General features: G+C 58.5%; 1 protein-coding gene across 1 annotated transcript; it reads right to left on the bottom strand.

Moving 5' to 3' along the window:
- Positions 1 to 11342: 11342 nt before the first annotated feature.
- On the bottom strand, positions 11343 to 66786 carry SLC9A1 (solute carrier family 9 member A1; the record flags this gene model as incomplete). The annotated part of the gene is given in 12 exon segments (NM_001101721.1): positions 11343 to 12874; positions 13212 to 13284; positions 14277 to 14378; positions 14469 to 14583; positions 14669 to 14842; positions 14961 to 15031; positions 15476 to 15565; positions 17647 to 17849; positions 19480 to 19697; positions 20208 to 20458; positions 23429 to 23889; positions 66128 to 66786. Coding segments are annotated over 12 exon segments (2451 nt in total). The 3' UTR covers positions 11343 to 12533.
- Positions 66787 to 70119: the final 3333 nt, after the last annotated feature.

Genomic DNA, 70119 nt, shown 5'->3' with positions numbered 1-70119 from the left:
TGGCCTGGGAAAGTAGTAGAAGATGGGCCAGCGCCATGGCTCAATAGGCTAATCCTCCACCTTGTGGCGCCTGCACCTGGTCGGGGCGCCGGATTCTCTCCTGGTTGCCCCTCTTCCAGGCCAGCTCTCTGCTATGGTCCGGGAGGGCAGTGGAGGATGGCCCAAGTGCTTGGGCCCTGCACCCCATGGGAGACCAGGAGAAGCACCTGGCTCCTGGCTTCGGATCAGCGTGGTGTGCCGGCCGCAGCACGGTGGCCATTGGAATGTGAACCAATGGCAAAGGAAGACCTTTCTCTCTGTCTCTCTCTCTCACTGTCCACTCTGCCTGTCAAAAAAAAAAAATAGTAGAAGATGGCCCAAGTCCTTGGGCCCCTCTCTATGTGAGAGACCCGGAAGAAGCTCTTGGCTCCTGGCTTCAGATGAGCCTAGCTCTGGCTGTTTTGAGCATTTGGAGAATAAACCAGTAGATGGGAGATCTCTCTCTCTCTCTCTCTCCCCCCCTCTGTAACTGTCTTCCAAATAAATAAATAAATATTTTTAAAATTATTTATTCCTCATTATGGTTAATATACTTAACATAAAATGTGTTGCTCTAACCACTTTTTTAAAAAAATAAGATTTGCTTTATTTATTTGAAAGACAGAGTTACAGAGAGAGGTAGAGACGGAGAGAGAGGTCTTCCATCTGCTGGATCACTCCCCAGATGGCCACAATGGCAGGAGTTGCGCTGATCTGAAGCCAGGAGCCAGGAGCTTCTTAGGGTTTCCCATGCGGGTGCAGGAACCCAAGCACTTGGGCCATCTTCCACTGCTTTCCCAGGCCATAGCAGAGAGCTGGATCAGAAGTGGAGCAGCCGGGTTTTGAACCGGTGCTCATATGGGATGCTGGTGCTTCAGTCCAGGGCTTTAACCTGCTGTACCACAGCGCCGGCCCCTCAAAATCATTTTTTTTTTTTTTTGACAGGCAGAGTGGACAGTGAGAGAGACAGAGAGAAAGGTCTTCCTTTGCTGTTGGTTCACCCTGCAATGGCCACCACGGCCAGCACGCTGCGGCCGGCGCACCGCGCTGATCCAAAGCCAGGAGCCAGGAGCCAGGTGCCTCTCCTGGTCTCCCATGCGGGTGCAGGGTCCAAGCACCTGGGCCATCCTCCACTGCACTCCTGGGCCAAAGCAGAGAGCTGGCCTGGAAGAGGGGCAACCGGGACAGAATCCGGCGCCCCGACCGGGACTAGAACCTGGTGTGCCGGCACCGCAAGGCGGAGGATTAGCCTAGTGAGCCGTGGCACTGGCCACAATAATTTTTTAAATGAAGATAAAATGTGTGCCCTAGGCATGCAGGAGCGGCAGAGTGTTTCTGGGATGGAGCAGCCAATCCACATCTCATCGAAGAGACCCCCTTCTGCCGCTCAGGGGCCACAGGTGGAGGAAGCCTGCATGGGAGCCGTTTGGCTAACTGAGGGCCTTCCATGCCCCTTGCCCCCTAGATACAAGCTCTCCTACAGGAGCCAGGGCAGAGGAGACCCCAACCCATGCCCAGCACTGCCTGCTCCGGCGGACGGTCCCACGGCAGCCAAGTGTGGCCTTGTGGCACCACTGAAGCTCCGTGGGACCTGCTGTGGTGTCCTGTGTGGTGCACACCAGGCCAGCCTTTACCCACGTCAGCCCTGTGAGCACGTTCATCTCTGGCCGCCTGTCTTTGGAGCTTCCTGACCTCCCCGGTGGGCGTGTGCAGTGTGGGAGACTCTGAGACGGGGGACAGGGAACAGCTCCTGCAGTCAGGCCGCCCCGCCTGGCTGCAGCCCTCACGTGGTTGCCCTGGCCTGGGACTGCGGCCCCGGCTCAGGTTCCCCGGCCCTGCCTCCTGCAGCCACTCCCTGGTCCCACTGTCCACAGTGCCCAGGCGGGGTGTGCTCCTGCCTCTCACCTGGGCCTCTCCTGGCCTGCATGCCACAGACATCAGGAAGGCCGGCCACAGACCCAGAGCGGGGGCGTCTCCCTCTGCTGCAGGCAGGCCTGTTCTTCCCCCTACCAAATTCGTGTGCACAGGCCTCACAGAGCTACACACACCCCAACAAACACCCATACATACACACACACCCATACAAACTCCCACTACACACACAACCACACACACCCCACCTCATACCACAACCAGCTACACCCCGCACACAGCGTACTCACACACACACAGCACGTATATGTGTACCCCCACACACACATGCAGGGCACCCCACACACACATGCAGGGCACCCCACACACACATGCAGAGCAGTTGCTCTGGGCCATTTGCTGGATTGCGTGCAGGCAGCCTGGCCTCAGTTTCCTTATCTGTAACACAGGCGTGGAGCCCCAGGTTCTCACTGCCAGGCCCCTTCACTGCTCCCCACTCCGCCCTGGACCCCTGAGGCTGCCCTTTCCAAGGCTGTGGCTCTTGGGGTCCCCCAGCCCCTCCCTCGCTGCTGCTGCTGGCCCTGAGCACCTCTGGGCTTTGCTGCTTCTCCTGCCTCTGCCACCACGGGGTCGGAGCCCTTCGCAAACCCTCCCGGGAGGGGCCCATCTCGCTCCTCCCCAGCTGCAGCCGTGGTCACAGGGACCAGGGCAGCACTAGGAAATAGCCCCCCGCCTGGGCACCAGCCCCCTCCGTGACGGCGCCACAGCCGCTGCAGGGGCCTCGCAGCTCCGCTCTGTGTCACCAGCGCTGGCCTAGCGCAGGGGTGAGAAGCTGAGCCTTTGAGTGGTCTCTATGGTGACAACAGTGACGCAGGGCGAGTGACAGACTGTGGCATGGGCTTCTGACGGTGCGGCTGGTCACCCTGGAAACGCACACAAAGAGCAGGACAGGTGGCGTTCCCGGCTCAGTTCAAGGGTGGAGGTTGAGAAAGTCTCCACGTGGCTCTGAAGGGGTCCTTGATCTCTGCCGGCCACCGGGCCAGGTGCCACTGCTCAAAGAGGTGCCAGCTGAGCATGCACCCCTGCAATCTCTCATGCCAGCGGAGGCCCCTGGGGAAGCAGGAAGGGAGGCCCCAGGCATGGGAGGGGAGCATCCCGATGGAACTTGGAACATCGGAGCCCCCGAGCCTTCCCTGGTGAAGGCAGCCCCTCCCCCACCTTCAGTTCAAGAACATAGACTTTCCCAGCATCAACCCCTTTCAGTGCCTCCTCCCAGGGGGACCCCCACCCATCCCTCCCATTGCCACGGGGCCAGGGCCTGCCCCAGGAGGAGCATGGGGGAAGTCTCAGAATCTTGCCCTCTTGTACAGGCACGGTGCCATCAGAGCGTATTTATGGATGTGGCTGTGCACGCTCAGGACTGGGGCTTGGGCACCTGGGATGGCTCTACAGGCCTGAGCTGGCCACTTGGAAATGGACTCAACCATGGCCAACAGCGACACAAGGAGCCGAGGCGTGGGCCCCACCAGGAGGAAGGCTGAGGGACGGGGCTGCGGGAGCGGCCTCTCTGCCCCACCCCCTTCACCATGCCCGGGGCTCCGTGCTGGTTTTCCTCTCCAGACTGGACATGGTGTAGGACACGCCCACCGGGGTCTGGCTCAGTGGGAATGAGTCCCTTCAGGGGTGGGGCCAGGTGGTGGCTTTGGGCTTCAGAGCAGGACTTTTTAGAACAAAGGCCAGGGGAGCAGTGGCCGTGGGGGCGCTGGCCCGGCTGGGTTGGGGTGAAGGCTCCTGGATCGTGGCGGCAGGTGGGAGGCCCCCACCCCAGCTCTTATGTGAATAAGTAGGAAAACTGTACGAGGTCCGTAGGGCAGAAACCTGGTTCAAGTTTTCCTTATGGGGGTTCACAGCCTTCTCCGGAGTCCCCAGTCCATTTGACCTGTGGGAATCCAGGTCCCCTGGAGGAAGGGCTCAGTGACCGGGTCCTAGGCACAGCCTGTGAATGTCCCTCCAGCAGGAACCAAGCTCTACTTGAGAAGGAGGAAAACGCTGGCTGTGAGCTGATGACCATCCCTAAGGATTCAGCGTTAGGTGGGCTTCAGTGACAGTGACAGAGTCCCGGCCTGCGTGGGTGCCGTGGGGCCCCGGGATCAACCCTGTGTGCTAACTGCAGGATCCCCAGAGCTGCAGGGGCGGAGCCAGCCCCTGCTGACCCAGCCCACCTCACCTAGCAGCCGTGGCCTTGAACAAGGCCTCCCGGGCTGCTGCGGAACCTTTTATCTCCACTGTTCTCTCTCCGGTTCCACTAAGTAAAGATGGTCAGGGATCGTTGGCTCTGGGTTAGCAGGGACAGTGACCTGAGGGCCCTATGGGCCGTCAAAGTGCAGTCTGCTGGGCCACGAAACAGCACGACTCATTTCCAACACTAACTTGGGCCCACTATCTCAATGCCATGGCAGTCATCGGGCCCGTGAGCGGGACGCTGTGACCAAGGCAGTCTGCCATAGGAGGGTGTCCCACAGACAGCCAGGGCTGTGCCATGCCAGTGGAGTTTCCAGGGGACCCAGGAATGTCAGGATATCTCCTCTAGAACAAGAGACGAGGGGTGGGCACTCGGCACAACGGCTGAGACATCGCCTGGGACGCCTGCGTCCCATGCGGGAGGGCCCGCATCTGAGCCCCAGCCCCACTCCTGAGGCCAGTTCCCCGCTAATGCTGATGGCCCAACTAGTTGGGTTCCTGCCTGCTACTCCCCTGGGAGACCTGGATGGCGCTCCCAGTTCTGGCTCCTGGTGCAGCCCCAGCTGGTGCAGGCATTTGGAGAGTGAACTAGTGGATGGCGATCTCTGTGTCTCTCTTCCAAATAAATGAAAAAGATAAATAAACACAATGAGAGACATTCCAGAGCTACTATGAAGAGGCAGAATCTTTGACGGGCTCTGGATTCCCCAGGCTGCGTCCTGGAGACCACACTGCCCGCATTGCCACCGACTGGGAAACCCTGAAGACTAGAAATTGTTTTCAAATTTATGAAGTATTTCCTTATTGATTGATCTGAGCAGAGAGAGCTTCCAACTGCTGGTTCATTCCCCGAATGCCCGCAACAGCTAGGGCTGGGCCAGGCCAGAGCTGGGAGCAGAATCCAGGTCTCTCCCCGCAGGTACCCTGTCATGGGCTGCAGGCCAAACACCTGGCTTGGGCTAAGACTCCATCTCTCACCTTTAATTTCTTTATCTGAGAGGTGGAGAGATAGACACAGAGGGAGCTGTATCTGCTGGTTCACTCCCTCAAAGCCTGCAACCTCCAGGGCTGGTTGAAAGCTGGGAACTCAATCCGGTCTCCCACGTGGTGGCAGGAACCCAGCTACCGGGGCCATCACCATGGTCTCGCGGGGCCTTGTTAGCAGGACCCTGGAGTCAGAGCGGCTTAACCACTAGGCCTGTGCCCACCCACAAGACTGTGCATTTGAGGTGAGGCCTGAGGCAGGTGCAGGCTGCAGGGCTAACTTCCCTGTGACATGAACATTAGGGCGCGGAAATGACTGGCAGAGAAAGATCCGGTATGAACAAGCTCCCACAGGAGAGTCACGGCCAAGCGACACACCCTTCAGGTTTTGCTGTAAGTCAGGCCCATAACTGCCCTTCACTTAAAAGCACCCCCGGCTCACAGCTGAACGTGGTACACTCAGAGTGTAGGGCACCACACGGCTCTTGCAGCCAGAACTGGGTACTGTCCAGTCCACCTCATTTACAACTGGACCCGTGCGGTAGCTTTCTACTATTAAATAGCACATGTGAGATCAGGCCTGAGCAAGTCCAGGGGCACAAGGAAATTGCAGGAGCAGGTCGTCCAAATCCCCACAGCGGTGGCAGGCACGTGGCCTACTGGCTCGGTCTGGTTAAGATGCCCACATCTCTCATCGGAGAGCCTGGGTTTGATCCCAAGCTAAGGCTCCTGACTCCAGCTTCCTGCCAATGCAGACCTCAGAGGCAGCGGTGATGGCTCACTTGTGGGTTCCTGCCACCCACAGAGGAGACCTGGATTGAGTCCCCAGCTCCTGGCTTCCACCTGGCCTTGTCCCAGCCATCGCAGGCATTTGGGGACTGAATGGGCTTTCGCTCTGTATCTCTATGTGTCTTTCAAACAAACAAAATCCCATGGTACCTTTTTTTTTTTCTTAAAATTTATTTGAAAGGCAGCGTGACAAGAGAGAGACAGAGAGAGAGAGAGAGAGAGAGTCTTCCATTTACTGGTTCATTCCCCAAATGGCTACAACAGCCAAGTCTGGGCCAGGCTGAAGCCAGGAGCCTGGAACTCCATCCAGGTCTCCCATGTGGGTGGCAGGGGCCAGGCACAGGAACAGGGAGCTGGATTGAAAACAGAGCAGGTGGGACTCAGACAGGTGCTCCTATGGGCTGCCGGCATCACCAGCAGTGGCTTAAAGCCCTCCCACCCCCATGGTACCTACTCTCATCCCTTAACTGCTTCTCCCTCGGCCACACTTGGTGTAGTTGCCACAGGCAGTCACACAGAGGAAAAAGCACGGAGCCAGCTTGCTGTGACAGCACAGCCACGCACAAGTGTGTCCGGGGGAGAACCCCCTCAGCAGGCAGAGCCTCTGGCCACGTGGACCACCCACTTTTCAGTGAAGGGGAGCTGGCCTGAGGAACAGCCCCACACACCAGCCGACAAGGGAGCTGGCTGGTCGGAGACTCAAAAACCGCGCAAGGGAGAGAGGTGGACGGCCCGCTCCGGCGGGCACAGGTGGTGTCGCTATTTTTAACCTACACAAATGCTCCGAGGGCATCCGCTGTTGCAGCTGGGGAGAATCAGGTGGACAAGATGACTCCTCCTGTGGATGGCGGCTGTCCCTGGCTCAGCAGACTCGCAGACAGAGGGGCCATGCATGCAGACCCAAAGCTCCCCAAAATGTCCATGTCCTAATCCTTGGGACCGGGGAATCCATCACCCGTTCTACAACAGAGGGTGAAATAAGCTCGCAGGCGGGATCAAGGTTGCGCATCAGCAACCTTCATGGACACATCCTCATTATCCTCAATCATCGGGGTGGCCGCAGCGGCATCACACGGGTCATTAATTGTGCAAGAGGGAGGCGGCGTCCTGGACCGGCCACGGCCGGCCTTGGAGCTGGCAAGGGCGGGAGAGTGACTCTCTCCCGAGCCCCAGGCAGGAAGGCACACGGGCTCCTGGGTTTCAGCCCGGGGAGCCCCAGTGCAGACTTCTTCCAGGACTGTCCTCACTGTAGGCCACTAAGACCACAGCAATCCATTACAACAGCCACAGAAAACACACCCGGGCTCACACACGAGCGTGACCTGGCCACGGGCACTGGGTGCTCAGGCTGCTGACCGAAGACCAGGCTGAGCTCCCTAAACAGCACCGTTCCCTGGGGTCCCCAGGACTCTCAGTGCAGTGAGGTCAAACCTATTTTCACCTTGACACTAAGACATTTGCCTTTTTCACTTTATTTTTTTTAACAGTGGGATTTTCCAGAGGTTACCCAAATGTACAACAGATGGACTGTTGAAGATTTCTAGCTGTCTTTCATTTTTTCTTTCTTTCTTTATTTAAAAGGTAAAACAATAGGGTGAGGTGGCAGAGAGATCTTCCATCCGCTGGTTCACTCCCTCAATAGCTGCAACAGCCAGGGCTGAGCCAGGCTGAAGACAGGAGCCAAGAGCTCCCTTTGGGTCTCCCATATGGGTGCAGGGGCCCAAGTAGTTGGGCCACCTTCTGCTGCTTTCCCAGGCGCACCAGCAGGGGGCTGGATCAGAAGCAGAGTATTTCGATAACCCGCTGTACCATACAGCCCTTAGGTATCTCCTAGGTGTCTGGAAAGATTTGCAAGAAATCAAATAATGCTGTTCTTCTCAACCCTTGTTTTGAACTTACTATTCACTGTTAAAAAAGTTATCTATTGGGGCTGGCGCTGTGGCATAGCGGGTAAAGCTGAGACCTGCAGTGCCGGCATCCCATATGGGTGCCAGTTTGAGCCCCGGCTGCTCCACTTTCGATCCAGCTCTCTGCTATGGCCTGGGAAAGCAGTAGAAGATGGCCCAGGTCCTTGGGCCCCTGCACCCACGTGGGAGACCCGGAGGAAGCCCCTGGCTTCGGATTGGCACAGCTCCGGCCGTTGCAGCCACTTGGGGAGTGAACCAGCAGATGGAAGACCCCCCCCACCTCTCTCGCTGTGTAACTCTGAGTTTCAAGTAAATAAATAAATATTTTAAAAAAAGAGCTATCTTAACATGTAAGGGGTTTATTAGTCTAACATACATTATATTTTAATGCTTTAATTTTTAACCCAATAAAATGGACAGATACGGGGCCAGCATTGTGGCATAGTGGTTAAGCCGACGCCTGTGGCTCCAGCATCACACATTGGAGCAGCCATTTGAGTCCCAGCTTCCTGGGAAGCAACAGATGATGGTCCAAGTGCCTGGGCCCCTGCCACACACATGGGAGACCTGGATGGAGTTCCTGGGTCCTGGCTTCAGCCTGGGTGTTGCCACCACCTGGGGAATGAACCAGTGGATGGAAGCTCTGACACGCTTTCAAATAAATAAAAATAAATATTTAAAAAGATGGAGACATAACCCACAGAAACAGAGTCTGGGCCCCTCGGTCACTTCTGGGAGTGGAGACGACTCCTGAGGCCGAAGCCTTTGAGCCGCCCGCCCCAGGCGGCCAGCTGAACACACCAGGGCTTCCACCATAGAATGAGGACTGCAGAGCTGCCCTGTGACCTTGCGGCACCAAACACACAATCCTGCCCTGGACCTGCCTTTCCTGCCTGCGGCACTTCTGCCAGCGCCCTGCCGTGCCACCCACGGCCCAGCACCCTTCCCTTTACGGTGAAGGACCCGGCACTGGGCACCCAGGGAATGCCCTGGTCTTACACCACTAAGAGCAGCAGACTGGAGAGAGCAGTGTCGCAGGGTGAGCTGGAGACAAGACCCCACAGCCGGGCTGCTGATGGGCAGAAGGCAGCACATGGCTTCCAAGCAGAGGACAGCACTTGGTGCCATTGCTCTGGGGGCCAGAATGCCCAGGGACCCAGGCGTGGACACGGAGTGGCCCCTCTTACTTATTCCAAACCCCCCCTGCGCGACTTTCTGCCTTCAGCCTCCTCGCCGCTCTTTCAGCTGTGTGTGGTCACCCCAGAGACGCACAGGTACAGTTCCTTGCTGCCACTTGGGGGGCCTGCCTTCCACACGAGTGCCTGTGCCCCCATTCTGGCTCCTGCTGACACACGGCCTGGGAGGCAGCAGATGGCGGCTGGAGTGTCCGGGTCTCTGCCACCGGTGTGGGAGGCTTAACTGAGTCCTGGCTTTTGAGTGCACTTTGGGAGTGAACCAGGGATGGGAGATCTCTGCCTCTCTCATAAATAAATAAATTTAAGTCAGAAGTAGTGTGCTCCATTGCTTAACCAAAAGGCGGGGCGGGGTGGGGGAGGGACCAACTGTACCAGAGAGGGCGACTGGTTTGGAAAAGGCAGAAAAGTCAGCGCCTGCTACACTCTGCAGGGCGGGCACGGAGCCTACAGCTGGCATCCAGGCGATTCACTGAGTGACTTCCTGTTCCCCCACATCCAGGAGTGACTTGAGCAGAATCCGAGCAAGCCAACTTCCGCACAGCAATAACGGTTGAGGTCACCCAGCAGAAAAGCCCCCAGTCAGCTGAGGGGCCAGCAGACGGTGAGAGGAACATGGACGGGCAGAGGGAGCACACCAAGCCCGCTGACCCAACCTGCCACAGAGGAGGGGCTACGGCAGCCTTCTTTTTTAAAACATTGAATTTTTGTTCACCTGAGTCACAGAGAGACAGAGAAAGATCTTCCAGCCGCTGGTTCACTCCCCAAATGCTCACAATAGCCAGGGCTCAGCCAAGCCTAAGCAAGAGCCCGGAGCTCCACTTGAGTCTTCAACACGGGTGGCAGGGACCCAATGACTTGCGCCGTCACCTGCTGCCTCCCAGCGTCTGCATTAGCAGGAAGCCGGACTCAGGTGCAGAGCTGAGACTTGAACCAGGCACTCGGATAGTGAATGTGGTGTCCCAGGGCGCATTCTAAGGCTGTGCCGAAGCCCAACCCTGTAGCGGTTTTCTGTCATTGTCACTTGCGCCCTCTGCTGTCTTATTTAAAGAGCCCTGCTGATGACTGCAGTTTAAGTTAGGGCACTGGTGTTGACACTGGAGATGAGGAGTTACCTTTTCTCTCATTAAAAACGAAACAACTGAAGGTGAAATGCACATAGCACAAAATCAAACACACGAGAACGGACAATTCCCTGGCATCTGCTACATTTACACTGCTGGCACGATCAATGGCACAATCTATTTCCGAAACCTTTCATCACCCCAAACGATGACGCAGGAGGGACGCGAGCTATGCATGGGAAAGACCAGGGCAGAACGGCTCTGCCTGGACAGCCCCTCTCTGCCCATCCACGGGGCAGCTGCTGGGTGTGGCCCTCCCTTGGGATGTTGCTCAGGCAGCTGGCCCCTCGGGCTTTGTTAGGGCTGGGCCAGAGCTCTTAGAACATTGCTCTCAGGCTCTCGCTGGGGCAGGGCTGGTTCCGCCATCTACAGCTGCAGCCACGCCGAGCCCCCCCCCCCCCCCCCCCCGCCTGTTCAGGTGCAGGGGTGGTGGCGACTTCCCGGGGGGTGGGGAGCCTCACAGGGATCTGTCCCTCATAGGTGCCCGCACCTCTGCAGGTAACCTTTCTCTTCCGCACTCTGAGTGCCCATCGCCTGCTGGGCCACCCTTTCATTCCAGAATACACGGTGTGCTACCCTCCTGCAGGGCTTCTGAGTCAAACCACTTCCACCCTCAGGTCTCAGGCGGGGCAAAGGAGTTGCTTTTCTGGACGGCTGGGGTGTGCGCCGGACCCCCACTGCCCTCTGGTGGTCAGCTCCTGGAAATGCATCTTGGGGTTACAATTTCTGCTGAACTGGGCCTGATACACACTTGAGCATCTTGCAGCCAGGGGTCACTGTGCCCACTGCACAGGTGAGAACCCAGAGCTTCAACGACCACCCACTGCCTTTACGATAGACTCAAACCTTAGCCACAAGCCCCCTTGTCTCCCCTGCTGTCACTGTGACCCGGCCATAGCCTTTTCTCAGATCCCAACTAGCGTACTGGGAACCTTCTGAGATCTTCTCTACCTGGTTGCCCTGGCTCAGGCCTGAGTCCTCCCGCAGGGTCCCCCACATCCATCAAAGCCTTCCTCGACACGCCCCCTGACCTTTCACCTATCAGGTGTTCGACACCAGCCGGTGGCAGGTGCATGGTGCTTTGCTCACTGCTGCACCTCCCCTGCCAGGCGCACAGTGGTAGCCACAGCAGCAGCCAATGGTCACCAAGCGCTTCTCTGTGCCGGCCTCTGAGTGAGGCAGCTCAGGCCCCCAGGAGACAGCCCTCGACTCTATCAAAAACTCACATAGATTTATTAGAATATGAAAAAGATTCGGTTTCTTCTGTACAGGCGGCAGAGCGGCAGCAGCTGCGGTGGCTTTGTACATGGTTGTCGACGTCACCCTGGCACAGGCACTGCTGCCCACGGGACAGGAGATGGGCAGGTGGGCTTGGCGCCTGCGGCCCAGTGCACTGGGAGGTGGGACACTGACTATTGCACGATCCTGGGAGGGGGAGTGTCCTGGGGGGGACCGACACCGACAGGCTCGGGTCTGGCCATGGTGACAGTGATGGGGGGAGTGTGTGTCTCTGGGGGCCCAGGTCCCTGCCCAGCCCGGCAGCCCTGGCTGCAGCGGGAGATCCGCGGGGCCTTCTCCCTGAGGACCGGGCTCCACAGCAAGCAGGCTGCGGTGAACGCGAGGTCGGGGCTCCAGGGCCAACCCAGCGGTGGGGCAGGTTGGAAAGACAGGCCCACAGGAAGCGAGTCAGGCCCTGGAGGCCCATGATCGGGGTGGGGCCCCTTCCTGAAATCAGAGCCTCGGACAACAGCAGAGGACGACCTGGGAGAGGCCACTGGTTCTCTGCACAGGCTGAGGGAGGGAGCCAGAGGGGCAGATGTCCGTGGAGCCAAGGGCTTCAAAAACGGTTTAAACCCAGGAGCGCCCTCTGTGTGGACAGAATCGTCCTCGGAAGTGCAGAGAAGCAAAACCCTGAACAGCTCAGCGCCGGGCCCTGTAGGGGCGCAGCGGAGTCTCCTCACCGCCAGAAACGTCTCGGCTCCGGCACAGCAGCTCGGGGCAGAGACCCTCGCGGGCCGCCTGGCCCTGCTCCGGGCGCACACCCGGTACCCCTGCTGCCTCCCCTGGGCCGAGGCTCCCTTGGCCCCCTACCCGTCTGGAGCCAGAGGTCTTTGGTTAGAAAGGAAGCTTGGTCTGAGTGAGGGGGCGATGGAGTGGGGGCAGGGGCTCCGAGGCCTGGGCGGCTGCAGGCCCCGGCCCCTGGAGGGAGCCAGACCGCCCCAGCCAGATGATGGGGAAGGCAGCTCCGCTGGGCGGAGGCCGCTTCCCAGGAGGCAGGGGGAAGCCGTGCTGCGGTGGGCGCTTGGGCCCAGCTGCCATGCGGTGGGGGCGGGGCGGGGCCGGCACCCCAGCTCCCCCAGGAGCCCCTGCTGTGGCGGGAGAGTCTGGCGGGCAGGTGCGCTGCGCTACTGCCCTTTGGGGATGAAAGGCTCCCCCTCCCCGGGCTCGGGGTGCGGGCCGGGGTCGCTGAGACAGCGCTGCATCCTCTGGGAGCTGGGGCTGTCGCTGGGCGCGGGGCTGAAGACGTCGTCCGTGCCGGGGGACGAGGGCTCCTTGGGCCGCATCACGATGCCCCCGTCCTCGTCCTCCTCCACCGCCTCCTCGGCCACCCTCGGCTCCCGGCTCAGCCCCAGGACCTTGCCCTTGAGCTCCTCGTTGACCAGGTCCACAGACTCGGGTGATTGCGGGGACGCCGGGTCGATGGTGATGACCGGCAGGTCTGCCTTCGGCTCATAGGCCAGCGGGTCTGGGGACCGAGAGGGGGAGGAGCTGGGTCCCGCCCCGGGCCCTGACCAGCACCCACCCCACCTCCAGAAGCCCCCTCAGCCCAGGCCAGCCACTCTGAGCCCCTCCTGAGTGCAGCCACCCCCCCCGGGGGGGGGGCTTCTTGGCCCTCCCCTTGCAGCTCCTCTCCCAGGCCCAGGGGCTCCTCCCTGAGCCTGCCTGTGCTGGGGGCGCCGGCGCAGGCCCCTGCCTCCATTGCACCTTTCCCCAAGGGACGCCAGCAGGGCTGCCCTGCCCTCTTTTGCGAGCGCCGTCCCTGGTGCAGAAACAGCTCCCGGCTCGGCGCGGGACACTCTTACCTGAGCCGATGCGGGCCCGGGACATGGTAGGCGAGTCCAGCTTGTGCGCCGGAACGGTCAGGTAGTTGTTAATCTGACAGAGAGAGCAGGCAGGGTGAGCCGCACAGCCTATCCTGCAGGGGGCGTCAGGGTGCTCGTCCTCTGGGGCCTGTGTGGCACCTTCGGGCACTTCAGGGTGGGGGCCCTCAGCAAGCCAGGCAGCCTGGGCCACTCCCACATGGCCCCGCCTCCGGCTCCCCAGGCTCCAGACCACAGGGCCCTGGATGGCCCCAGGTGTCACACCGCACAGGTGGACATGGGGCTCCACTCCTCCCCTCCCCTCCCCTCCAAGCCTGTGCCTTCCCACTGCCGCCTGAAGCCTGCACAACCCCTGCCGCCTCCTCCTCCTCTCTCAGCCCCATAGGCAGGGGGCTGAGTCTGTGCAGTCCTCCCCACCCCCGCTGTGCTCCTGAAACCCCTGGCCCAGGCCCTGCTCCCCCTGCCGCCACCCCCCTGCTTAGGACCCCTGCGGCTCTCCACACCCAACCCCTACGCCATCAGCCAGCCTCCTCTAAAGCTGAACCGCTCGGCTTCTGGCACAGGCTGCGTTCTGCCTCCAGGGACCTGCACACGCATCCTGCCTTCCGCCCGGGCCCCCTCTGCCCACGTCCCCTCTCCCTGGGCTCCGCTCCCACGTTCTCCCGGACCAGGGTGCTCAGGGGCTCTGCAGGGGGAGGGCCTGGGCCTCAGAGGCCGCGCCGCTTCCGGAACTCGCAGCCTCCAGGCAGGCCTTTGTCTTTTCCCTGGAGGAGGGGGTGCACAGAGACACGGACACACTCTCCCAGCCCAGACGTCAGAGGCTGGAGCAGGGGCCCACCCTGGCCTCCGTGGCTCCAGTGGGCAGATGCAGCAGGCGGCCTTCCAGAACCTGCTCTGGGCTGGGGCTTCCAGGTGAGTGGCGGCGCCCAGCGGGGCAGCCTGAGCGCCTGTCCTCAGAACAGTCGGTGCAGCATGGTGGGGGGTAGGCGTGCACGAGGAGGAACCGGGCGCCCAGAGAAAGGCGGGGGGCTCCAGGCCAGGACGCACCTTCTGCTCCAGCTGCCGGGCCTTCTGTCTCCGCAGCAGCATCTGGTTCCAGGCCTCCTCGTAGGGGTCGGCCACCAGCGTGTGTCTGTTGTAGGAGCGCAGCTGCGGGAGGGAGGGAGGGCGGCGGTCAGGGCGGGCCCGGGTCGGGGGCGGGGACGGGGGTGGGGTCGCGCAGTGTGGGCGGGGCCTCACCCGCTGCCGGGTCTTCTGCAGGTTGTTCCTCAGGATTTTGCGGATCTCCTCCTCCTTGTCCTTGGACAGCGCCGGCAGGATGCGCTCGGCAGGCAGGGCCTTGGGGTGGATGTTCCTGGGGGAACAGGGCACAGGGTGGGTGCCCAGGAGAACTCCCGCGCCCCTGCAGGGCCCGCCGGGCCGGGGGCCGGGGCACTCACTGCATGGAGACGGTGGAGACGGCCGAGGGGATCTTGCCCATGCCCCCACTCTCCACCAGCTCGATGGCCTGCTTCATCTCCATCTTGTGGTAGAAGGCGATGAGCTGGGGCTCCTTGGAGCGCTCGCCCGCGATCAGACACTTCTTCACGTACTTCTTGTTAAACCGGTTGAGCCTGGCAGCAGGAGGAAAGAGCAGGATGGAGGCAGATCCCAGGTGTGGGGAGACGCCTGGGCCCCGGGAGACCCTCCCCACCCCTCCCTGCCCGCCGGCCCACCAGGCCTGCCACCTACTTGTCTTTCCAATGGTGGTGGCCGTAGTGGCCACAGATGTCCTCGATGCCTGTCAGAAGGTGGTCCAGGAACTGAAACGGGCCCAGGGCCAGGTCAAGCCTCACTACTGGGCTCCTGCCCGACCGAGACCTTGACAGCGGCCCCCTCCCAGCCCAGCTGCGGCTCTGCTCTGCCCAGCCCCATAGTTCCAGAAGTGGCCAGAAGGGGGCGCCCGCACCACACACATCCTGGAGCCGAGGGATCCTGACCCTGGGCATCTTAAAAGCTGCCACCCCCGCAGCTTGGTTGAGGTCCCTTTCTCTGAAGCCACCTGTGCTCCAGGGCTGGGATGAGCTCCAATTAGAGAAAAATGGCACGAGGTCCCTTCCTCAGGCTCCCAGCTGCCCACACCACACCTTCCCTAGGGCCAGGCCCTGGAGGCCACCTCAGGGTGGAGGGTCGGCCCAGCAGGAGACACAGAGGCGAGGCCTAGCTGCGCCCCCGCACCCACGGCTAAGGCCCCGCGGCTTCAGTACCTGCGTGTGGATCTCCTCGTTGATGGAGCGCTTTGTTTCCTGCTTTTTCTTCACGGCCAGCAGGTCCACCAGGGGCCGGATGGTCATGCCCTGGGGGCACAGGTGGCTGTCAGACTCTCCTGGCTTGGGCCTCCTCCCGCCTCCCCAAGGTGGCCCCAGGGACCAAAGGGAGTCCCTGACCTCTCTCCCTGCACCTAAAGGCAGGTCCTTAAAGCCTGCTTCTTCAGGAAGACACAGGCAGAGGTCTGACAGCCCAACCAGCCAGTGACTCCCACACAGGTCACGTGGCGTGGGTCCAAGTGTGGGCCCACGACCCCAAGGAAGTCAGGGAGAACCGCCTGTCTCTGCCCCTCCACGGCGGTGCCTGGAGCACCTGGGAATCACTCGGGCAGCTGCTGTGACGGCACACTGGCCAAATGACAGGCCCAGTTACGTTCTGCTAGACTTCCAGTACCCACAACAACCCCAGGAAGGGTTCAATGTCCCCATTTCACAGATGAGGAAACCAAGGCTCAGGACCTTCTAAGGTCCTACAGGAAGTAGCAGAGCCCAGACTGACACCCAGGCAAGCTGGCTCCAGGAGGTTCCCACCCAGTGCCGCCTTCAGTGAAAAGCTCAGCACACACAACTGCAAAGTCAAGGTGAAAAGCTGAGCCACAGGAGACCTCTCCCAGCTGCGTCCCATCTAGGGCTTTGCAAGGATTAGCGCCCAGGAAAGAGAGAAAGACCGGGAAAGAGGAGGCAGCCCAGCCAGAGTGCTCCTCACGTGCCCCAGGTCCGAGGGCCAGGTCAGCTAGAGCGGCTACCACGGCCCCGCTGGGCTTCAGTACCTGCGTGGGGACCACGAGGAGCAGGTGTGCATGTGTGTATGCATGCATATGTGTGTGCACATATGTGGGCATGTGTATATGGGGGTATGTATAGATTTGTGTATGTATGTGTATATGTGTGTGTATGTGTATATGTGTGTATGTGTGTCTGTGCCTCAGCAAAGCTGGGACCACTGAGAAGGAGCAGAGTGTGTGTGTGCATGTATGTATATATGTGCATATGTATATGTTGTGTGTGTCTCAGCCAAGCCGGGACCACTGAGAAGGAGCAGAGTGTGTGTGTGCATGTATGTATATATGTGCATATGTATATGTTGTGTGTGTCTCAGCCAAGCCGGGACCACTGAGAAGGAGCAGAGTGTGTGTGTGCATGTATGTATATATGTGCATATGTATATGTTGTGTGTGTCTCAGCCAAGCCGGGACCACTGAGAAGGAGCAGTATACGAGTGTGCATGTGTGTGCATGCGTGTGTGTGTGTCTCAGCTAAGCTGGGATTGAGAAGGAGCAGTGTATCGAGTGTATACGTGTGCATGTGTGTCTCGGCTAAGCCGGGATCACTGAGAAGGAGCAGTGTATAAGTGTGAGTGTGTGTGTCAGCTAAGCTGGGACCACTGAGAAGCAGTGTATGAGTGTGCACATGTGTGTGCATGTATGTGTGTGAGTGTGTGTGTCAGCTAAGCTGGGACCACTGAGAAGGAGCAGTGTATGAGTGTGCATGTGTGTGTGCATGTATGTATGTGTGTGTGTGCATGTGTGTGTGTGTCAGCTAAGCTGGGACCACTGAGAAGGAACAATGTTGAGTGTATAGGTGTGCGTGTGTGTGTCAGCAAAGCTGGGATCGTTGAGGACAGAAATCACTGGGCCACACGGGGGAGGACTCCTGCCTTCATTGGCCCAGTGCCCTCACTTCCAGAACCTGAGACCCAGAGTCACTCCCAGGGCCACAGACATGGCAGCAGAGTGAGGGTGGGTCCAGGCCTCCTCCAGCCTCGCTTGGAGACCTCCCCAGACCCTCATGTGTCACAGACGCAGAACACATCACATCCTAAGAGGCTTACCACTCGCCCTACCATGAGCTGGTGGCAAAGCAGATCCTGGGCCCACTGACCGTATCCATCTTGCTCAATGCCACCCAGCTTCCTAATCAAGTTGGACAGTGTTCTGGTTACTGTCCACTCATTATCATGATTCTCACTCGGGGCTCCCCAGAAAGGGGGTGAGGCTGGTCCCAGGTCAGGAAGTGAACGAGAGGGAGGGCTGAGCCCCAGAACCCATGCACGGCCCCCTGGTGAATCTTGGGGCTCCAGGGCCAGGGCCTGCTCTGCCCTGGGCCAGCACCTGCACAAAGACGGTGAAGAAGATGACGGTGATGATGGCGGTGAGGAACAGGTCGCACATGGGGAAGTGCTTCTTGTCCAGGAGGTAGCCCAGCGAGAAGGCGATGGCGCCCCGCAGGCCGCCGTAGGCGATGATGAACTGGTCCTTGGGCGTCAGCTTCACTATGCGGAACTTGTTGATGAACCAGGTCAGGCCCAGCACACCTGCCAGGGAGGGCAGCGAGGGGTCAGGCTGCCCCCACCCTCTGGCTCCGCAGCAGCGACTTCTCTGAATACCCAGAAGCCCCAACTGCCAAACCCGCCCAGCTCACCCATTCCCTGGTCACTTGGCCAGAGGCGATGTGAACCCCTCAATCCAAGAGCTGGGTGGGTCCTGAAGCCCCCCCAGCACCACCACCTAGACAAGCTGTGGAGATGTGGCCAAGGTCTCCAGCAGCCAGAGGTCAGGAGGGAAAGGGGGTAAGATGGATCATGACCGGGACAGCCTGCTACTTGCTAAACATGATGGGGACGTGGGGTACCACCAGCTGCTCTCTACTTTCCCATTACTAAAAAGTTCCAGAACATTATTAAAAACTCAAAAAAACACATTAAACAGTTCACCAGGTGGGGCCATCGTTGTGGTGCAGCAGGTCTAGCCAACGGCAGTGGTGCCGGCATCCCACTTCGGAGCACTGGCTCGAGCCCCAGCTGCTCTGCTCTGGTTCCAGCTCCCTGCTAATGCTCCTGGGAAAGCAGTGGGAGATGGTCCAAGTACTTGCAGCCCTGCTCCATGTGGGAAACCCAGACGAAGTGCCTGGCTTCAGTCTGGGCCAGCCCTGGCCATTGTGGCCATTTGGGGAGTGAACCAGCTGATGGAAGATCTTTCTCTCTCTCTGTAATTCTGCCTTTCAAATAAAATAAATCTTTAAAAAAGTTTAAAAGGTGGGGGCCGGTGCTGTGGTGTAGTGGGTTAAGCGTCTGCCTGCAGTGCTGGGCACTGGTTCAAGTCCTGGCTGCTCCTCTTCTGATCCAGCTCCCTGCTAATAATGGCCTGGGAGAGTAGCGGAGGACAGCCCAAGTGCTTGGGCCCCTGCACCCACATGTGGGATATGGAGGAGCCTCCTGGACCTGGCTTCGGATCAGCCCAGCTCCGGCTGTTGCAGCCATCTGGGGCATGAGCCAGGGAGGGAGGACCTCTCTTTGTCTCTCCCTCTCTGTAACTCTGATTCTCAATAAATAAATAAATCTTTAAAAAAAAATTAAAAGTGCACCAAGTGAACGTGACACCCCACAACTCAGGGCCAAGGTCTGCTCCTCATCAGAATGAGAGGCAACCCAGCCCCAGAGAGGAGGTGCACCCCGCACATGTGCATGAACCCGGGGCCTGAGGCTGGTCCCTCCCGCAGCCCCGGCTGGCGTGGAGTCGGGGAAGGGCGGGGCATCAGGGGCTGCACACAGCTTCTGGCCCCTGGGCCGCGGTGACCCACATTCGGCTCAATATCACAGACCTGGGTTCCAGAGGCCTTGTGCCCCGCTCAGGGAGCCAACAGACTCAGAGTCAGAGGGTCTCCCCTGAGCACTCCCGCACACCACGACCCATCCCGAGACCGTAGATTCGCAGTGAGCATGCGCTGCCCGCCCCTCAGGGGCCAGCTCCGCGCCTGAGCTGCAGATAGGCGTGCCGAGTCCTCTCACAACCGCGCGCGCACACACACACACACACACACACGCAGCCCCACGCACCACACCCTCAGCACCCGGGGCCCCTGTGCACAACACACCGCACACATCACAGGGCCACCCCACAGCATGCCCCCCACCCCTCCACACACAAGCATGCGCGCGCGCTCACCCAGCACGCGGGCGATGAGGCAGAAGAGCAGGGTGCTGATGACGAAGGTCCAATTCCAGTGGTGGGAGCCGGCCACGGTGGAGACGCCGAGGAAGATGAAGATGAGGGTCTCGCTGACGCTGCTCCACATCTTCAGGAAGTACTTGATGGTGGTGTGCGACTTGTGCGAGATGTTCGCCTCCACGTAGGGCCGCATCACCACTCCCGAGGCGATGAGTCTGCGGGCCGGGAGCGCGGGGCTCTGGTGGGCGGGGCCTCCCGCCCCCCACCCCACCGGCTGACCCCTGGTCTCCCCCAGTCCTGCCTCAGTCCCACGGGCACGGGCACCTTGCGTGTTCAACGTCTGACTCTTGGAGGAAGAAAGTCGCCCGCCTGCCCCGTGCCTCCCTGGCTCAGTGACGCAGCGGGCTCCCCGCAGGGAACCGGGCCCCCGCACTGCAGCCGGGAACACGCTGCACCCACGGCCCCGCACGCCCAGCCTCCCACTCGAGACCCCGTGCGGCCTCAGGACCTCCGCTCTCCTCACTGGAAGCCCCGAGCGCCTGCGGGGCTCACTGGAAGCAGCATCCGGCTCTACCTGCAGGCCTCCCTCTGAGACCCAGAAAGGGACGAAGCCGCAGGGCTGACTCCCCGGCTCGAGGCTCAGTGGCTTCTTGGGGCACCTTGGGTCCCAGCCTCCTGCGCCCTGGGCTCCCCGGCCAGCCCACAGCCTGCTGCACCCCACTCACGCCATGATGCCCGACAGGTGGAAGAGCTCGGCCGACAGGTAGGCCATGTAGCTGTAGAGGAAGACGAAGAGCGGCTCGATGACGCGGATGTGGGCGGTGAATCGGGAGGTGAAGGCTGCGATGACCCCGTAGACCACGCCCACGAACACCCCGCCCAGGGCCACCACGAAAAAGCTCAGGAAGCCCAGGACGATGTCCACGATGCCCACGTGGTCGTAGTTGGCAAACTCCTCAAAGAGGTGATACAGCACCTGGGGAGGGCGTGCCGGCTGTGGGTGGGAGGCAGAGCCTTGGCCCTGCGGCTCCCTGGGGTCCCCCCAGGCTGATCCCGTCTCCTCCATGGAGCCCAGCGGCAAGAGAATGCGTGGCGCCAAGCAGGTGCTCAGATCACAGCCGGGGTCAGAGGGCGTCCATGCAGCTACAGGGCACAAACCCTATCGCTTGGCCCGGAACCCCAGCCCTGCCGCTCCCTGTGCCCCAGTCTGCCCATCTATCAAATGGGGATAATGATAAGGCCTGCTGTATAGGCTGCTGTGAGGATTAAGTTAGTAAACAAGGATAAAGCCCTCAGAACTGTGCCCGAGGCAGTGCTGGCTGTTACTGGTACTGCTAGGACCCTGCCCGAACCACGCCCATCTGTGGCAGGAAGTGCGGAAGTTCAGACAATGGACAGGATTTCTTAACCTCCAAAACCTTATGAAAACACACATGGCTGGGCCATACCCAACCTGGACTCTCTAGGTGGAGCCCAGAAATCTCTACAGGTGGCCGCAGTGAACAGCCAAGTTCAGGTGCTGCATACAGCCGGAGGCCCTCTAGGGCTTCCTGTCTCCTGGGTCACTGTGACACTACCATCAGATGGATCGTGACACTTTGGGAGCCGTCAGGCCCCTGCACAGTCTTTACCCTGGTGGACACTCGCCAACCCGTCGGGATAGGTGGGCCAAGGCTGCCCACTGCCTTGCTAAGCTGAGGCTCTGAGTGCTGAACGTAGGCCAGAGGGCCCAGCCCTGGGCAGCAGAACCTGTGCCCCTGAGGCCAGGGGCTGAGACCCCATCAGCAGGCTCAGCTCCAAACCTCCTCCTAGCGGCCAGCACTCTGGCTGCCTGGTCTACCTAGGTGATCCTAACTTCCAGCAAAGAACTGGGGCGTTGCCAACCTCAGGGGGAGGGGAGCCCTCCAGAGCGCCAGGACCTGGGCAGTGCCCAGGAGTGTGGGGACGGGGCAAGGGGAGCAGCATACAGGGCACAGGCCCAAGGCCAGGCAGCTCAGGGGTCGTCCTCGGCTTTGCTGTCTGGACAATGGGGCTGAGCGGGAAGGGGAGACGCTGAGCGCTGGCCAGGCCCTGGTGCCGCCTGGCCCACGGCCATCTGCGAGGCCAGGGGGCTCCAGTGGTGGAGAGCTGTGTCAGCGGGCAAGCTCTCAGGCCTGGACACAGAAATTCTCTCCCAGCCTGGGGGGAGCCAGGGGTCCTCAGAGGCCATCATGTGGGCCGGTAGGGGCTGAGGGTATAGAAAGCAGTCTTCCTTTCTGGCCTGGTACTGTGCTTTTGGAACTACAGGCGGTGTAGTACAGTGGTTAGTGTCTGTGCGCTAGATTTAGTCTGTGGATGTGAGTCCAAGCTACATCACTCATCAGCTAAGGTAGCCGCTCAGTGCCTCAGTTTCCCCAACTGCTAATCATGTGGAGTTACTATGCAGGCTAGATAAGGCAAAACACATTCAGAAAGCAGGCATGCGGGGGCAGGCGTTTGGCCTAGCTGTTAAAATGCTGCCTGGAGTGCCTGCACCCCACATCAGCACGCTTGGGTTCAAGTTCCAGCTCCGCTCCTGATTCCAGCTCCTGCTAATGTGCACCCGGGGGGCAGCAGGTGATGGCTCGAGTCCCTACCACCCACGTGGGAGACTGGACTGAATTCCTAGCTCTGGTGTTGGCCAGGCTCAGCCCTGGCTGTTGCAGGCATTTGGGGAGCAAACCACTGGATGGAGGAGCTCTGTCCATCTGTCTGTTTGCCTTTCAAACAGAGAAAATAAACAAATAAATCCATAAAAAGCAGCACTGAGTACGGGCTGTCACTGTCGTCTTTGGGAGACACAGCTGTGGGTCCTAAGAAGGTGGAGCTGAGTGACCCACTCCACACAACCATGCCCATTGCTCCATGGGGTGCCAACCTGAACCCCAACACCCAGATCCCATGGGAGAGGCTTTTGTCTCTGGCATCCACTGGCTCCCCAGACCTGAGTGCAACTCTGGGCGCTGCCATCCCTGTGTCACAGATGGGGAAACTGGAGACGCTGGCCAAGAGCTGGCTCCAGAAGAGGCTAGCATGGAGGCCTGCCTAGCCCCAGTGGGGCGGGGGAGGCAAGCAGAGGAAGCCCGGCGGCCGGCAACTGAACACGGACGTCTACCGTGAGCACTGCTTCCCGAGAGGCTGGGGGGTGGGGAGGTGGTCCGTGTGCGAGCGTGCACCGTGCACGCATGCATGTCCCTGTGTTTCCCTGTGTGTGTAGCTGCTCTCTGAGGGGTCTGGCGCAGGAGGACAACAGAGGTGTTTTCACAACGCGATGTGAGCGTGCACATACACTTATCTGTTTCCTGGGAAACCAACAGAGAGGAAGGGCACGTGCTACACATCCAGTGCCACACGTGGACCCTGCGTCGGGGCATCTGTCCCTGTTAGGCCCTGGGCAGGAAGCACTAACGCTCTGCCATTTCTCAGGTGTCAAAGGTGGTAAAGCCCAGAGAGGTAGCGGCACCTGCCTAGGGTCACACAGACACTGGGTGTCACTTCTGCTGGGCTCTGTGGGGTCTGGGGATCTGGCCTTGCTGGCTGACAGCGGCCACAGCAAGAGAGCCACCTGCTTAAGGTGACTGATGCAGGCCAACCTATTCTACCTCCTGGAGGTCTGGGAGACGAGGGTCCCTTCTAGAATCTCCATCCCAGAACTCTACACAGAGCGAGCTCTAAGATAAAGCAGAGGCAATAGAAAGGCTCCTCCCAGACGAAGGGGTCTCAAAAGAGGAAGCGGGCAGAGGGTCAAGTCACTTGTCCAAGGTCAAAGTGCACGCCCAGCAGGGGGCGCACGGCCTCAGACACAGGCTGGCTCCCGTCCTGGTTCCCCCTCCCCGGCAAGTGGTTTCTTTGGGCCTCTTCTCCTCCTCTGCCACATGGGGCCAACACATGGCTCAGAGCACCGCGGAGCGTTCCCAGCGGCCCTCACCACAGTGACGGCGTCGTTGAGCAGGGACTCGCCGAAGACCAGGATGTGCAGCAGCTCATTGATGTGGATCTCCTCGAAGACGGCCAGCACGGCCACGGGGTCCACGGCCGAGATGATGCTGCCGAACAGCAGGTTGTCCAGCAGCCCGATGTTGTTGATCTGCTCGCCGCCCACCAGGCACACGGCGTACATGAGGCCGCCCAGGAAGAAGGCGTTCCACAGCGTGCCCACCACGGCGAAGATGAGGATGGTGCCCAGGTTCTCGGTGAACTGCCGCAGCGGCAGGAAGTAGCCGGCGTCCAGGATGATGGGCGGCAGCAGGAAGAGGAAAAAGACCTCCGACTGCAGGAAGGGCGGCTTCTCGCCCACGCCCTTGATCAGGCCCCCCACCAGCAGCCCCACCACAATCAGCAGGCAGCTCTCCGGGACGATGCTGGAGATGGTGGGGATCACGTGGAAACCTGCGCAGGACGAGAGAACGGGAGGCCATGGGCTTTCCTGGGTGGGGGGAGCCGTGCGGGAGGCTGGGGAAGGGTTGGGGACCAGGGCAGCACTGGCCAGGGGCGCCCGGGCTTGCGCTCAGAAGGCCCCTCTGTTAACTCTCCGGCGTCCGCTTCCCGGCCTGTGAACTAGCAACGACCAAGGACATACACAGGCCACCTTGTGTCACCGTCACAAAACACTAGAAGGCAGCAGTTGGCTTTGCCTCCAGAAGGCAGGAATTATAAACTGATTACCCAGGCGCCAGGCAGCTAAGGGCATGACCTACACCTGAACCCGAGGCAATGTCTTTCCAGGCCCAAGTTCAGGGAGGCCCACTGGAGCTCCGTGAGGAACAACAGTGCGACAGTCAGTGCTGTCTGGGGGAAGATGGCCGGGACTGCGGCAGAAGGCGGCTGGCTGGCGGGTGGAGAAGTGGCTCAGGCGACAGAAGGAAGCGCGGGAGACTCGGCGCAGGAAGGAACTCGGGATAATGAGCCCCAGAGTCTGCAAACCTGCAGAGCGCGCGCCACCTCCAGTCCCAGACCTGGGGGCGGCAGGCGCCTCTGCAATCACAGCGAGCTTCCCGCTGAGCATGGGACGGTCGAGCCGGGGCTCGGAGGGGTCACCAGCAGTCAGGCAGGTCTCCTGCCACCCCCTTCCTAGCCCAATCCCACTCCTTTAAAAAGGGTGCCAGCAATGGAGGGAGGCTTAGGGGTGGGGAAAGGCCTTGCCCAAAGTCACAGAGAACCGGACGGAGCCAGTCTGCCTCCCTCCCATCAGACCCTGCAGTTCTGAAATTCAAGTTTTCCTCCCCCACCGCTCTCCCATCAAGGCACCCACGCAGCCCTCTGCTGGAAAGACCCACCAGCCGCGTGCCCAGGTGGGGTCCTGGATGGAGGAGGGGTCAAGCTCCTCTGTGGTCCCCCTGGGGACCCACTGGAGAACCCACGGCGGGGAGGCACCAAAAATCCCCACCAGAGAAAGCCTCTGTCAATGCCAGGTCTGGCCGCAGTGCCCAGAGTTCCCTATGAGTTACTAGGGTTTTTGTTTTTTAACATTTATTTAATTATTTGAAAGGCAGAGTAAGAGAGAGATCTCCTACCCACTGGTTTACTCCTTAAATGGCTGCAACAGCCCCAGCTGGGCCAAGGCAAACCAGGAGCCGAAAACTCCACGCAGGTCTCCCCACGTGGGTGGCTGGGGCCCAAGCACTTGGCCACCTGCTGCTGCCTCCCAGGGTGCACAGCGGCAGGGAACTAGCTGGGAAGCAGAGCAGCTGGGACCCGGATCTGTGAGGCAAGTATCCAAGCAGCGGCTTAACCCTTTATGCCACGATGCCCAGCAGCTGGTTGTGTTTCTGCACGGGGAGGTGGGTGGGGAAGACCTGCGCATCTGGCTTGTGCGGTACATGACACCCCGGGTGGGCTTGGTCAAGAGGCTGGGACCCTTTGCTTGAGGACAGAGCTCTCTCTCCTCCCGTTTCTCGCCTGTTTAGGCAGATCCCATATCTGCTTATGACTTTATGCCCAAGGCTCAGGACACAGTAGGTGCTCAATAAACATCTGCTGGTTTGAAAATACAGAGTTGGGGGGCCATTGTGGTGCACTGGATTAAGCCACTGCCTGTGATGCCAGCATCCCCTATGTCACCAGTTCGAGTCCCAGCTGCTCCACTTCTGATCCAGCTCCCTGCTAATGCACCTGGGGAAGCAGCAGAGGATGGCCCAAATGCTCGGGTCCCTGCCACCCACATGGGAGACCTGGATGGAGTTCTGGGATCCTGCCTTCAGCCTGGCCCTGCCCTGGCCATTGTGGCCACCGGGACAGTGAATCAGCAGATAGAAGATCTCTCTCTCTCTCTCTTTCCTTCTCACTAACTCTGCCTTTCAAATAAATAAAATGAACTTAAGAAAGAAAGAAAATACGGAGCTGGTACGCGGCCCACGATTCCCCGTAATTACCTATCTGGCCAGGTTTCTGCTCTTATCCCCGGATCCTTGGGAAGAAGGAGAATATTCCTCCCATGCCTAAGCCCCCCGTCCCTCAGGCAGTGCCAGCACAGCTGAAGTCAAGGCTCACCCCCCCCCCAGCCAGCAGGCAGGCCCCGAACCTGGCACAGTGCCAAGCACCCGGGGTTCACTCGAAACATGTCTCCACCCTGGGCCAGGAGCAGGCTCAAAGCTACCATGCACACTCCCCCAACTTCCCCTGCCCGGAGGTCACCTCTGTTGCCAAAAAGCCCCCCAGTCTTGGAAGCTGCCCCAGTAGCGCCAGCGTTCGGCCGGCTGCTGCACCGCTGATGGCTGGGTCACACTAGGCCCAGGGCTCCTCTGCTGTAGAGAATAAAGTCCAAGCGTTCAAGGGCAGACACGCGGCACAGCAGCGGATACCACCCGAGAGGCCTGCAGCCTACATCACAGCACCTGGTTCAAGTCTTGGCTCCTCCACTTCCAATCCCAGCTCCACGCTAACGTGTCGGAGGCAGGAGATAACGGCTCCAGCACTTGGGTTCCTGCCACCTGTGTGGCAGACCCTGGCCCAACTCTGGCTCTTGTGGGAGTTTGGGGAGTGAACCAGCAGATGGAAGATTTCTCTCTGCCTTTCAAATAAAATGAAAATAAATTTTAAAATGTTTTCAAAAAGTCTATAAACTTTCAGCATTTCATCAGTCACCTGACTCTCACTTCCTGTTTCCACTCTTCCCATTGTCAACTCACGTCTTATCCTTGTCAAACGGCTGCAGATGGCCCATATCCTCTTCTACTACTCTAGTTCCTCTCTCCAGAACACCATTCCTGTCTCTCCTCCACCCACACTGTGTATGGTTGTCACCATATCCTTCTTTTTTTATTTTTTATTTTTTGACAGGCAGAGTGGACAGTGAGAGAGAGAGAGAGAAACGTCTTCCTTTTGCTGTTGGTTCGCCCTCTAATGGCCGCTGCGGCCAGTGCGCTGCAGCTGGTGCATTGCGTTGATCCGAAGGCAGGAGCCAGGTGCTTCTCCTGGTCTCCCATGCAGGTGCAGGGCCCAAGCACTTGGGCCATCCTCCACTGCACTCCCTGGCCACAGCAGAGAGCTGGCCTGGAAGAGGGGCAACTGGAACAGAATCCAGCGCCCCGAATGGGACTAGAACCTGGTGTGCCGGCGCCGCAGGCAGAGGATTAGTCTATTGAGCCGCGGAGCCGGCTCACCATATTCTTCTGCCTGCCTCCTCCTCCAGGAAGTGTTCCCTGACTACCCTTGTCTGCCCATGTTAGGACAGAAGTCCCCTGGTGCCTCCCTTCCTCATAACCTTCTTCACTTACTCACTGCCCATGTTTCCCTCTCCCTGGCACCATAGGGGATCAGGAAAGCTGGGCAGAAGTAGGGGAGACTGGCCAACGGTACCTTACCCCAGAAACCTGTGCTGCCCCGGAGGGAAGCAGGGATGCTGGGAGTTCTAGAGCAGAGTTCAGGCAGGTACGGGCCAGAAGGCAGCGGCCAAGGCCAGAGGACAGCTGCAGCCACTTAGCCTCCCCCGCAGTCTCCCTGGCCCTGCCCTGGAGTCAGCCCCACCGGATGCCTTAGAAGGCAGAATCGAAGCGAAAGGCAGCCCGGGGGCGGGTGGATGACAGCTTCTATCTCCAACCAGCAGGGGACGCTCTAACGAGGCCTCCCCATCCCCGATGCCATCGGGTCAATCCTCGGGGCTTTCCCAGGCCCTACAAAACGTCAAGCGGTGCCCTGGAGACCCAGAGCCGAGATGGTTTATAGCTCCTGCCGGCACGGGCAGCCAGCCAAGAGCAGGAACGTGAGGACGCTGCACCGTGCCGGGACTGGGCTCCCACCACCTCTGCCCCCAGCCACCCTGTGGGACAGGAATCGTGCCCATTCTGCAGAAAACAAAGCTGGGGTCTCAGCAAGGCTGGGCAGCTTCCCCAGGGCCTAGGGAAGCTCCTCTCTACTGTTCTCAAGCCCGTGGCACAGAACGAAGAAACCTATTCTTTACTCAAGTGCTGGTGCCAGGCCACGCCGGGCACTGGGGATGCGGAGGTGGCTCAGGCTGGGAGGCTCTGCGCGGACGGGGACCTCCTTCACAGGTGACCAGACAGCTGGCACTCCTCCTGGACACGCCCAGCCAGGCCATACGGGGCTGGGGCCTGGTCACCTCTTCTGCTAAGCCAACTCCCAGGATGCCTTCCAGGAAGACAGGGGCCACGTGTGCCCCGACAGGCTCTCGGGGCTGTGGCGGGAAGGGGCAGGCCCAGGCCGAGGAGGAAGGCCTGGGTACTCTCCGGGCACTCTGCCAGGGGTAGGCAGCAGGTTACTGGAAAGCACCTCCAGGGAGGGGGAGGGCACGCTGTCACCAGGAGGGGAAGGAGAGAGCAGCCCACGGCTTGTCCCTGCTTGTCCTCCCCGCCCTCCAATCCTTCCCACGCCGCGTCTCTGAAGAGTCCCCTCAAACTGCAGGGTCTGTGACACTGAGTGTGGTGAGAGAGGCACAAATGCACGGCCGGAGCCCCCAACCCCCTGACAAAGGCCTGGCATCGTGGCCAAAGCCCAGGAGGCCGGGCAGTGAGGCCCCAGCTGTGCGGAGGCAGTGACGTCACCAGCGTGGAATCAGGGCTGGGGAGGAGGCAGGCGGCCTCCGATCCTGCGGTTTGGGAAACAGATTCTCAAAGGCAGCCAGCAGCCTGCCGTAGTCCCGTGACCAGGCCTGCCACGAGAGCCGGGACACGCCAAGTCACGTCAGCCACTCAAGCCACATGGCGTCCTGTGAGGGCGGCCAGCCCTGCTGAGCAAGCAGACGAGGTGTAGAATTCAGCAGCTCCCAGCCACGGGCAAAGCCTCTGCGGGGAGAAGAGAAGGGGAGCGGGGGGGAGGGGGCATGCTTCGGACTCTGCCCGGGGCAGGGGGCAGGGGCATGTGGAGACACACGCCCACACACGCTCACGCGGCCTCACAGACCCTTCCCCACGCTCTGGTGGGTAGGGGCCTCGCCAGGAGAACGCTGTGTGCTGAGGCTGGCGCAGTTGCCGGGGTGACCAGATACCCCTGACCCCACCCCCCGCAGGGCCCCCTGCCCCCAGGCCTGGGAAGTCAGAGGGGACTGCTGGGAAGAGGGCCTCCTTGGCCCACCAGGGCTGGTCACCAGGGACCCAGGGGTGCGCTGGGGGCCCTGCCGCCCTATTTCCAGGCCTGAGGACTGCTCTGGGGCTGCAACTCGGCCAGGTCCCAAGGGAGCTGCGGTTGCACAACGATTCCATTTCTTTAACTCCCTCTTCAACTGCCCCAGCAACCAGTCTCAACTACAGCCACGAAAGCTAATACCTCCCAGGGAGTCCGGCAGGCGACAGCGCACATGAGGGCACTTTTTTGTTTTTAATGTTTATTTTCATGTGCATGAAAGGAAGGGAGGGAGGAAGACAGAGAAACAGAGAGACAGAGAGGGAATCTCCCATCCACTGGTTCACTCTCCAAATGCCCAGTGGACCAACAGCCAGGGGTGGACCAGGCTGAAGCCGGGAGCCTGGAACTCCACTGGGGTCTCCCGGGTTAAGCGGCAGGGGTCCGACCACTTGAGCCATCATCTGCCGTCTCCCAGGATGCATCAGCTAGCTGCATCAGGAGAGCTGCTGGGACAAGAGTCAGGTACTCCGAGGTGGGCCGCTGGCGTCCCAAGTGGCAGCCTAACCCACTGCACCACAGACCGCCCGTCTGGTGTTTTTAACTTATGCGCTCCTCATCACGGAGAGGTTAAGCAACTTGCTCAAAATCCCGTGGCTGGTGGCTGGGATTCAAACCTAAGCAGTCTGGCTCCGGAATCTGTGTTCCTGGCCACCCATAGTCTCCCTGGGTTTCGTCTCTCTCCTCCTTCTTCATCTTATCTGAAAGGCAGAGACACATATTCCCATCTGCTGGTTCATGCTCCGAAAGCCTGCAACAGCCAGGGCTGGGCCAGGCCAAAGCCAGGAGTCTGGGACTCAGTCCGGGATTCCCCCAGGGCAGGGACCCGAGTATACTTAAACCTTGATCCACTGCCCCCAGGGTGCAGGAAACCGGGACAGAAGTGGAGCCAGCACTCAGACCAGGCACTCTGCTAGGGCCTGCGGGTGTCCCCCCTGCTGTGGCCTACCTGCTGTGCCAAACACCTGCCCCTTATTTTGTTTCTAGGGAAGCGCCAGCCCAGGATGACTGAGGCCTGCAGCAGCTCCCCGAAGCCCCCAGGGGAGGTATTTCTTTCCATGAGTTCCTCTCCAGGGAGGCCGCCCACTGCTCCCCTTCCGCTCTGGAACACACCTGGAGAAATCCGGCTGCCTTCGAAGCCTGCCTCCTCCTGCCTCCTCCGTGTCAATCAGACGGGAGGGGCCGCTCCGCGAAGCTCTCAGGGCAAGAGGTGAGAAGCATCCGGGTGGCTCAGGCCCTGCCTGCCCGAGCTGTGCTCTGTCCCCACTGTGGCTGCAGGCCCCGGGGGACGGAGGGAGGGCCCTGGCTCTTTGAGTGACTGATTCTTCTAGAGCCACCTGGGCTAGCACACAGGGGGCACTGACCACCTGTGAGCTGTGACACACTGGCCTTGTTAGGGTGAAGGGTGGGAGGAGGAAGGAGGTGGCGGCCGTGGATCGGGTTTCCCCAGAGGCCCTGTGTTAAAGGCTCAGGCCCTGGAATCCTGGGCTGCTGGCTGATGGATGAAGGGTGGGGGCTTGATCCAGTCGTGGTGTCTGGCAGGTGGGCCCAGTGGGAGGGCCTTACAGCAGTGGGGGCGTGCCCTACAGAGGCAGCTCTTGTTTTTGTTTGCTTGTTTGTTTTTAGATTGATTTATTTGAAAGGCAAAGTTAGAGAGAGAGAGAGAGGAGAGACAGAGATCTTCCATCTACTGGTTCACTTGCCAAATGGCAGCAATAATGGGAGCTGTGCCGATCTGGAGCCAGGAGCCAGGGGCTTCTTCCAGGTCTCCCACATGGGTGCAGGGGCCCAAGGACTTGGGCCATCCTCTGCTGCTTTCCCAGGTGCATTAGCAGGGAGCTGGTTTGGAAGTGGAGCAGCCGGGACTTGAACTGGTGCCCATAAGGGATGTTGGCACTGCAGGCAGCGGCTTTACTGGCTGCGCTTGTGAGAGAGTTGGCTTAGTCTCTCTGCACGCATTCTGCCATCCACCACCCTCATCAGACGCCAGACCAACAGCGCCACCCAATGCTGGACTGCGAGCCTCCAAAATCGTGAGTCAAAATAAAACTTCTTCCTTCCTTCCCACCAGCTTGTCTTAGGTATTTGGCTGTGACTGGTACTGTGGAGATGGCTCTGAACTCACAAGAGCATGTAGTGACCTTAGAGCAGGAACCATCTGAATTGGGCTTTGAAGGATCAACAGAAGTTTGCCAGAAGATGAGGTGGACAACCTCTAAAAGGCCTAGCATGAGCCTCGCACATGGATGGTTCGATGGGCAGTGAATTGACAGAAAACAAGTGAAGACAACAAAGAGGAAGGCAGGCTGACTTCACCACGCCCTAGCCGATACCAGACACAGGGGCGTTGCGAAGTCTAAACGAGAGGTGCTGTGCCTGTGAGACCCTCAGTGCAGTACCTGGTACACACCGCTTCCTCTCGAGATCTGAGATGATGATGTCACCCCCAGGGGGCTGTAGGTGCCACGGAGATCATATAAAACTCAATAACTCAATGAGGAACACTTTTTAAAAACAGGTGAAGTGGGGTCAGCACTGTGGCGCAGCGGGTAAAGACCGCCGCCTGCCACACTGGAGTCTCATATGGGCGTGGTCGAGTCCCACTGCACTACTTCCGATCCAGCTCCCTGCTGATGCACCTGGGAAGGCAGCAGAAGATGGTCCAAGTATCTGGGCCCCTGCACCCACGTGGGAGACCTGGAAGAAGCTCCTGGCTTCCATCAGCCCAGCTCTGGCCATTGAGGCCATTTGGGGAGTGAACCAATAGATAGAAGATTTCTCTCTATCTCCCCCCCTCTCTCTGTAACTCCACCTTTCAAATAAATAAATAAATCTTAAGAAAAAAACAAAAACCACGTAAATCAGGGCCGGTGCTGTGGAACAGCAGGTTAAGCCGCCACCTGTGACACCAGCGTCCCACATACGCGTAGTTCAAGTCCTGGCTGCTCCACTTCCAATCCAGATCCTTGCTGAGGCACCTGGGAAGGCAGCGGATCATGTCTCAGGTGCCTGGGACCCTGCCACTCACGTGGGAGACCCTGATGGTGTTCCAGGCTCCTGGCCCAGTCCCAGTGTTGCAGCCATTTGGAGAGTGAATCAGTGGATGGAAATCTCTCCCTCTCTGTCTCTCCTTGTGTTTCTGTAACTCTGCCTCTCAAATAAATACATCTTTAAAAAAAAAAAGGGCGGTGGGGGGTGCTCCGTAAAGCAATAACGGCCGCTCAGCAGGACCGACCTTGACAGTGATCCACTCACAGATACAGCCTGCAGCCCAGAGCAGAAGCCCACGGGACCCGTTCGGCAGCTGGGGCGAGGAGCTGGGCCCGGGGCTGACACACGGCCACTCTCGCTTCATCTCCTCCCCTGAGCCCTACATGACAGCAGAAGAGACCGGGGCTCAGAGGGGCCAGGTGCCTCGCTCCAAGCCCCCGAGCTGGGAAGTGGCGTCACAGGGAGAGGGGCCAGGGCTCCTAATTGCCAGTTCTGTGTGCCAGGCTGCTTCCACAACAGCTAAGCTTGTCAGGACCAACAGGAAGGGAATTCAAGTCTGCAGTCTGCCTCCCCCACAAACGCAGCCACAAATAAATCTGTTGAGTACCTGGGCAGACAAGGGAAGGTCTCTCTCTCTCTTTCTCTCTCTTTCTCTCTGCTTTCCCCACCATCCCTACAAATAGCACACACCTCGACTTCTGGCTTGTTTCAATCCCATTTCAGGGGTCCTACTACGTTGGGGAAGAGGGTCCCACCCTCTGGGAACATCAGGCGGGACGGGAAGCAGCTAAGTGCCAGCTGACAGCACCAACAGCCCAGGCTGGGCATTCTGAGCGTGCAGGAAAGGAGCCCGGCCTGCAGGCCAAGACCCGGGTTCGAGGCCCAGCTCGGCAAACCATCGCACCATGGAAGGGTCTTGGTGTCCTTGTGCACCGATGGACTGCCACAGAAGCACCTCCCACGCTATGAAGTGCGAGATGAGTGGTCAGAGAGGGGAAAGGACGGGGCTGGCGCGGTGGGTTAAGTCGTGGCTCGTGATGCCCACAGCCCGTATCAAAGTCTCAGCTGCTCCGCTTCTGATCCAGCTTCCGGCAGATGTGCCTAGGAAGGCAGCGGAAGATGGCCCAAGTACTTAGGTCTCTGCCACCCATGTGGGAGACCCGAATGGAACCACAGGCTCTGGCTTCAGCCTGGCCTAGCCCTGGCTGTTGCAGGAATTTGGGGAGTGAACCATTGGATGGAAAATCTCTCTCTCTCTCTTCTTGCTCTGCCCTTCAAATAAATAAGTAGTTTTATAGAAACAGAGAGGGAGAGAGAGACACAGGACAGAAGTGCCACACAGGTGCAGGGGGCCAGTGGCAGAGTGACTGAGACCTACAGAGGCAGGAACATCGTGACCAAGGACTCCAGGGTCAGGGACCTCAGCACTGGGGATAAGCCCCCTCGACTCCCAGCCTCACCTCTCTAATCTCAGCTCTAGTTGCCAGAAAGCCGCAACCCCACCTTAGGTAAACAGTGGGAAGCCTGTCTTCACCTTGCACTTTGTGTACCTTTCAGAACCTGGTGTAGGCAGTCACCTCCTCTAGGAAGCCTTCCCTGTATACCTCAGCTGAGCCAGGTGCTCCCCAAAACTGAGGAGCCGGGAGCTCTGTCACTGGTGGCCCAGGCTGCGTGGCACCCAGCCCACAGCACCGGGCCCCGAAAAGGCAGGTTCAGGCAATGATGGAAGCCTCAGAGAGCGGGGGAACAGGGCGAACCGACCAGCGGAGAGGGCACCTCAGAGGCCCGCTGAGCTCCGAAGCCTCCGGCATGGCGAGGAGGCTGAGCATGAGGGTGATGCTGGCACACGGGCAGAGGCGGGGAGGAACGGAGCCAGCACCGCAGGCCTCAGAGGCCCCCTGGCTTTCCGAGAAAGGCCCTCACCTTCAGGCCTGGCCCCAGATGTCCCTGGTCTGGCCGGCAGCCAGGTCTTACTGTCCTGGCTGGGTTCTGCTCCCGCCAGCCTTCGCCTGGGTTCTCCAAGTCCTATCAGCAGCCCCTGCCCCACCCCCGCCCCCCGAAGCTGAGCAGCAGCCTGGTCTGGTCCGCAGCCCAGCCTCCGGATCACCCAAGCTCTTCACAAACAGTTGCTGCACGGCTCCCAGGCCGGCAGCTCCCCCGGCCCCCGCAGCAAAGGCACCGCATCCAGGGCGCCCGTGAGGGAGGCGAGGATGACTCACGCAGGGGGAGGGGAGGCCAGGCAGCGGGACAGCAGTAAACAGCCGGTTGTGTGTTGACAAGAGACAGAGCTCAACAGGCAACAGCAGGGCCTGGCAAGGGACAGGGCTCCAGGCGGCTGGCAGGGGCGGAGGCAGCCAGGTTGCGGCATGGGGGGGGTGGGGAGGGTGGGGGGTGGGGGTGGGGGCTTTACTTGGGAGAAGCGAGGCAGGACCTCCAGGCCCAAAGACTCTCAGACCTGGATGAGGTCCCTGGTGGGTGACCACGAGAAACGCATCGATTTCTTTTGTCTCCAAGGGGAAACACGTTGCTTTGGTAATTTTAAACAGAACCAGCGGTTGCTTAAAATGTGCCCCCAGCATTGTGCAAGTGCTCTCAGCAGAAGGACCAGGTGCCAGCCACGTCCCCTTTCCCTACACCCACCACGCCACGTGCCTCCAGGGCACACCATGAGGCTGCCTGGCACACTGCCAGACTTTCCCGGAACTGCAGGTTTAAACGAGGTGTCAGCGGCACAATATACACGTGGTGTTACAGCTGCTCTCGGGGCCTGAGTCCGCACTAAGCAGCACCTCATTTAACCCTCCCAACAAACCCGACCGCAGCGGTACTATTATCCCCACTTTAATGTAAATGAAGAGAAGGTCAGAGGATGGCCACTGACTTGTCCCAAAGGCACCCAGCCAGGGTTACAGAGGCGCCTGACGCAGCAGGAACGAGCCTCCCCCTCCGTGGAGCCCCTGACCTCACTGCATGCACGGCCTTGCCCCTGCCTGGAACTTGAAAGCGGCCTTCCTACGTTTTGCTTGTTGAATATCATGGTTAGTGGTGAATTCAGCCTGTGATTACAGAGGGGGGTGAAATTATGTCTTTGCAAAAATTAAAGAAAAAAGGAAGGAAGGAAGGAGAGTGATTGAGGGAGGGGAGAGGAGGAGGAAGGGAAGTAGGATTATCTTCTTAGAAATGTACTGATGAGGGGCTGGTGCTGTGGTGCAGCGGGTTAAAGCCCTGGCCTGAAGCACCGGCATCCCATATGGGCACCGGTTCTAGTCCCAGCTGCTGCACTTCCAATCCAACTCTCTGCTATGGCCTGGGAAAGCAGTAGAAGATGGTCCAAGTCCTTGAGCCCCTGCACCCACGTAGGAGACCCAGAAGAAGCTCCTGGCTCCTGGCTTCGGATTGGCTTAGCTCTGGCCATTCCAGCCACTTGGGGAGTGAACCAGAGGATGGAAGATTTCTCTCTCTGCTTCTGGCTCTATAACTCCACCTTTCAGATAAATAAACAAATCTTTTTTTAAAAAAGTACTATGAACTTTGTTCTCTTTACATTAATAAAATAAAGAAAATAAAAATTATACAATTAAAAAAAACCCTTAAGGGCATGAGGGTGCACGCTGGTTTCTCACACCCCCTCTAGGAAGTCCCAGGCCAGGCCTGCCTTCTGGATTCTCTGCAGCTTCATCGAACCTCACAGTACCTCTGGCATCAGAAGAACCCAAAGCCACTCCTTGCGAAGGAGCATCAAGAGTTTGGCTCCCTGGAGTGGGCGTTTGGCCTAGCAGGTAAGATGCAGCTTAGGATGTCCACGCTCCATGTCAGAGTGCCTGGGTGAAGTCCCAGCGCCACTGCGGACCCCAGCTCCGGACCAACACACATGTTGGGAGGCAGTGGTGATGACTCAAGTAACTGGGCCCCTGCCCCTGCCACCCATGAGGAAGACCTGGATTGAGTTCCTGGCTCTCAGCTTTGGCTCAGCCCATCTCTGGCTGTTGAAGGCATTTGGGGAGGAAACCATGTCTCTTGCCTTCCAGATAGATAGATAGATAGATAGACAGACAGACAGGTACTCAGCTCCCCAGATTTCACCTTGGAGTGTGGGGGAGCTGGAAAGAACAGTCTGGTTCTAGCCACAGGTCACTTCTGCTCCAGGTTCCCCAGGGGTGTGGCTCCCCAGCGTGGTGCCCCTCCTCACGCCCATCCCCACTCCTGCTCTCAGGATCTGCAGAAGGTACCATGCATTTGGCAGGGAAGAAACAGGCTCAATGAGAGAGGCTCCATTTCTAGACACTTGAGAGCCCTGGGAGAGCTGGATTTTCCTTTCGGTGGGGGCAGGATGCAGCTTGCAAATGGAAGGTCTGGGAGGAAGCGGAAACGGAGCACATCAAAGACCTGCAGCTCCTAGCGCCCCGTCCAGTGGGGAGTCCGGTAGCTTAGAGGCTGGCAACACCGCAAGTTCACTGCCTATAACCTGAACCTGCTCAAAACGTCCTCACCCGGGGGCGGGGACACGGGGAGAAACCTGACAACCTCCTGGATGATGGCCCCGCCCCAAGGAGTCGCCATTTCCCATTTGCAGCGCCTGGGGAGCAGGGTACTGCAAAGGTGGGGGAGGGGGAGCAGCAGCGGAAGGGGGCACAGGACCCCCTCTGTCCCTCACAGCACAACAGCCCAGGGGGCTTCTCCTGCGCTTCACCTGGGCATTCTGGTGACCTCTCGGAGAGGTCAGAAAGGCACCAGTGAGAGAGTGACTCAGCGTTCGAGTTGGCCGAAGAAGGGGACCTTTCCCGGGGGTGCAGCATGGGCGGAGGGGATCTTCAGAGCACAAGGGCCCAGGCGCTGGGGGCTCCCCAAAGGGATGCTCCATCCCAAAACCTGCTCCTCCTACAGCTGCCCAGGCCAGCCCTCCTCCTTTCTGCCTCTCCCACCGACACCCAGCCCATCGGCAAACCCCACGTGTGCAGGCTCTGACCCTCTCGCTACCTCCACCGCTCACACACAGTGCCTGGCCGCTGCCTGGACCACTGTGGCAGCAGCATCCCAGGGGTCTCCACACCCACGCTGTTCCCCCAGGCAGTTTCTACGTGGTGGCAGTGGATCTCTGGATAGGTGAGGAGGGACAGACTCTCCACCCATCACCGGCCCCCCAGCTCTCCTTGCTCTGCCGGGGGCTCCGACAGACTGCGCCTTGCACCCTTTGCTTCTGCTCTTCCCGTTGCTGAAGCACGCCACCACACGGGTGAGGGCAGGCTCCCGTCCTCCTGCCCAGCCCCTGCTCAGACGCCCCCTCATCATCGAGGTGTCCCCGGCCCTCTCTCAGCTGACCCTTGTGGCTCTGACCACTTCCTGACCATCCGCTGGTGCTCACTGATGGTTCTTCCACCCAGGACGGGAGATTTGAGCAGACAGACTCTGCCCAGATCACTGCTGTATCCCTGGTTCCCACAAGTGTGCCTGGCCCATGGGAGCCCCGCACTCAGCATCTGTTCCATGCCTGGTCATCTCTGGTCTCGGGGATCTAATGTGGTTATGCGGATCTCACGTGACTACAAATGAAAGCCCCGAGCAAGCCCCGAGACCCTGCCACAGTAGGTGCCTATGGGCTTGTCCCTGGAAAGCCACTCCTCCAAGACACAGTCATGCAAGGGGCTGTGCTCCTGCAGAGCCTGGGACACACAGCCCTCTGTTAAGAGTCAGGTTGCGGGGCCGGTGCTGTGGCACAGCAGGTAAAACTGCCACCTGCAGTGCTGGCATCCCATACGGGCACCAGTTCGAGTCCTGGCTGCTCCGCTTCCCATCTATGGCCTGGGAAAGCAGCAGCAGATGGCCCAAGTGTTTAGGCCCCAGCACCCATGTGGGAGACATGGTTGAAGCTCCTGGCTCCTGGCTTTGGCTTGGCCCAATGCTGGCCACTATAACCACCGGGGGAGTGAACCAGTAGCTGGAAGATCTCTCTCTCTCTCTGTCTCTCTCTGTCTCCCTTTCTCTTTGTAACTCTGAATTTTAAAATAAATAAAAAAATTTTTTTTTTTTTTACAGGCAGAGTGGACAGTGAGAGAGAGAAAGGTCTTCCTTTGCCGTTGGTTCACCCTCCAATGGCCGCCACAGCCGGCGCACTGCGCTGATCCGAAGCCAGGAGCCAGGTGCTTCTCCTGGTCTCCCATGCAGGTGCAGGGCCCAAGCACTTGGGCCATCCTCCACTACACTCCCAGGCCACAGCAGAGAGCTGGACAGGAAGAGGGGCAACCGGGACAGAATCCGGCGCCCCGACCAGGACTAGAACCCGGTGTGCCAGCGCGGCTAGGTGGAGGATTAGCCTAGTGAGCCGCGGCACTGGCAAAATAAATAAATCTTTTAAAAAAAGAAAAGAAGAGGCACCACATGCTGTCTCCCTGTCAGGCTCACAAGCCAGCTCCTTACCCACAGCAGGGGGAGGGACGCACTGTCCAGCACTGAGCACAGAGCCCGGCCCACGGGAAGGACCGAGACTGTGCCGAGCTCGCCTGACTGAGGCTGGATGTCCAGCATTTGGCATGAAGCACACGTGCAATGAACTGCAGCCCACTTGGCCTTGGCCTTTAAGGAAGGGTGATTCAGAATGTCAGGGGAGCAGTGTGGTGCCGGAGAAGGATTTCTGCTGGGAGCAAGTGACAGTGGAGGCTGGGGAGGAAGGCATGACCTGAGGCCATCAGGTAGCCTGGGCAGTGGCCAGCAGCTGACAAAACGGAAGTTCAGAGAGGCCCAGGGACTCACCCACGACCGCCCGGGTAGCGGTGGAGCCGGGTCACATGCCCAGGAATGCTGTCACCTGGGGCCAGATCCTCGGTCAACCTGATGAGCCAATCACAGCCGCCCTGAGGTTCTGACCTGGGGGACAACACCTAAGAAGTCCAGAGGTGGCGCCAGCCACCCAGACTCGGCACCTGGGCTTGGGCAGACCTGTGTAATCGCACATGTGTAGGTGTGGACTCCAGGGACAGCTGCCCTGCATGATACCAGCATCAGAGATAAACCCCTGCCCGCTGCCCATCTCACCTGCCAATGCCTCAAGATACCAAAACGCCACACGGAGAGGCCTGAGCCAAGTGCTGGCTGGGGTCAGGAGACCTGGGCTCCACTTGAGCCACCGCCAGTGTACCGGGCGCTCTGAACTAGCCCTTGTCTTTCCCTGGCCTCGCGTCCCCCTCCTCGGAGGCTCTCCAGCTTCTCCAGCGCTGACATCTGACCAACGAGCCCCACGGCCACAGGGTCAGGCTCTGTAACTCTCGCCGGCTCCGTCCGTGCCAGCAGCCGTGGTGAGTGGGCCCAGAACAGTGTTGGCGCCAGAGCAAGTTCACATGCGGCAGCACATGGCGCCCCGGCCCGCCGGCATAGAGGCTTTCTGCCCCAGTTCTGAACCTTAACTTCTAGGCGGCCTATGGCAAATCACGCACTGCCCTGGCCGCAGTCTCCTCTTCTCTACTGCTGGGGTAAGCGATGTCTGTGGCACAGACTCAATGAGGGGAAGAGGAGGGAATGGAGGTGAAAACACCCAGGAAAGCAAAACCCAAAACTTCCACCCAGAGACGGACGGCAGTAATGCCAGCAGCTCTGCGCTTGAGGAAGACATCGGGGGCAGGGAACAGAATCTTGGGGTGGGGGAAGGACGCCGAGGGCTTCCCTATGGTTGGGAAGCAGAGCCCATCTGCCTCCCTTTGTCCCCCATGGGGGAGCCCCCGGGCACCCCAGAACAGCAGGGGACCCACCGGCCAGGCAGGCAGCTTCGCTCTGGGGCCGGGGCCTGGGTAATCCTGAGGAAGGCGGCTGGGAGGAGAGGCATCAGAACAAGTCACCTCGGGGTCCATACTCAGCTACCGCTCAGGGGAGGCCGTGGACAAGAGCACGCAGGCGCAGAGCCAGGCAGCCTGGCTCCCTGGCAGGTGCTCAACCTGGGAGTCTCAGTTTCCTTATCTGAAAAGGGGGGTTCAAAATCATTTCCATCTCAAAGAGCTGCTCTGAGGATCTCACGGAGGCGCAGAGGGCTGCCAAGAGCAGGACACCGTTCCATGCCCCATAGCAGCGCCAGCCCCTGGGCCTGGAGACGACCCGCTGGCCCCAGAGAAGCAGCCAGAAGTCGGGAGACCCGGGTCACACCGGCAGGTGGCCCTGCAGAGGAACTGAGAGAGACGGAAGCCCCAAGAACCTGCTTCGTGTCACCTGCAGAGTCTGTAAAACTTCCTTATGGTCCCTGAGCACAGGTCGCGGGAGGTGTGGTGTGGCCGGGGTGAGTAAAAGCTGAGCGCTCCTGTGCAGATCTAAGTCCCCTGAGACCTGCAGCAGGGTCCCTAGGACAGGCTGGCGGGGCTGGGGAAGACACCCGTGGCCAGGGATGCCCCCCATGCCCCCACCCCCTCTCCTAGAGGCAGAGAGCATGCCTCCTCTCCCACACACCGGGGACGCCTGTCACCTCAGGCCTGTGAGAGTCAGGAGATGCAGAGTGCATGGGAGATCTGAGCATGCTCAGAGGAGACTGCCCTTCAGAGGACACTGCAGAGAACAGAGGAGGATATGGCCAGCTGATGGCCAGCTGCAGGCCCTGGTCCCGGAGCCAGGAGCGCCCGGGCCTCAGGGAGAGGCTAAGGAGGTCAGGCTCTTCCTGGGGCAGAAGGCCAGCGGGAGCCACAGGACAGCAGACCTCTGAGACCACCCAGTCCACCCCTTCTACCTCACAGGTGCCGGAGCGGAATCCACACAGCAAAGTGGCAGGAGAGCTGGACACACGCTCAGATGGGCCACTGCAAACTCGTCCTCGCCCAGAACATGGTGCCAGCCTCCAACCCCCACCCCATTCTTTTATAAGGGGTGGGGGGCACTTCACACTGATGCTCTGTATCCCACAACTGCGTGGTTCTCCTGGCTCCTCTCTGGCACAGGTACCCCCCTCCTTGCCCTACAGCTGAAGAAACTGAGGCAGGGAAAGGCTAAGGGGCAACCTAGGCCCACGGCCGGGGGTTTCCGGCTGCAGACCCACAACCCTCTAAAATGCCGTCTGCAGCTCTGGGCCTGGGTTCCTGCCATGCAGCTGGAGTTGAGCGCAGGAAGCCAGCCTACCGCCTAGCTCTGTCACTCTCGGCTGTGTGGCCTCAGGCAGGCCACTCACCTCCTCGGATCCGCCAGTGTCTAAACCTCAGCAGGAAGTACCCCCCCACCCCGGCTCCCACAAGGAGCAAAATGGGAGCCATCCGGGACCCGGAGCCCTGCTGGCAGCTGTGCCCAGGCCTGGGGCTGGCCTGCAGGCCTCTGTGTAACACCTGTGTGCACTGCCTTCGCAAGGACACAGTGCAGGCCCCTAACCACACACCATGTGGGAGGGAGAATTTCCACCCAGCCCCGCGCTTTCTCCTTCAGCCTCAGCGCTGTCGCGAGGCAGACACTACGGCTCCTGTCCTCTAGTGCCGAAGTGAAGGCTCAGAGTTTAAGAACAGGCTCTCACGACAGACACCCAGCCAGTCAGCAGCCAAACTCAGACAGGCTGAGCACCTCCTAAGCTGAAAAACCAAACTCTGAAACTTTTCGGGAACCAAAATGATGCCTCAAGTGGAAAATTCTGCACCTGACCTCATGTGATAAGTTGCAGTCAAAATGTGGGTGCTAAAAATACTGTATAAAATTACCTTCAGGGGGCCGGCACTGTGGCATAGCGGGTAAAGCCGCTGCCTGCAGTTCCAGCATCCCATATGGGCGCCAGTTCGAGTTCTGGCTGCTCTACTTCCCATCCAGCTCTCTACTATGGCCTGGGAGAGCAGTAGAAGATGGCCCAGGTCCTTGGGCCCCTGCACCCATGTGGGAGACCCGGAAGAAGCTCCTGGCTCCTGGCTCCTGGCTTCGGATCGGCACAGCTCTGGTTGTTGCAGCCACTTGGGGAGTGAACCAGCGGATAGAAGACTTCTCTCTCTCTCTGCCTCTCCTTCTCTCTGTGTGTAACTCTTTCAAATAAATAAATCCTTTTTTTCTTTTTAATTACCTTCAGATGAAGCCACCACTGTGACATCTATATCCCATATCGAGCACCTGAGTTGAGTCCCCCCCCTCTCCACACTTGAAATTTAGCTCCCTGCTAATGTGCCTGGGAGGCAGCAGCAGGTGATGGCTCAAGTGGTTGGGTTTTGCCATCCGTGTGGGAGACCTGGATACAGCTTCTGGCTCCTGGCTCCTGGCTCCTGGCTCCTGGCTCCGGCTTAGCCTAGCCCTGGCTGTTGTGGGCATTTGGGGGGTGAACCAGAGGACAAAGGATCTCTGTCTCTGTCTATCTTTTTGTCAGTGATTCATAAAAATGAATAAATCTTAAAATTACTTTCAGGTCATGTGTATAAGGAGTATATGAAACAGTGAATTTCATGTTTAGACTTGGGTCCCATTCTCTAAGATATCACTTTTTATTTTTTTAAGAAGTATTCATTTATTTGAGAGGCAGAGGCAGAAAGAGGGAGAGAAAGGTCTTCCATCCGCCGATTCATTCCCCAAATGGCCGCAACAGCTGGAGCTGTGCCAATTCAAAGCCAGGAGCTTCTTCTGGGTCTCTCACACAGGTGCAGGGGCCCAAGCACTTGGACCATCTTCTACTGCTTTCCAAGGCCACAGCAGAGAGCTGGATCAGAAGTGGAGCAGCTGGGACTTGAACTGGCAATACACCACAGCACCGGCCCCCCTAAGATATCTCTTTATGGACATGCAAATATTGAAAAATCTGAAAAAATCCAAAATCAAAAACACTCCTGGTCCCAAGCATTTCTTTCTTTCTTTTTTTTTTTTTTTTAAGATTTATTTGAAAGATAGAGTTACAGAGAGAGAGAGGTAGAGACAAGAGAGAGAGGTCTTCCATCTGCTGCTTCACTCCCCAAATGGCTACAACAGCCACAGCTGAGCTAATCCGAAGCCAGGAACCAGGAGATTCTTCCAAGTCTCCCATGTGGGCACAGGGGCCCAAGGACCTGGGCCATCCTTTGCTGCTTTCCTAGGTGCATTAGCAGGGAGCTGGATCAGAAGTGGAGCAGCCAGGACTCAAACCAGCGTCCATATGGGGTGCTGGCACTGCAGGCTGGGGCTTTAACTTGCTGTGCCACAGCACCGGCCCCAAGCATTTCTAATACAGGATACTTGACCTGCATTTGATCCCAGGACTGCCTGATATGTCCAGCTCTGTCCTCACACCAGTCCTGAGACCACTTCCTGCTGCTGATCTCCTCGGGGCACAGGTTCCGGTGAGCAGAGCTGGAGGCTGGGAGCCCTTCAGCGCTAAGCCAAGCACATAGGCCAGGGATCCTAGGCACACCAAGACCGCCTCCCTGCCTACTTGCCTGCCAGCCAGCCCACCCCATAGAAGTGCGTGCTCCATGCCCAGGAAGGAGATAGGGAGCTTCTGTCAGCGCCCGCTTCCGCCTGGCCACGTGCTGCTGCTGGGCCAGGGGAGGGCCCATCGTGTGACCTTGCACACGGCACAAAAACGGGGTGAGCGTGCCTCCCTGTGGTAGGGCAGGGGAGATGCCTGTGGCAGCTGGAACTGGGGCATCAGTCGCTGCTGGACAGGACACAGAGGGTCCGGTACCAGGGCTCCGTCAGTACAGTCGCCCAGGTCCTCATGGGATGGGGGTGTCGCTAACTCGACAGCCAGTGCTTACATTTCTTAATCCTCAGAACCACAGCACCCATATCACAGGTAAGGAACCAGGCTCAGGGGCTAGGTCACTTGCTCAGGACACGTGGCTGGTTAAGAGGCAGGACAGGAAGGATTCCAACCAGGGCTGGCAGGTGCTCATCCTCCAGAACGGGGCTCAGTGGCTCCTCACGGGGGCCACCGAGGGATGATCTGGTGCCCGTTTTCTCCGTTCCCCAGGGGCGGACACAGTCAGAACTGCCCCAGCTGCCCTCGGGAGCAGGAGGGAGCCTGGTACAGCGCCGAGAGTGCTCTCAATGGAGTGGAAAGCACACGGCTCCTGAGTGCCGGCGCCTCTGTCCTCCTGCCCAGGTGGCGCTCTGGGCCGTGGGTCTGCCCAGCCACATAATGAAGGGAATGGATTGAGTAACCTCAAATAGCTCGAGCGCCCGAGTTCCTGAAATGCAGTCCCCCGACTTGAGTGTGTGACCTCGGTATGTTCACTTCTCTGGACCGCCCGTGTACATAACAGGGAGCGCTCTACCCACCTCCCAGGGTCAGGGACGACCCCCCCCCCCCCCCGAGTGATGAAGCAGACAGCGTACCGCCATGAGGTGGTGCCTCCCACTCTCAGCACTGGGCTTTGTTTCGTCCCCATTCACTTCTTAGAAGGCACGTCCCTCCAAGGCCTCGCCCTGAAAGCAGATACTAGGGCTTCGAGGCCCTCCCAACCCCCGCCCTGAGCCAACAGGGCACTCCCAGGCGGGCCCTGCCCACTGCCTGGTTATCACTGCATGGCGCTCTCCTAATGAGCTGTGGCTACGGGGTAGGGCGGGGCCGGGAGCACCAGGAACTGTGTCCACTGCTGCGTGCCTGGTACTGTGTGTGGTAGCTAAACACGGAGAGTTGGCCCACCTGGGCAGGTACCACAGGCATCTTATCGTGCCAACTGCTTCCTGGGAAGGAGCAGGGTGAGGGGGGCAAAGGTCTCAGCCCACGCCCACGAGGGTTTTGTTTCTGGATTCCTGACCTCGGCCTATGCCAGCAGCTCGTGGGCCCGGGTCCCTCTCTGTGCTCTTGGAGAAGCTGTGAGAGTGAAGGCTCAGGAAATCTGAACGCTGAGCAGGAAGCCAAAGACGGCTCAAACCCAGGCCTTCATCCGTCCCAGGACGGGAGTAGCGGTCCTAGCCCGACTCCTTGGGGGTGAGCTCAGCAGGGCCTGGGACCTGACTGAGGCCCACGTTCGGGGATACAGTTAGGGCAGGGAAGGCGCCTTGGCCCAGTGGGGCATCATGTCCCTCCCCATCCAAGTCCCCACCCTACCCTCCCACTTGTCTGCCGTCTTAGACCAGAGAATGTGGGGACACCTATGGCCTGAGGTTCTATCCCCCGTGTCCACGGCTTGGGCTGGGGGGAAACTGGAACGCCAACATTTGTTTTCTTTCTTCGAAAGGCAGAGTGACACAGAGAGAAGGAGGGACAGAGAGAGACAGCTTCCATCTGCTGGTTCACTCCCCAAATGCTTGCAAAAGCTGAGGCTGGGCCAGGACAAAGCCGGAAGCCAGGAACTCTGTCCAGGTTTCCCACACGGGTGTCAGGGACTCAGGCACCTGAGCCACCTTCTGCTGCTCCCCAAGCGCATTAGAGGGAGCTGGTTGGAAAGGGCAGCACCTGGGATTCTCACTGGCCCTCAAGCGGCAGCTTCACCCACGGCGCCACAACGCCCGCCACACCCTGGACGTCTTCGGAAGTGCCCTTCCTCCCCGGCAGGGAGCCCTACCAGTAAGACAAGAGTAGGTCAGGACTAAGCTCTGGCCCACAGAGAGAGGGACCCTCCGGGGAGCTCCTGCTGCCCGAGATGCGGCAGTACAGAGTCCTGGGAGTCGGAGGCCCCGGGTTCAGCTCTGGCTCCGTGGCCTTTCCTGGGCCGCAGTTTCCTACATCTAACGTGACAGAGCTGGGTTGGCTTCTCGGTCTCCCCCAGCTCTGAGGGCCCCATGGTTTTAGGGAGTAACTAGACACACACAGAGCTTCCTGCTTGGCTTTGTACCTTCTCGTATCCTGTCTCGCTGACACCTCATGGCATCTCTCTGAGCCCAGTACGGGTTCTCCCATGTAACAACTGAGAAAACCAGGGGCCAGCGCCATGGCACAGCGGATAAAGCTGCAGCCAGCAGTGCCGGCATCCCATACGGGCACCAGTTCAAGACCTGGCTGCTCCGCTTCTGATCCAGCTCCCTGCTAATGCACCTGGAAGTGGATAATGTGGTCCAAGTGCTTGGGCCCCTGCACCAACATGGCAGACCTGGAAGAATCTCCTGGCTCCTGGCTTCCGTCTGGCCCAGCCCCGGCTATTGCATCTGTTTGGGGGGTAAATCAGCTGACGGAAGATTTCTGTCTCTCCCTGTAACTCTGCCTTTCAAATAAATAAAATAAATCTTTTTTAAAAAACAGGAAAACCAAACCTCAGAGCATTTCAGATGGTGAATACACCCAGACGGGGGCAAGAGAACCAGGACTGGTGTGCCGGCTCCAGAATCGAGCCCCAGGTTCCACACACTGGAGGGACCCTGGGAGAGTGGCCCTGCCAGGCCAGCGTGGATGGCTCCTCACACCTGGCCCTGGGGCTCATCCCAGAGTTTCCAACTTGAAGCTACTTCCTTGGTGTAGACCAGGGAACTCTCATAAAAGAGCAGATCTTATTTTTAAAAGTTGCCAAGAATATGGATAGCATGACTGCTTTTCTGCCAACTGTTTTTATTAACAAGAATTCTGCACACCATCGAGTGAAGCCCAGGCGGAGGCACTGACCTGTTACAAGAGCCTGATGCGAGCCGGCACAGCAGCGAAAGGGTGGGGCCTGTGTTTCGTCTTCGTATATACTTACGCAATGTTGGAATTAGCTCACTTTCTTCCTTTTTCTAGACAATGACCAACAAAACCTGGAGGTGGGGGTAGGTCGATTTCCTAAGCACCTGCTCTGTGCCAAGATTCAGTATTAAACACTCCACTGTGATAGGTTATCTCATTTAATTTTCACCAAGCCCCTGTGGAGTTCAAGCATGCTCATGGCAGCTTTAATCATAGTCATCCAAAAAGAGAACCTCACAACAGAACGAGCCAACATGCAAGGCAACACGCAGCACACTGAGAGAACACACCTGGGGTACACACAATGACAAAGAACAGAGACGCGGAGCCTAAGAAGCCAGACACAAATTGTGAGTTCCTTTTCCATGATAGGAAGATCATGAATAGGTAAAACTGGGGCCGGTGCTGTGGCGTAGCGGGTAAAGCCCCCACCTGCAGTGCTGGCATCCCACATGGGCACCGGTTCGAGTCCCCACTGCTCCACTTCTGATCCAGCTCTCTGCTATGGCCTGGGAAAGCAGTGGAAGATGGCCCAGGTCCTTGAGCTCCTGAACCTGCGTGGGAGACCCAGAGGAAGCTCCTGGCTCCTGGCTTTGGATTGGCCCAACGGCCATTTGGGGAGTGAATGAACAAATAAAAGATACCTCTCTCTCTCTCTCTGCCTCTTTGTAATTCTGCCTTTCAAATAAATAAATCATAAAAAAAAAAAGGAATAGATAAGACAAGCAATCACTAACAGAAACCAGAGCAGTGGGCACCCCGGGGAATGTAGAGGTGCAGATTGGGAAGGGGACCTGGGACCCTGGGGGGTACCCAGATGGGCTAGCTTGACCTGGGTGGTTAGCATCGATGAAAACAATCACGGAGCTGTACGCTTTAAAATTAGTGCACTTTACAGTATGTATCACATCTGTATGCATGCAATCTCTCAAGCAAATGAACAGGGGAGGTCTCAAAAAAACAAGCCATGGGCATGGCATGCCCACATCCCATACTGGAGTGCCTGGCATTTAGTTCTGCCTCTGCTTCTGATCCAGCTTCCTGCTACTGTACCTGGGAGGCAGCAGATGACGGCCTAAGTGCTTGGACCCCTACCACCCACGTGGGAGACCTGGGATGGAGTTCCTGGTTCCTCACTTCAGCCTGACCCAGCCTTGGCTATTGTGGGCATTTGGGGAGTAAACCAGTAGATGGAAGATATCCTTTCTCTCTCAAGTAGATGAAAAAAAAAAAAAAAACTTAAAAAAATCACGAGGGTGAGAATTATCTGCAGAAAAATGAGACTCCCAGAGCAGACAATCAGCCCACAGTCAGAGAGCTGGCGGGCAGTGGAGCCGGGACTCACACCAGGTCTGTTGACGCTGGCGACCTTAAGTGCCCAGGCTACACTACCCGACTGCCCAGAAGGAAGCCTTGAATCTCAGCCGCAGAGTCAGCTGGGCCCCTCAGAGCAGCCTCACTCCCGGGCTCCGATGTGCGGAGCACCCGCTCTTCCTGCTAACCCCTGACCATTGTGGTTCCATCACTCTGCAGAAACAGGCTCGCCACAGGCCTCAGCATACCGAGAGCTGCTGTTTAACCAGTGATGCTAAATGTGAAGAAGCCAGGCCCATACTGAAGTCTTGGGCCAGCAGGGAGCTGGGGCAGGAGGACCACCCTGTGCCAGGACAGGGTGCCCAGTGCACACCCTGCTCAGGACCAGCCCTGGCCCACCGGACTGTGATTTCAGACGTGGACAGCCAGGGCCTCGGGGACCACGTAACAGCTGAGCAGCAGTGCTGGCCTCATCACTGGGCCACACTGCCTCATACCTTCTCATTAGGACCCAGAAAAGGCAGACTATGCCAGTCAGCCTCATCCCTCTCTCCAAAGACCAAACAGAGCTGTGAGGGACTGGGTCCCCCACCCCCACTCCCACCCCCTGGCTCCGCCTCTCTCCTCTTTCCTCTTCTGAAGGGGGCCACCCCCTGTGGCTTGGCACGGATCCCTCCTCCTGCTACATCCTCCACTCTCCCCCCACCTCCTACACAGTCTCTGTCCCAAACCATTTCCTGCAGTTCCCCATCTGATCAGTTTCTTAGGAAGGCTAATTATCCAGCAGGAAGGAGGCGGCAACTCCCAGAGCCAAGAACACTGGGGAAAAACTTGATCCACTCCATTCTCCACCTGCCAGGATGGGCTTTGCCCAGAACACAGCCAGGCACGGCCATGGCTCCCCCCGTGTCCAGGAAACGGTCCACACTCCTCTGCGTCGAGTCCAAGGGCTTCCTGACGAGTTCCAACCTTGGTCTAGGCCTCACTGCCACAGCGTTCTAAGTGGTGGTGCTGAAACCGAGACCCATCTGCCACCACGGCGCATGCTGTCCTGTGCTGCACCCCATGTCAATCCAGCCTGCCTTGCACATGGGCTGTTTCCATGTCGACCTCCCACATCCAGTGTCGGAGCCTCATGGCCGGGAATCACCTCCCCGAGCTGGGCCTGACACGTAGTAGGTGCTCCGGGACGAGCTGAAAGGCAGCCAGGCGCCCAGGGCAGGCCGTGCACCCCTGCAGCGCGAACCCGGCTGTGAGGGGAGGGGCACTGACATCATCTCAGAAGGGCTCAGCTCCAGCTCTGCCACCACCCTCTGTGGCCCTTGGGCAAGTCCCTTCCGTTCTGGCCTTCTGCTTCCTCCTCTGTGAGAGGAAGGGGCTGGGCCAGGCTCTGTCCTGGTCCCCGACAACATTCACTGTGAGGGGCTCCCTACAGCATTCTCATTCGACTCCCACAACTCCCAACTCCCAGCTGCACGTGGAAGAGGCAGGGTTTAAGTCCAGGTCTTTCAATTCCCACCCTCCCCCCCACCTTTTCCTGACACCTCCCGGACTCCTGGCTCTGTCTCCGGGATCCGTCCCAGCTCTCAAGTCTGATCCCAAGCCTGAACTTTCCTGGCTGGACAACTCCCCCAGGTCACGACCCTACAGTTCAGCCAGGGACAGGCAAGGCCAAGTCCTGATGCTCCGAGTGCCGCACCTCCCACGTGAGTCTGGTGACCATCTGCCTGCAGGTAGGGAGGCTGGAGAGCAGAGAGGGCAGGCCAGCAAGAGCCCCACAGAGCCCGGCGCCCACTCAGACCTTCCCACCCCAACAGGCCCCAACCCCCCCTGCTCTGCTTCAGCTCCCTGCCTACCCTCCCTTGTAGACACTCTTCTAGGCTGGAGCCCCCGCTCCACTGGTAGCCTGGCCAGAGGGTCCTGTTGGGCCCTAGCTGAGTGGTTCATGGGTAGGGAACTGCCTGCCGGGCTCCCTCTGTGGCCAGCCCGGAGCCGTGGAGGACCCTCCATCTCCAACTCCAGCCTGTCCACACACGGTCCCTGGTCAGCCACGGCGCCCTGCCCAGAAGCCTCCCACAGCACGCGTGGCACCTGGAATTGACTCCCACACCCAACCAAGGCCTGCAGGCCCGACCGGCCTGGGCCCCGCCTCCCTCTCTGTTCTCACCGCATTTCCCCTCCCCTCTCCAAACGGCTCAGGTCTCAGCCCAAACGCCTTCTCCTTGGAGAGCCTCTGCTGGCCATCGCAGGCGGCCCTGTCACACTCTCACACTGCCTTTCTTTAGGATGCTTTTGCTGCATCCACCGCCCAGGGCTCCATGCTGGCACGCAAGTCCCCTGACGTCCAGAGCCTCCTGGCTGGGTCCTCAGCGTCCAGAACTGTGGCTGGCAGCGGGGGAGGGGAGGCAGGTGGGGTGTGTGCCACCATTGACTAGGGGGCCGGGGAGGCCTCTCTGAAGAGAGGAAGGGGCTCTGCGTCCGGCGGGAGAGCACTGCCTGCAGCGGTCCAAGATGGTGACCCAGGCTGGGGACGGCCTGGCAGGACTCGGCGTGCTGCAGGAACACAGGAAGGCTGGTGGGGCCCAGAGTCGTGAAAGGCGCAGTCATCCCAGTTCACGAGGAAGCATTAGAAAGGCTGCAGAGGGGAGACACGTTCCCGTTTACCTTTCCAAATGCTCCCTCTGGCTGCTCTGCAGAGCGGTGTGGAGCTGGGAGACCACTCGGGAGGCCACAGGAGTCACCCGCGTTAATGCCTCTCATGGTGGGGTAAGGCCAAGAAGTGGAAAGAGAGAGCAGCACTGTGGTGCAGCGGGTTACACCAGCACTTGCGACGCCAGCATCTCACATCTCCGTGACTGCCCAGGCCCCAGCCACTCCACTTCTGACCCAGCTCCCGCTAATGCTTCTGGGGAAAGCGGCAGAGGATGGCCCCAGTACTGGGGGTCCCTGCCACCCCTGTGGGAGACCTGGATTTTGTTCCAGGCTCCTGGCTTTGGCATGGGCCAGCCCTAGCTGCTGTGGCCATTTTGGGGGAATGAACCAGCAGATGGAAGCACTCGCTCGCTCGCTCTCTCTCTCACACACACACATTCTGTGCTTACCAAATGGATAAACAAATCTCTCTCTCTCTATTTATTTCTTTATTTGAAAGGCAGAGTTACATAGAGAGAGGGAGAGAGAAATCTTCCATCTGTTCCATCTGTCCCCAAATGGCCACAATGGCTAGGGCTGGGCCAGGCCAAAGCCAGGAGATAGGAGCTTCTTCTGGGTCTCCTACACGGGGACAGGGACCCAAGGACTTTAGCCATCTTCCACTGCTTTCCCAGGTGAATTAGCAGGGAGTGGGATCGGAAGTGGAGCAACTGGGTCTTGAACTGGTATCCATATGGGACACCGGCATTGTAGGCGGAGGCTTTACCCAGTATGCCATGACACCGGCTCTGGATAAATAAATCTTTACAATATAAACAAACCAAACGGGCCGGTGCTGTGGCTCACTTGGTTAATCCTCCACCTGTAGCGCCGGCATCCTATATGGGCACCAAGTTCTAATCCCGGTTGCTCCTCTTCCAGTCCAGCTCTCTGCTGTGGCCCAGGAAGGCAGTGGAGGATGGCCCAAGTGCTTGGGTCCCTGCACTGCATGGGAGACTGGGAGGAAGCACCCGGCTCCTGGCTTCGGATCGGTGCAACTCCGGCCCTAGCAGCCATTTCGGGGGTGAACCAACGGAGGGAAGACCTTTCTCTCTCTCTCTGACTAACTGTCAAATAAAAAAAAAAAATTAAAAAAAACAGCCAACTCCAAAGCAAGAACAGAGTGGGAGACAAGCCTGAGGGGCCTGGCCACGGCTACACCTCCTCTGGCTGGAGTTCTGGATGCCCACGAATCCAGCCCCGCCCACCCAGTCAGTCAGTCAGTCTTCTCATGACCTCCCACCCAGACCGCCCCCTCGGTTGGCTGGGCCTCCTCCCAGCTGCCTGCCCACACTCAGACCCTCCTGGCCCACCTGCCCTTCCCCTCTTGCTCCCGGTCTGGTGACGGAGCCTGCACGGAGGCCTCTGCTCCTTCCAGCCACATTCCCTCCCTCCCTGGAGGCCTCCGGAGCTCTGCGCAGCAGCACAGCAGTCACATGGCACTTAACAGTCGCCTCCCTTTACAGGGCAGCCATTTGTAAGCTGGACCCAGCAGACACGGCGACTTGCACCCTTGGGGTTAGTTCCGACCATCAGGCAGCCACGCACCAGGGGAAGCCCTCAGCACAAGGCCAGGCACTGGCAGGGGCTGCAGAAACAGTAGCTGCCTGCTCACTGCCTGCCCGGGGCGGCCCCACCACAGCTGCGCCCTGCCCCACAGGTGCGCCCTGGCCGCTCTGCCACGCAGGTGGGTGAGGCGTGCTCCAGAGTGAGGCGGGAGGGTTGGAAAGGTCCCAGTGAGTTTCCAAAGCAAAGGTTAATGGCTCTGCCTTATCTATGGCTCTCCTTATTGCCGCCTCTGTGCTTTTTTCCCCTCTCCCCTCCAGGTGAGCTGAGCAAACTCCTGCCTAACCTCAGGACCCAGCTCAAAGTCCTGCAAGCCTTCCTTGATCCACCCTAACAAACCCTCCCATGCACCCCAACCTGGCCCAACCCAGGGCCTCCTAGACTTGCCCGTCCACACGCCGGCCTCGCCCTCTAGGCTGGCATCACAAGGATTCATCTCGCTATCTTCAGCACAGTGTCAATCAGTGAGCATCCACACCAGCTGAGAGAAAGTCTCCCGCCCCCCCAAGAGCAGGCAGTGCAGCTCACGGTCTCATCTGCACCTCCACCCCCAGAACTGGTGACATGCAGCCCGACCCCAGCGCTAAAGTCATCCTGCAGAAACCCGCCCCCTCCACCGCTTCCGGTGATAAGACAGTGATGAGTGACAACTCCCACTCCAGGGCACGTACACTGTGCTCAGGCTCTGTGGGCACACCCCATTTGACTGGGGAAACTGAGTCCCAGAGCGATGCAGCTAGGGAGTGGCAGAACCTCTGTCCATAATGTTGGTGCAGCTTACCTGGAACTTACTATAGCTGGGCCTATTTTTATTTATTTTTTAAAAAATTTTGCTTTGTTTTAAAGATTTGTTTGAAAGAGTTAGAGAGAGGGAGAGACAAAATTTTCCATCCACTGGTTCATTCCCCAAATGACCACAGTGGCTGGGGCTTGTCCAGGCTGAAGTCAGGAGCCTGGACCTCCATTCAGAGCTCCCACATGCATGGCAGGGACCCAGGCACTAGGGTCCTCTTCCATTGCTTCCCCAGGTACATTAGCAGGAGTTAGAGTGGAAGTGGAGCAGCCGGGACTCAAATTGGCGCTCTGTAGGTTGCAGATGTCACAAACAGCGGCTTAAACCCCAGCACCATGACACCAGCCATTGTTTTACTTCATTTTATAAATCCATCTCATTATTTATTTCTATGTATTCTCATTTTATTTAAAAGGCAAAGAGGGACAGTGCTGTGGTGTAGTAGGTTAATCTTTCACCTGCAATGCCGGCATCACATATGAGCTCTGGTTCTAGTCCCAGCTGCTCCTCTTCCCATCCAGCTCTCTGCTATGGCCTGGGAAAGCAGTGGAAGATGGCCCACATGCTTGGGCCCCTGCACCCGTGTGGGAGACCCAGAAGCTCCTGGCTCCTGGCTTCGGATCAGCCCAGCTCCGGCCGTTGCAGCCATTTGGGGAGTGAACCAGCAGATGGAAGACCTGTCTCACTGTCTCTCCCTCTTACTGTCTGTAACTCTACCTCTTAAATAAATAAAATCTAAAAAAAAAAAAAAAAAAAAAGGCAGAGAGACAGATTGAGAGAGACTTCAATTTTCTGGTTCATTCCTCAAGTGCCCTTAACAGCTGGGGCTGAGCCAACCCAAAGCCAGGAGCCTGGAGCTTCATCCAGGTCTCCCACATAGGTAGGCGGGACCCAACTATGAGCCATCATCTGCTGCTTCCCAAGGTGTGCATTAGCAGGAAGCTGGATTGGAAGCAGAGTAGTGGCGACCTGAATCAGGCACTCAGATATGGGATGCAGGTGTCTACTTAATCACTGGCCACGCGTATGCTAATAATGACCATCTGTAACGGTACATCCAATTATCATGTAAAATTGTGCTCTGTTCATGAGGGCTATCAGGCAAGAGCTAAGTCCCACTACTCCAGCTGGGTGGTACGACAGGCCCTTAAGTGTACCCGGAGAACCGGCACAGGACGTGCGACGGGAACCCTGGGTCTGGTTTCAGCTGTGCCACGGTTGGGCTCTCTGGGCCCGGGCTTCCCCATTTCTGAGAGTGCCTTCCTGAACCTAGTGGGCAGTACTCTACCCACAGGGAGCGTGCTCACGAAAGGTCAGGGTTACTTATCCATGGCCATCTCCTCGTGCGCTGAGCTCATCACTGGACACACAGCGGGCCACCAGCAAGTCCTGCTGGGTGATGACTCAGTGGCTGAGAGAAGCAAGAGCCACAGGAAACAAGCCAGGCTTTCTCTTGTTCCTGATCTGAGAGAGACACAGTATGTTCAAAATGTGCCAAACGGAGCTGCCCATCTTACGGGGTGCCCTCCCTGCATCTCGGGTTACAGGTGACCAAACTAAAACTCGAGGAGGGGAAGTGACTTGCCCAAGGTCACAGTGCTACAGTGTGGTGGAGCTGAGGCTGGAACCCTACCCCAACCCCCAGTCTGCCGGGCTGCACAGCCGGTGTTCTGAGCCAAGGCGTCTGGGAGCAGGCTTCCAGAGGGAACTGCTCTGGGACACTCTTCTGCAGCCAGAGGTTCTGCCCTGGGCAGCAGCTTGCTGACTGTGCCCGGTGAGGTCACGCACAAGAGACTTATCTATGGCCCACCTCTCCTTCAAGGCCTAGTTCAACAGCCACTTCCTCAGAGCTTGCCCCAGCCCTCCTGCCTCTGAGTTCCCCAAGGCACCCCGTCTGCACCTCAGATCACACCAGCTTTCTACTGCCTGACTTCCTGCTTCTCCTCCACTGTCCCCAGGCCAGCCCCCGCATCTCTGTACCACTCACCAGCCAGGCAGACTGGGCTCAGCCAGGAAGGGTGAGTGGGGTACCTGCTCCTCTCCAGCTAGCTGTAACCAGAGTCCGAGGCTTGGTCCAGCTAGGTGATGCCCAGGCTGGCATCCTGCCTACCTGATACAGCATCCAGATTCCCGGGGGGGGGCCTTGGCCCCAGGAGATAGGATCTCATTCCCTGGCTCAATGGCAGCGATGTTATAAAAAGCACAGAACCCAAGCTCAATGTTGGCTTGTGACGGCCTCTGGGCAGGTTCAGAGGTCCCAAGCCCAGCACTTAGTGCCCCTGACAATGCTCAAGGGTTCCCTACCAGGAACAGCTCCCTGATGTATCCCCCCACCCCGCCAGGTGGCCCTGCTATGGGCTTAAAAGGCCCACTGGGAAAAGACCCCCCCAAGGTTAACTACCAATACCCATGCTGAAGCCCACACAGCCCCTCCTCATGGCCTACAGCCTGGCCACAGCCCTAAGACTCCCGTGTTGCTGTACAGAGTACAGATGAGCCCTGTCCCTGCCATCGGTACACACGCGGCCTGGGGTCTGTCCTCCCTGAGCTGCCACCAGAAAACGAGAAGATGAAATCAAAATGTCTCTTTGGGCCTGGGGGTCACAGGTTTTTTGCTTTTAAAGCTTTATTTATTTATTTGAGAGGCAGAGTTGGTGGTGGTGGTGGTGGGGTAGATCTTCCATGTGCTGGTTCACTCCTCAAATGGCTTCAATGGCTAGAGCCGAGCTGATCCAAAGCCAGGAGCTTCTTCCGGGTCTCCCCCGCAGGTGCAGGGGCCCAAGAACTTGGGCAATCTTTCTTGGGCCATCATCTACTGCTTTTCCAGGTCATCATCAGGAAGCTGGATCGGAAGTGGAGCAACCGGGACTTGAACTGGTACCCATATGGGATGCCGGCACTGAAGGTGGAGGCTTAACCTACTACGCCACAGTGCCGGCTGGGTCACAGGTTTTGAGAAGGTTGTCTCTACCGCTAACATTCTAGAGCTGGAATATTCCATAGTTTCACTCCCAGGAGCAGGGATAGTGCAGAGAACGGGGCTCATCAGCCCAGGACTGGCCTGCACTGCACACCACAGCCCGTCCACCTTCAGGGGCTCACCTGTGCTGCTGCCTCTAAGGTGGCCGCTTCCCCTGCCAGCACCTCAGAGGTGTGCCTGGGCCCTGCCTACGTCAGGAACAGGGCCCGAGTCACACTTGGAGTGTGAGCTGGGCTGGCCATGGCAACCCAGACGACCCAGGGGCAGAAGGAAGCCAGCACTCTCCCTGCCTGCACAGCGCAGGCAGAGTCTGCCGCACCTGCTTTGACCCCAACCCAGAGACGTCTTTCTCTCTTTAAGGAGTCCTCGTCCCTCTTCCCTCAGGACACGACTTGTTCTGGCTGAACTGGTCCCCCTCACATGGAAGGTGCTCTGCAGTGCCCCAGGCAAATCCCACTCAACCAGGATGAACGCCTCTTCATCAAGGAACCGACCCAAACCAGCCAGGCCTGGCCCTTCAAGTTCCCACAGCACAAGAGGAAGCAGCTCTTAGCCTTTAGATCGGTGGCAACCACGGGCCATCTTACCCTGATAAAAGCACACATGCACAATGGCCTGCACACAGCAGGGTGGGGTTGGGGGGGATCAAGAACTCACCATAGGGGGCCGGCCCTGTGGCTTAGCGGGCAAAGCTGCTGCCTGAAGTGCTGACATCCCATATGGGCGCCAGTTCAAGTCCTGGCTGCTCCACTTCTGATCCAGCTCTCTGCTATGGCCTGGGAAAGCAGTAGAGGATGGCTCAAGACCTTGGGCCCTTGCACCTGCACGGGAGATTCAGAAGAAGCTCCTGGCTCCTGGCTTTGGATTGGCACAGCTCCAGCTGTTGCGGCCAATTGGGGAGTGAACTAGCGGATGGAAGACCTCTCTCTCTCTCTCTGCCTCTCCTCTCTTTGTGCAACTCTGGCTTCAAGTAAATAAATAAATCTTAAAAGAAAAAGAAAAACTCACCAGAGACTCAGAGAGGCCCCTGGAACTGGAGGCCGCAGAAGAGCAGGTCATGCAGTCCACCTCCCACCTAAGCCGCATCCCTGGGCAGCCTCCGAAACGACGTTCCCCTTCCTCACCTGGCTCCCCTCCCAAGATCACCTCCTTCAAGAAGCTTCTCTCGTCTCTCCTCTGCTCCCACCCGTATCGTCCCAGCTTGAACCCCACGGTTTCCCACCGGAGCCTCTCCCTCGCGTGTTGTCTTATGTCTATTCCTTCAAGCCTGTAACCTGTAACCCTGGGCTGGAGTCAGAGATGAGCAGGAGCCTGGACTTGAGAACTCTGTGCTGTGAAGGCCAGGCTCGATGATGGCACCAGCCCACTCCCCACAATGGGGCCGTGGAGTTCCCTCTCCTCCAGCCAGGCCTCAGTGAGCAGCGGCTCCCCAGGAACCACCATGAGCCTTTCACAGTGAAGCGGACATAGTCACCAAGGCCTAGGGAGGCAAAACCGACTGTTGACTGACTGTAGGTTGTCAGGCAACAAAGAGACAGGGCTAGAACCACAGGGCCAGGCTCCCGAGTCCTAGCGTCAGCTCTTTCCTTTCACACAGATGGCTCTGTGAACACCAAATCTCCGCTCATGTACACGCTCACATGCTCACATATGCCTTCAGGATTTCTAAAGACATAAGAAAGTGAACACAGGGCTGGCTCTGCGTAGGTTCACCCTCTGCCTGTAGTGCTGGCATCCCATACGGACGCCGGTTTGGATCCTAGCTGCTCCACTTCCCATCCAGCTTCCTGCCGGTGGCCTGGGAAAGCAGCAGAGGATGGTCCAAGTACTTGGGCCCCTGTGCCCACATGGAGACCTGGAAGAAGCTCCTGGTTCCTGGCTTCAGATCAGCCCAGCTCTCCAGCCGTTGCAGCCATTTGGGGAGCAAACTAGCGGATGGAGGACCCCCACTCCACCGCCCCATCTGTAACTCTGCCTCTCAAATAAATAATCTTGAAAGAAACAAAGAAAGAGAACAGCAGAGGGATGGGCATTTAACAACTTTTTTTTTTTTAAGATTTTATTTGTTTATTTATTTATTTGACAGGTAGAGTTACACAGAGAGAGAAAGAGAGGGGTCTTCCTTCCGTTGGTTCACCCCACAAATGGCCACTACAGCTGGCACTGCACCAATCCGAAGCCAGGAGCCAGGAGCTTCCTCCCGGTCTCCCATGCGGGTGCAGGGGCCCAAGCACTTGGGCCATCCTCCACTGCCCTCCCGGGCCACAGCAGAGAGCTGGACTGGAAGAGGAGCAGCTGGGACTAGAACCCGGCGCCCATATGGGATGCTGGCACCACAGGCGGAGGATTAGCCAAGTGAGCCACAGCGCTGGGCCTGGCATTTAACAACTTAACGTGTGGTTAAGGCACCACTTGGGGCATCTACATCTCTCATTGGAGCACCTGGGTCCAGTCCCAGCTCTGCTTCCACCTCCAGCTTCCTGCTAATGCACCCTGGGAAACATCAAGTGACAGCTCAAGTATTGTGTCCCTGCCACCCACAGGGGACATCCAGATTGAGTTCCAGGCTCCTGGCTTCAGCTTGGCCCGGCCCCAGCTGTTATGGGCATTTGGGGAGCGAACCAGCAGATGGCAGATTCCCTTCTTCCCTCCCTCCCTCCCTCCTCCCCGCCCCCCCCCCCCCGCCTTCCAAATAAATATTTTTTACAAAGTGAACAGCACTAACCTCTGGGAAGCAGAAGAGTGGGGGTCAGCAAAGGGAGGAGGAGTTGTTACCTTTCGCCTTAATATCCTTCTGTACATTGGGCTTGATTTTGTTGTTTTGTTTTACCATGAACATGTTTTACATGTTTTTTTTGTTTATTTGATTGTATTACAAAAGTAAATATGCCACAGAAAGGAGATCCCGGCCCCAGCCCACCCCCAACACACATAAAAACAAAGAGAAGCCATCAGCAAACCTGTCGAGGTACAACTGTAAATTAACGAGATTGCCTTCTTGTACAGTTTATGGCCACTGGTCTCATTAATTCACAGTGCGGTTTACGGCTTGAGGAATCTTCCCCAGGAAAAGCTTAATTCAATTAGGGTTCTCGGCAGCTCCTGGTATCTCGCTTTTACTTACACAAATTGAGGGCAGAGTGAACAGACCCAGAGAGACCCCACCCAGGCCACAGAGGGTGTCCTTGCGGATCCCCATCAGCGCCACTGGGGGGAGGGGGGAGCGGGTGGCCACGGCACCGCTCAGACACTGCTGAAGCCCAGCGCTCCGAGCGTCCCCTTTGGTTTAACTCCTTGGCCTGGCGCTGAGCCTGGCACCAAGGAGCCTCGCGGCCCTGGCTCTCCCTTCTCTTGGAGCAGTCAGACTGGTCCGTCTGCCCTGGAAGCTCTGTGAGGCTCTTCTCTCTCTCCACGGAGGTCAGCGCCGCACCCTTTCCTGTGTTCACTCCTGAGCGTCCGCAGAGCCTGCCTGTGTGCAGGCATCCACAGGAAAGTGAACGGAGCCGCCGTCCTCAAGGGGCTTCCCGCTCCCATGGGGATCAGGCACTAAGCAGAGCCTGCATATCTAATCCATTTCCAGCCTTCAGGATTCTGGCTCCATCCCCGAGAGCCTTCTCTAAGCACCCCAGCCCCCGGGGACTGCTGGCTGCCTCTGAGCTTGGCCTCTGCCAGCAGCCGACTGGATCACACCTTGTGCTGAGCAGACTGGAAGCGCCTACAGGGCAGGCCTGGGTTTCATTGTTCTTCCACACTCAACACCTGCAGGCTGACTGCAGCCCACTGCAGACACCCGGCTGTCCCTGCTGTGCAAGCCCCACTAGTCATTGTCTTGGTGAGCTTGTGCGCTCTTACCACACAGTCTGGGCTTAGGGGGAAGCATTCCCGAGGGCATGGAACTGGGAAGGGGGCCCAGCAGGAAGAGTGTCTCACCCTGAACCTCAGCCAGAGCTGCTTCAGATCCTGTCTTTCCAGGAAAGAGCGCCCTCGGGTCATTTGGAAACCTCCAGATTCCCAGCATAAGCAGTATCAGAGCTCAGGCCTCAGGCCTGGCCTGGGAGACCCCCCACCCCGCACCCCGCAATGGCCCTGCCTGTTGGATGAGCTTTGGGGGAAGCAAATGAAGTCAGCAAGATCCCTAGGAAGGGGTGCAGCCGCTGATCCCGACCTAACCCAAAACTTGGTTCAGTTAAAATTAGATTAGCCCCTAAGATTAAAAATACCCACATATAATCACGGGCTGCCTTAAAGTATCACTTGATGTTTATTGGCATCTAAAGAGATGGTTTGGCCCGGGATGGTGTGTGCAGACAACCTCGGGGAGACGTGTCTGACTCAGACGTTTGCAGGGGGAGTGAACACTGCGAAACGAGGCCCACACAGGCAAAGGATGACTCAGGAAGAACCCGGGTCCCGGGTCTGCTGAGCGAGCCTTCTCTGCCTGCCTCAGGAGGAGAGGGCGAGGTGGGGGCAGGCCCGGCAGCTGTGCACAGCCTGCACTCCCAGGGGGAGCCTGGGGGCCCTCAGCTCGGTTCCTGCCCCTCCCGTGTGGTTCCCACCGCTGCCACCTCTGGGGAGAGCTACCTGGAGAGGATCCCAGTCCCCTGCCCCCTCCCCCAAACCCAAGAAGTGGTCCGCAGAGGGAGGCCGAGACTTGAAACGCTAAACCCTTTGCACCTTCTCAGTTCACAGTGACGACAGGAAAAATTTCTGAACTGAAAAGGCCCTTGAGTCAGGCCATGGGGATAAAAAGAACGGAGGCTCTGAAGTCAGACAGATCTGGGCTAACCCCCAAAGCTTTGTAGCTGGGCAAGCACCTAACACCGCCTCCGACACAGGATCAATAGAACAAAGATTGAACAAAAACAGTACAAATCAGGAAACAGGGGCCCAGAGAGGGCGGGCCTTGCCTGGTCACCCAGCTGGCAGCAAGGAGCCAGGACCATGTTGGGTCTCTCGCCCTCCTGGCCCGTCCTGCCTGGCAGCGGCTGCTGTTCCCTGCTCCTCCTGCATGGTCTGCAGTACTGTGGGGAAGGGAAAGCGCTCCACTCTGCTGCTCCCGTCTGACCTCGGCCTTCAGGCTGCTCCTGCTCTCCAACTCAGGTGTGGTCCAGCGGCGGATGACAACCCGCAACTGGGCGCACCAGAACCAAGCTCCGTCAGCGCTTCCTTCCTGCAGGGGGAGCTGGTGTCCCCCCTGAAACCATCCCTGTAAGCCGCATGCTTGTAGGTCTGCTCACTCTCCTGGGTCCCTCTGAGTCTCTCCTTCCCCCGAACCTTACAATAACGTGGGAAGGAGGACGGGGCCTTGGGTCCAGGGAGTGCGCCCTCTGGCACTTACTGCAGTGGCAGGTCACAACCCAAGACTGGGTCTACTTACATGTAAAATGGGTACATCAGCACCACCTGCTATTCGAACCCACAGGACCACTGAGATCAAAACAAACACTGTACAAGCAAGTGCAGTGGAAACAAGCAACAGCACTAATGAGAATCACTACAAAACTCCTGCCTTGAAGGCCTAAAGAAAGCCACGCCACCTGCTCCCAGCCCAGAGGCTGCCTCTCAGGGGATGCCGCTGGCCCCCAGAGGCAGCCAGGAGCAGCTCAACACCCTATCTGCTCCAAAACAGAAGGGCAGGGGCACAAGGTTAGCCGCTCATGGCTGGCTTCATGAGATGCCCTCTAACCGGCACTGCCCTGCTCAAGCCAGGAAGAAGCAAGCTCCGGTCCGGCCATGGAAAGGGCACCAGGAGAGAGACAGCAGGCAGGGCCACTATCAGAGAATGAGGAACAGACCCAGTGTGGCTGGGATTTGGGGGCACCCATGCGACCCAGGGACAGAGGACAGGCCCAAAGCCAGGCACACAAAACCTCCGGCTTATTCAGAGCAGGGAGAAGACTCCCACCATCAACACGTGCCCTCCCCCTAGCGGGAGTCCCACAGTTGCCACGCACAGGTGCAGAGCAGGGCACTGCTCCGTGCAGGACCGCACATCTGCTGAGGGCAGCGAGGGAGGCAGGAGATGCAGCTGCACCCCTCAAGCAGGCTCTGCCAAGAAAATCAGCAGCCGCCCCACAGCGCCAAAGCGCACCCCTGCACCGTGTCCTCGTCTGCAGACAGACAGCCTCTATCTCATAGGACTTTAGTGCGGATTAAATGAGATTATTTTATAAAGTGCCTGACACTACTCTGTAGATACTCAATAAATGGTCATTATTATTGAAAACCAAACAAACAAACAAACCACACTCCCCCAGCCCAGTCCAGAGGAGATGTCACAGGGCAGACTAGGCCTACTGCCAAAGCTGCGCGTGGACAATAAGGGAAGAGGGTTCCCGGCGGGAAAAGGAGAGCTACTGCTGAGGGCTGGGACGTCCCCCCACCCCCACCCCCAAATCCGAAGGCGCCTGCAAACCACTACAGTGAGCCGGGCATGGTCAAGCTCTTCCCGGGTCTCAGAAGGTACAACAGCGTCTCCGCCTTACTGACGGAGCAAGTCAGGCTGAGAGACGAGGGACATGAAGCCCAAGGTCCGTGGTCACACACAAGGTCCGTGGACCACAGGCAGCGGCGTGGGCAGAGCCCAGGGCTGCCTTCCGTTACACCAGAGCTGGATGGGACAAGCTTGGGGGGAAGGAGAGGACGGGCGAGCCTTGGAGGTGTGAGCTGAACGAAATCTGGCCAAGCTGACCACGCCAGGCCCCCAAAGTGCCCTGGCGCTCCCGCACCTGGAGGCCTGCGTCCCACCCGATGCCTTCCTATAGCCCCTGCTGACCTCCCTCCCGCTGTCCTGCAGTCAGTCAGCTGTTCTCCCAAAGAGAAAAAGGTCGCCTCTTTCTTTTTCAAGAGTCCCATCTGGGCTTCTTGAAACAGTTTCAAGGTGACCTTTAAGCTGTTTGTTCCTCTCATCTTTTGAGCAACGGGAGAGGCAAGTTGTGGTCTCATTTTTACAGGAAACCAGTTGCTCGGTCAAACAGGCTGCATGTGAAGGGGGCAACCACGACCCCCTCGCCAGTCCTCATAGGCCTGTGCTAGGGAGGAAGGGGAGGATACGCCTTGCAAAGACCAAGCCCAAACCAGCTCTAAGACACAAAGGGACAAAAGCAGGCTTCTTTATCCCAGCTCAGGAGACAAGATGAATACCTGCGTTATGAGCTCCCGGCCTCTGCCTGGTGTTCCAGGGGAGGGACTTCGGCAAACACCACGGGGGCTGCCGGGGTGAGCTGGGGTACAGTGAACTTCTCCCCAAGAGTGAGCCCTGGCCCAGGTGTCAGGTGCACTGGGAACACAACAGAATTCGGGCAGGTGGGGTGGGAGCATGGGGGCGGCCCTCCCCTAAGGTTCGGGGTCACGCTCACAGCTCTCCCAGGGTCTAAGTCCCCTCACTCCTCTGGTCTCTCCCCACTAGGAACAGGCAAAACAACCCAGAGAAGGGAAGTGAGTGTCCAGTGTTGCCCACTGAGTCAGAGGCGAGAGGGCAGAGCATCCACAACTCCCAGCCTGCCCCTCCCTCTGCTCGGCAGGCAGGAAGGGAAGCGGAAGTGCACACACTCCTTCCTTTCTGAAACGAGGGGTACCTTGCAAAGGAAGCAGCTGCCACAGGAGATGGACTGAGGGTGCCCACAAAACTCCTGCACACACTGGGGAGTCGAGAGAACGGGCAGAACCCCAAAGTAGGCTGCCAGGCATCGGAGTACAGAGGGAGCACCGCCTGGGCTCCCCACTCCATCCATCCCAAGGCATCTGGTGTCCCTCCCTTCCCCAAAGCCCAGAGGCGACTCAAGTGAAAGGAAGAAGTCCGGGGCCACACCATAAGCCCTGAACCCCTAACACAGAGCAGAGGGGGATTTAGGATCCTCCAGCCCCCAGCACTGGACTCAGACAAGAGGAATGCATTTGCCTCAGGTGCTTAAAACCACAACAGGGACAAGTGCAACTCACCCGGCACTTCCCGTGTGTACACGCAGTGCTTTCGTTTAAATCATCCATCATCACACTGATAGACCAACGCTAGATGCTATTATCCCCGTTTGTTACACGAGGAAACTGAGGCTGAGAGTGGCCGCCTAACTCTGCGCCGCAAAGGTGAAGGGGAAAAACGAAGCATTCACTTCTGCCACCTGAACGGGGACCTTCAGGTCCCTGGCCACCTGTCTCTCCACTCTTCCCCAGGACGGCCAGACACTAGGACTCCTCTGTTTGCAGACAGAAAATTACCTTTCAAGCCCAGGACATGCACAGGCATTTGGAACTGCACAGATCACACGCAGAGGGGCAGCTGAGGCCGAGGGTTTCCCAAGTCAGTGCAATGGCAGAGATGTCAGACCTGGACCGGGGAGAGCCGTAACCAGCCCAAGGTCACTCCGGCAGGAGTCTGGGTGAGAAGCCAGGTTTCCAGACTTCTACACTGACATGACACCATCTCTGCTGTCCAGCTGCCTGGCGTCCTGGGCACAGCACTGTGACGGTGCCAAAACACGCCAGACCCTGCCGGATGCCATCAGCACCAGAGCTATCAGGCCTGCAGGGACAAACTTCTGACAGCCGAGTGGGATCTTGTGGTCATGCTGTCATCCACCAGTGGGCCCTGAGACCTGCAGCGTGTACGCCAGCCCCCAGGGCCCTGATGCTGTACCAGGTGTGGCTGGGAAGTGAGGGGTCAGAGAGAGAAAGCCGTTTACAGGCAGGGAGCACTTGCGAGTTCTCTCCTGGAACCTCACAAGCAAATGACACATCACGTTCACTTCGGTTTCTCACAACCAGCAGCCGAGCTTTCGTGACTCAGTTGGAATTCTCGAATCTCCCTGAGGCTCTTGCCCATTTCCCAGGTGAGGGAGACCCGTGGAAAAAGGCCCTGGCTGCTCAAGGTCATGCACTTGTGTCTGAATCAGCACACATGGTTCGCCTTCCCAGTCCTTGATTTTTTTTCAGGAAGGTGGCTGTCACCAGGGTGTAGGTGCCGACAGCCCAGCTCCCGGGCCAGGCCCTGCCACGATGGCCAGCACAGTACCAAAGCTGGGTGCCAGGAAGCCGGCTCCTGGATCTATCAAAACCCAGGCTCCAGTTCCTCCCTGCAGCAAGTCCCAGAGCCGGCCCCACACCGGCCGGCATCACCATTCACTTGGCTCCTGCATGTCCTTGGGAAAACTGCAAGGCTTCCTGCCAAGAACCACCAACTCCCCAAACCCAAGCCTCAGGCAAAGAGGGGAGCAGGGTCCCAGGCCTTGAGTCCTCCACACCTGGCTGGGGGCAGGCCGAAAATCAGAGCAACTGCCAAAGCCCCACCCCCGCCACCACTTCCGGGGACCTCTGGGCTACGCAGGCCCTGGGAGCTTTACCACTCTCCCCAGGCAGAACAGGGTGCTCAGGCCCAGCAGGGAGCCAACCTCTGGAAGGAAACAACCTGTCTCCTTCTCCCAGAAAGAACATTTCGGTCTTCAGACCAGAACACTCCCAGCCCCTCCCTGGAGCTCTCCCCCGGGGCCAGCACCTGGAGATGCAGCCAGGTAACCACCAAGGGGTAAGCTGGGATGTGACCAAGCCTCAACCCTCCCCACACTCCCCACCCCCAAAACGGACTTCAGAAAAGCCCAGGGCCCGCTGCCCCATAAACTATCTGGCGGGTGGCACTTCTGGGCCAGAAGCTGACTCAGGCTCTGCTAACCAGCCCAGGCAGGCAGCGCTCACAGGTAACATTCCGGGCAGGAAGGCAGTCGATGCGCCCTCGCGTTCTACTACACTTGTAAGCCTCCTGCGCCCAGGTGCCCCCGACACACAGGCTCCTCAGGCAGGCCAAGCAGAACCATCCGCCGTCCAGGCACGCCCTCCCGTGAGGCGTGGCATAAATCGTGCTGGGTGCTGTTGACAGAACAGAAAGTGCCACATGCCTGGTAGCCTGGCTTCCCCTGGGCCTGGCCCAGCCAGAGACCCGCCTGGCCCAGAATCCTTGCCGAAGGTACTTAGTGTCAGACGCATCTCGTTCTCGAATCCTGCTCTCCCCCTGTCCCCATGCACGGTGCTGGCCCTGGTCTTGGGAGGCCTCAGACCACGGAGGCCACCATGGAAGGTGGTGTTTGACAAGGACCCAGGCGGCAGGACGGAGGCTGCCTGCGTTACAGGAGTGGCTCAGATGTCAACTCCTGGGCAGCCTCAAATGGCTAGGGATGGGACAGAAGCTCACCAGGCCGGCGGCGGCGGGGTCAGAGCGGACTGGACTTACCTATCTTCATGAGGCAGGCCAGCAGGATCCAGAGGGAGATCTCGAAAGGGGTGCGCACGTGTGTGTAGTCAATGCCCAGGACTGGAAAGGCCTTCCGCGGCTTCATGCCATGTTCAGTGACCGAACGGTTCACGGGGCGGCTCTCGGGGGTGACTTCCGGTGGGGCGGTGGTGACATCCCCAATGGAGCGTTCCCGTGAAGGCTGCGAGTCTGGGGTGGTGCTGTCAGTGGGGCTGAGCTGGAGCCCATGGCTCCTGAGGCCAGGGAGCAGCCCCGCCAAGGCCACCACCACCAGCAAGGAGGGGACGATCCGAGGTGGAGAGAGGCCACGGACAGCTGACCACAGAAGCATGGTGCTGCGCCCTCCGCCCAGCAGGCCAAGACCCTTAGCGAAGTGAGAGTGAGACCTGGGACATAGGGAGCAGGGGGAGGGGGAGGGAGGGGACAGGGCTGGTCCCTAGGAGGAGTTCATGTTATAGAGTCAAGTTTTGTAGGAGCAGTCCTCTGGGGGTGGAGGGAGTCTGGCTTCCTGATCTGCAACTCCAAACTGGGGAAAGGGACAGGGACCCAGAAAGGACCACGGAAGGAGACCAAAAGGTCCGGAGCTGCAGACCTGGGAGAGGCAGAGAGGCAGAAGAGCGCGCCCTAGGGACAGAGCAAGGGACGGGATGGGGGGAGCCCGGGGGAGGGAAAGAAGGCAGGCTGGCACCTCCGGCTCAGGAAACTGACTGAGGACCTGGGACTCGGCTAGGGGAAGGGGGAGGGAGTCTGAGCTAGAGGGAGGGGACGGTCGCCGGTCCAGGAAGGAGAAAAAGAGAGGGCTGGGGGTGGCGGGCCGGGCTGTGAGGAAGTGAGGCCGGAAGGCAGCCCGGAGCTTCCCCCTGCAGAGAAGGGCCGGGGTCCGGGCGCGTCCGGCCGAGATTCCGGGGAAATGGAGGGAGGCGGAAGGCGGAGGCAGGCGGCCTGGAGGGAAGGCGCCTCGACGCGGGCGGGGGGCGGCTCCCGGTGGGCCAGCAGCAACACGCCCGTCGGTGCGGCCCCGGCGCGGCGCAGCGCTGCGCGCCCCGGCCCAGCTGCAGCTCCCGCGCGGCCAGCTCCAATGCTACATCCAGCCCAGATGCCAGCCCCTCGGCAGCGGCAGACTGATGCCTCGCTGAGCCCGGCGCTGCCACTTATAGGCACCAGCGAGCAGCCGGTGCAGCGGCCTAGAGGGACCTGTCAGCGCCCGCGCGGTGCAGCGGCCCCTGTCGCCAAGGGAAGGAAGTATCGCGTAGGAAAAGGAAGGAGACTCAGAGATGGCAAAAAAAATAAAAAAATAAAAAAAAAGCAAAGTCCAGAATCAAAGTCCCAAGAGTCTAACACGGGTAAAACACTGTACTACTTACAAGGTTCTGTCACATCTGCAGGTTCATGAAAGCCTCCCCGTGCTCCTATAGAAGATGCGCTTTTCTCTTCCGTATTTAGTTAACACGTGACCTTGAGCAAGGTACTTCACCTCCCGGTATCCTGCCTTTCTCACCTGTAACGTGGAGGTGGTAGCGCATGTATCAGAGGAAATACGCGGATGCTTAAATGAGATGATCCAGGTAAGGTGTTCTGCTCACACCCTGACAGTTTTACAGACACGGAAACAGCTCCTCAGCTAGCGCCCGGATGGTTGGTTGTCTTGGTTTGCCAGGGATGCCCCACAAGGCACTGCAAAGTGGGTTGTAGCGACAGGAGCCTCGAGGTGGGAAATGAGTCAGGGATGGCTTCCGCTGAGGGCTGCGGGGACTATTCCGTGCCTCCCTGCTGCCTTCTGGCTGCTGGCAGCCTCTGGGTCGCGGTTGTGGCAGCATACCTCCCGTCTTCGCCGGAGCTCTTCCTGCGCTCTGTCTCGGCCAGATTTCCCTTTTCGCGATGACACTGGCCGGGTGGGATGAGGCATCCACCCTAGGAACTTCACTTTAACTTTATCATCTTCAAAGACCTTATCCCAATGAGGCCATGTCTGCAGGCGCTGGAGGTTAGAACTTTGGATTCTTTTGTGAAGGACGCAACTCAACCCTGGCAGTAGCGGGACCGAGATTTGAATCTATGGGGTTTGTTCAAGAGATCGTGACTGTACAATGGAATCATTGCAAAGCTTTTTTTTTTTTTAAATGCATTCATTTTATGTATTTAAAAAGCAGAGACACAGAGAAAGATCTCCCACTTGTTGGTTCACTCCCCAAATGCCCACATCAGCCAGGGCTGGGCCAGGCTGAAGCCAGGCACTGGGAACTCAATCCATTCAGGTGGCAGGCACCCAGCCACTTGAGCCATGACCCGCTGCCTGCCAGGGTGTGCATCAGCAGAAAACTGGAATGGAGAACAGAGTTAAAACATGAACCTAGGTTCTGTGGCATGGAAAGCAGGCATCCCACACAGCAGCTGTGCCCAGGGCCCACCCGGAAAGATTTTTAAAAACACTATTGTCGGAACCGGCACTGTGGCTCAGCGGGTTAAAGCCCCAGTCTGCAGTGCCAGCATCCCATATGGGTGCCAGTTTGAGTCCTGGCTTCTCCACTTCCGATCTGGCTCTCTGCTATGGCCTGGGAAATCGGTAGAATATGGCCCAAATCCTTGAGCCCCTGCACCCGCATGGAAGACCTGGAGGAAGCTCCTGGCTCCTGGCTTCGGATTGACCCAGCTCTGGCTGTTGCAGCCATCTGAGGAGTGAATCCATGGATGAAAGATTTCTCTCTCTCTCTCTCTCTCTCTCTCTCTCTCCTTCCCTCCCTCTCTATAACTCTGCCTTTCAAATAAATAAATAAAATATTTAAATATATATATACACACACACACACACCATTGCCTAGGGCTGGTGTTGTGGCACAGCATGTTAAGCCTCCGCTTGTGGCAGCAGCATCCCTTATCAGCGTGCCAGTTCAAGTCCCAGCTGCTCCACTTATGACTCGGCTCCCTGTTAACGCATCTGGGAAAGCAGTAGAGAATGGCCCAAGGGCTTGAGCCCCTGCCACCCATGTGGGAGACTAGGATGAGGTCCCTGACTCCTTGCCTTGGTCTGGCCCAGCCCTGACTGCTGCAGACATTTGGGGAGTGAACCAGCAGATAGAAAAGCTCTCTCTCTCTCTCTCTCTCTCTCTCTCTCTCACACACACACACACACACATACATACATACATAAATGTTTTCTTTAAAAATAACGCCTTTGGAGATTTAGATTCCATTGCTCTGGGTAGTGCCAGCCATGAATATTTTTATAAAAGCTCTAACATGTAACTAAGGTTAAGAACTAGTGAAGCTAATGAAATGCTGTCCTTGTTGTACAGAAGAGCAGATTAAGGCCAAGAAAGTCAAAGTGACAGCTCAAGGTCACAGAATGATTTCAGGGGATTTGGTTCAATTTACCAAATATTTATGGAGCCTCTAACTCTCTCTCTCTCTCTTTTAAAAAATATTTTATTTATCTATTGGAAAGAGTTACAGAGAAGCAGAGGCAGAGAAAGAGAGAGAGAGAGAGAGAGAGAGAGAGAGGTCTTCCATCTGCTGATTCACTCCCCAGATAGCCGCAACAGCCGGAGCTGCTCCGATCCGAAGCCAGGCACCAGGAGCTTCTTCCAGGTCTCCCACACAAGTGCAGGGGCCCAAGGACTTGGGGCCATCTTCCACTGCTTTCCCAGGCCATAGCAGAGAGCTGGATCAGAAGTGGAGCAGCCAGTACTCGAACTGGTGCCCATACGGGATGCCGGCACTGCAGGCGGTGGCTTTACCTGTTACACGATAGTGCCAGCCCACAGCCTCTCTCTCTTTTTAAGATTCACTCATTTATTTGACAGGTGAAGTTACAGAGAGAGAGGAAGAGGAGGAGAGAGATCTTCCAACCACTAATTTTGCTCCCTGAAGTCTGAAACTACTGAGCCTAGGCCAGGCTGGCAGCAGAAGCTTCATCTGTGTCTCCTACATGGATGGCAGGGGCCTAAGGCACTTGGGTCACCTTCTGCTGCTTT

The sequence above is a fragment of the Oryctolagus cuniculus genome, chromosome 7, assembly GCF_964237555.1.
Source record: "Oryctolagus cuniculus chromosome 7, mOryCun1.1, whole genome shotgun sequence".
Classification (NCBI taxonomy): Eukaryota; Metazoa; Chordata; class Mammalia; order Lagomorpha; family Leporidae; genus Oryctolagus; species Oryctolagus cuniculus.
The sequence above is the reverse complement of the archived record's forward strand: the minus strand, read 5'-3'. Positions and strand labels throughout refer to the sequence as shown.